Here is a 72,089-nt window from a genome sequence, read left to right on the forward strand (position 1 = left end):
TACCCGGGATACGTTGTGAAAATCATTTTCCGACTTGTAAAATCGAGATATTCCTCATGGGAGATCCGATTTTCGATCCGAAAGATGTTTTGAACTCGGGAGAATGTCTAGTTTTTAATATGATTTTATCAGATTTTTCTGATTTTTTTTAATGTCTGAAAAAAATCCGAGATGTCGATACACGTGTCAGAGCCTAATTTGGGCCTCTGAGATCTTGGATCGACTTAGGGCTATGGTTTCTCTTTGTGTGTTGCTCCAAATACGAAACTGTAAAAAGTGAAAGTGGTGTCCGAGATGTCCTATGTTTGAATCTGAAAGCCTGTAATTTTTAAAACAGTGTTGACCCCTGCTTCGGATTTTTTTTGTCATCCCTCTGTTTTGCTACATTTGTCTGTTCTGTTAGTTTAGGCAGGAATAGTTATATTTTTATCGGTGTTTATGTTGATCAAATGCCAAAGTCATAAACATGAAAGTTGTTCATGTAGGTGTCGTGCATAGCTCTGATTAATTTCATAAATTTCCATGGCCGTTTTGTATTTTTGTAGCATTTTACATCAGATTAGTATGATTTTTACCCCTGTCTGAACTAAATCCCTGTTATTGAACTCACCATGGCTTAAATCCCGAGGCTGTAAAAACCAAAAATGTTCCATTTCGGGTCTTTTAGCAGTCTGCAAAATATCAGGAGTTTCCATGGTGTAAATCTTGCATTATCATATTAGGCATTGCATTTGGTTCGGATCCATAGGCAAAATCCATCATTTTAGGACTTTCTTTGAATTTTGGCATTTAAATCATATCATTTCATGATTTTTAGCATTCTAGGTTGTTTATCAAAGTAAGTAGATGCTTCATACCGAATTTGGTGCAATTTGGAATCCATTTGAGGTTCGGATCATCCATAATACCAAAATAGGGTCCCGCAGGACCCGGATCCAAGCGAAAAACAAGCGAAAATCGTTATTTTTGATAAATTGCAAAATACCAAATTCTGATTTTACAGTATTAATGTGTCTAGCAGCATGTCATCATGTCCCTTACTGCATCTCATCATCATTTGAGTCAATTTGAATTTTGAAATCTCAATTTTACCAAGTTTTCCTTCAAAAAACCCTGATTTTAAAGGTATAACTTTATAATTAGGGGTATTTTGGTCATTTTGACCACAATTCCGAATTTCAAACTGTTTTCTACTGAATTTCTTGCATTTTCATCATTTCAAATATCAAGGAAGCATGAGAATAGGGTTTATATCGAATTAAATCCAATAATTTCATAATATTCTTGGAAAATTTTGGAAAAACCCACATATTTGAGCTAACTTTATTTCAAGCTTGGCAGGGACATTCCAAAGAAGGAGCTGAAGTCTGCAAATTTCTTTTATTTCCTTTATTTAATGATGTAATAATGTAAATTTTGGAATAAGAGATTTAATTTCCTGCTTAGACTAGGATGCATATCATATAGTTTGATTTTATGCAATATCTTGTTTCTATGATTCATGCATTTTATTTCAAAAGCACTATGGATGTTCACGAATGGCACGTGCACCAACTCTTAGGGAGTTGATGGACTCGGTGGGATCCATATTTACGGCCCTAGTCGGAATATGGACGAGACCCAGATCCGTCATCTTTCTACTAGTCACATTGAGCCTACACTCTTAGGCTATCTTAAAATGCACATCATATTTCCAAAGTTTTCAAAATCATGTGCATCAAATCAACTAAATTCTGAACATATTCATGGCCACAGTCAGAATATGTGAAGGATTTATCTTGACTTAATGCACATTTTTCCAACAAATCTCTTAGAAAATCTTTTCAAAGTGCATTCATTCACTTATGTCATTTGCATCATAGAATCATTGATTTTCTCAAGATTTTCTCAAGAAAACTTCATTCTCAAGAAATCGATTTCTCAAGAAATTCTAAGGATTTTTCAAAATCGGTTTTCCAAAGACAAGTTTTTCCACAGTTTTCCCAGGAAAATGATATTTTCTTAAGATATTCAAAAGAGTTTTCCAATCTTTCTTCAAGATCCAAAATCGATTTCCAAGTATTTCAAAAGATAAAATTCTCAGGATTTCGATTCCCCAAGTTTTGAATTTCCTTCTCCAATGAGTTTTCCTATAAATTTTCCATCATTTTCCTAAGAAAACTCTCAAAAGTCCAAGTTTTCCTAAGAAGTGTTTCCCTTTTCAAAAGGTTCATCTTTTCTCAAGAATCACTTCCATTTTCCCAAGATTTTCAACTATTTCTGATTTTTCCACATCTTTATAAGCTTCCTCATGTTTTCAAAAACCCCTTTTTTATCTGAGTTTCCTGAGAAATTGACCTTTTTCCTGAGAGATTCTTTCCAACTCCAAATGTTTTTCTAAGCATACATCATGTTTTCCAACTGGCATTTTCCAAAATCTCATAGCACATGCCTGAATTCTCTATGCATTTAGGATAGAACATAACTTTGATAATTTCGCTAAGTCAAGCACAATTTTGGTCCTTGGTTCGATTACCCCTGTTAAAGGCGGCAGGAACGGTCGAACCTCGTACCGACAGGTCGAGCCCCATCCCATGGATTTTCCCGCAATTTTCAAAAATGGAGGCGAGTATTTCAAAACAATTTCCAAAATCCGGTCAAAGTTTGAGGCGCGAAAGCGTTTCTCTCTTTTTCTCTTCCGCAAGAAAGGGAAGACGGGGGAAAAATTTCGCGACGACAACAAAATCCAGATTGTTTTTCTCGAGAAAATACTTCCAAATTTATTTCCAGACGAAACAAGCTATTTTTGGCAATTTTTGAAACCAGCTCAGATTTTGAAGTTCAATACCCCGTTGTGAAGCAAATCCAGTGTAGAATTTGAAAATTTGATTTTGAAATAAATCCAGATTATTTTTCTTGAGAAAATATTTCTAAATTTAGACTTCCGGGGGTAAAAATGTCAATTTTGGAAACCCGGGGTTTGAAATTGATTTCTGAAAGCTTTTAAAACTCAATCTGGATTGAAATTTATAAAACTGGAGTTCTGGACTTCGAAAATGAAATGAAATGAAATGAAATGTGATGAAATGTTATGAAATATTGAGAAATGATATGAAATAATGAGAAATGACATGCGAAATGCAGACCCTGAATGAAGAATTTTGGATGTTAGACCCCGATTGACACTTGTATCAGTTTAAAAAGCATTAAAATTGATAAAATTTGCAAAATAGCTCAAGAAATGGTTTTCGGGACTCTACTGGGTCAGAGTGACACTGAAAATTGGGGTTCGAGCTGGATTGAACTGAGATGAGCTAGATTGAGCTGGGTTTTTGAGTTTCAGAACTCAAATGAACTGACCAGGCACTGACTCAACTGACCTTTCCGACTGAATTTTCAAGAAAAGCTGCCATTTTTAGAGAAATGGTACTGAATGGTCACTGGAGTGAAGTGAATTACGAACTTGAGCTGGCTTTGAGCTAAAACAAAGGTCAGTAATACTGAGATGAACTAAAATCGAGGCTCAAACACTAGCTCAACTGACTGAACTCGGCTCAATTTCAGCTGAAAGAGCTGAAATGGACTAAAATGGGCTCCTGAACACTTAGAAATGGTTTTGAACTGAAACGAAAGCACTCGAACTATTGGTGAGCTCAAGTTAGACTCTGGAGAGTATGACTGACTATGAATGACTGACTCAGAGACAATTGGCTTGGATTTGAGTGAGAAAAGAGCTCATTTCTGAAGAAATGATCCCATTTTGGCAGGAATGGTCAGAAATGGAAATGGTCTGTTCATTGTGAGCTCAGATAAGCTTGAAATGATTGATATTCTAAATGTTCTGAACTGACCAATGAGCTTGGTTGACTCTGACTGACTGGGGTCTGGGATGACCTAGGGGTAAAATGGTAATTTTTCTAATGAAAGTTGGTAAAATGGTGATTTTCTAAAACTGACTCGGGGTTTGACTCCTACACTGACCTAACAGGGTTGGCACTGCACGAGGAGGGTTGTTTGAGAATGGATGAGGAAAATTTGGGGTGTTTACAGATGCCCCTCTTTGCTACTAAGCCGGCTTGTGGACGAGCTCAGTGGCAAAGAAAATCACACCAAATTTGAGCTATAAAATTGCCCCAGTTAGAAGGATCTGACTGGTTTTGAAGAGATTAGCCCTGATGAAAATGGTAGATATGAAATGGAGAATAAGGAAGAAAAAAATTTTACCTCAAAAGAAGTGAGATTCAGGTTTTGCCCTTAACCTGGATGGGACTGAAAATACCTCGTGTAGAAACGAAGCTCAGGTTTGACCCTTAACCTGACCGGGAAATGAAATACCTCATTAAAATGAGGCTCAGGCTTAACCCTTAACCTGATCGGGAAATGAAATACCTCAACAAAGGAGGCTCAGGTTTGTACCCTTATCCTGATTGGGCGGAAAATGAAATACCTCATCAAAGGAGGCTCAGGTTTGTACCCTTATCCTGATTGGGTGGAAAATAAAATACCTCATAAAAGGAGGCTCAGGTTTGTACCCTTATCCTGATTGGGCGGAAAATGAAATACCTCATCAAAGGAGGCTCAGGTTTGTACCCTTATCCTGATTGGGCGGAAAATGAAATACCCCATCAAAGGAGGCTCAGGTTTGTACGCTTATCCTGATTGGGCGGAAAATGAAATACCTCATCAAAGGAGGCTCAGGTTTGTACCCTTATCCTGATTGGGCGGAAAATGAAATACCTCATCAAAGGAGGCTCAGGTTTGTACCCTTATCCTGATTGGGCAAAAAATGAAATACCTCATCAAAGGAGGCTCAGGTTTGTACCCTTATCCTGATTGGGCAGAAAAATGAAGTACCTCATCAAAGGAGGCTCAGGTTTGTACCCTTATCTTGATTGGGCGGAAAATGAAATACCTCATCAAAGGAGGCTCAGGTTTGTACCCTTAACTTGATTGGGCGGAAAATGAAATACCCCATCAAAGGAGGCTCAGGTTTGTACCCTTATCCTGATTGGGCGGAAAATGAAATACCTCATCAAAGGAGGCTCAGGTTTGTACCCTTATCCTGATTGGGCGGAAAATGAAATACCTCATCAAAGGAGGCTCAGGTTTGTACCCTTATCCTGATGTGGCAAAAAATGAAATACCTCATCAAAGGAGGCTCAGGTTTGTACCCTTATCCTGATTGGGCAGAAAAATGAAGTACCTCATCAAAGGAGGCTCAGGTTTGTACCCTTATCCTGATTGGGCAGAAAATGAAATACCTCATCAAAGGAGGCTCAGGTTTGTACCCTTATCCTGATTGGGCGGAAAATGAATAGAATCCTCGAAGGAAGAAACCATGATGGAACCTTCGGATCTCCGCACAATGAGTCTGATAGGGGTTTTGCAAAAGAATGAAATTGGGGTCCCTAAAGCTTGAAAAGGGGTTTGATTTTGGGCGCCTCATTGCTAAGACTAAATAACTTTTGAAATTGATAACCTTTTGCGAGAAAATGATTGGTGGCTTAACCTCAAGCCGAAATTGGACTGTCTATGGTGGGACAGTGGGGACACATGGAAGTGTGCGAATCTGAGAGCCCAGGCGCTCAGATTATACCAACAGAAGGGAAGGAATCTTGAAAACTCCCGTTATCAAGTCCTTAAAAGGGATAACAACTGATGTTAGGATGCGCCAAGGATGAACCTCAAGCTCTCGCTTCATGTCAGGATAGCTAGAAAATATTGTCAAAATGTTGAAAATTGTTGTTGATTAAAAATAATTGAAAATGATGCACATTGTTTTGAAAATATTTCCTCTTTTCTACCTGAAGTATTACCTCTGACTGGGCTTAACTCCGTAGAACCAGGATTTGAATACAAATTGCTTGCAATTGGCTTTCTTTCAAGGAAGCTATCAATTTCCTTGATATGAGCAGAAAAGAGAGTATTCTTGACATTGTGAAAGCAATTGGTGAAAGAATATTGATAATAGAATTTCACAAAATTTAAAGAGGATACTTTGGCAAATTTGGCGGTCTGATATCCTGGGATTCTTTCCTCATGATGATATTTCTGCCCACTTTTTTTTTTTGGCAGAATTGGAGCTCTCTTGGATTTTTTTGGTGATTACATCATCCTTCATTTTGGAGATGTCATGACTTTTCTCTCTCTCTTTTTTTTGGAAGGGTACATCACAAACTCCTTCATCTCAGAGATGCTTTGATCCTTCTTTTCTCTCAGGGATTATATTGACGGTTATTGGCCCTTTGGTTGGAAATCTCTTGATGATAGCAGAAATTAAATATCCTTTAGGGTTTGTCGAGAGGCTCATCGCAGTCGCCTTCATCTTGACGGTGCTCTGAACTTTCCCTGGAAGGATCCATCACAAACTCCTTCATCTTGGAGATGATCCAAATCTTCTTTGGCCCCGGGGGTCTACTCGCCTAATTCGCCTTCATCTTGACGACATTTGAGCGATCTCTTTTGCAGATATTTAATTGCAGCTTTAGGTGGTTGAGGAGATATAGGGATTGAATGGATTTTTCTGTATCACCCAGGATATTTCGACTGCTTTATTTTCCAAGAATGATCTTTAAAAATGTGCCATTGACTGCGATCAATACCGATCACTTATGGCTTTGCAACAACATTGAAGTTTTTTTGCTGGCCATATCGAGGATTTATTCTTTATCCTTTTGGTCGGCCAATAGAAAGATTCTGAATTTTAAATCATTTTTCGTGAAAGCTTTGTCCTTTCGGAAGTAATACTGAAGGTATTCTGAGGAAATGTTTTTGTGCAATAAAGATTTTGAAATCAATAAATATTTAATGACAAATTGGCAAAATTTTCTTGAAATCCTTGGTGAGAGCGAGCATCTGAAGCACTACGCAACGCATCCATGACAAAAAATTTCTTCTCCTTTCCCCAAAGGAGAAGATTTAGAAATGGGAAATAGAAATTACTCCTCTCTTCCCTGAAGAGGAGGTGTTTGGAAAATGAACTTTCGAAGAGAATTTAAGCTTTCGTCAAAACTTCCTAACATTAGGCTTCTCTTATGAAAAGGGGGCCGGTAATGGTGAGGTCGGTGAATTGGTCATGAAGGAGCGAGTCCATCACACTCTCCCTCAAAAGAGGGTCCTTCATGATGAAATGGCCTAGTATGAAATTATGATTACAAGGAAAGCGAACTTCCGTCGAAGCTCTCCCTGAACTAAGGGTTCCTTGTATGAAATTGGAAATTTGTTTTGCAAACGGTTCATAAAGACACGAGTCCCTTCAAACTCTCCCTGAAAAGGGGCTAGGTGAACAAAGGATAGCATGCGAAAAGAACGAGCTCCCTTGAACTCTCCCTGTAAAAAGGGTCTCTCGCAAGAGGAAATGACTGAAATTGATATTGGGTGACCAAAAGGGTCGAAATTGGAAATTTGAAATTTTGAAATTTGAAATTTGATATTTGAAATTGGAAATTTGGAATTTGGAAATTGATATTTGGAAATTGGAAATTGATTGACCCAAAAGTCGAAATTGGAAATTGAAATTTTGAAAATTGGAAATTGATTAACCCGAAGGTCGAAATTGGAATTGATTGACCCAAAGGTCGAAATTGAAATTGGTTGACTCAAAGGTCGAAATTAGAAATTTGGAATTTGAAAATTGGAAATTGGGAAATTGATTGACCCGAAGATCAAAATTGGAAATTTGGAAATTGATTGATCTGAAGGTCGAAATTGGAATCTTGGAAATTGGGTGGCCTGAGGGCCGAAATTGGTAATTGGATGGCTCGAAGGCCGAAATTGGAAATTGGATGGCCCAAGGGCCAAAACTGGTAATTGGAATTTGAACTTTGATGAATGATCAACACAAAGCCTGAACCCGAGAGGTTGAGTGATACGACCAACCAGGGAGACACTAACCACGAGTGCTCAATTTTGAAAGAACACCAGCATGAATACCAGGTTTTGAAAATATGTCAACATAGACATTGGATTTTGAAAATGTACCAGTTCGAGCACTGGATTTTGAAAACATACCTTGTTTTTAAATTGAAATTTGAATTTTTGAAAGAGATCTATGCTATTAAAATATTTGGGAATTGTAACGAGAATGATTGTCGGGGTCTCATGATTATCCCTTATCCTGAATGGGTAACAAACTTGATGCAAATGCATGCCAATGAATGCAGATGTATACAAATATGAAAATGATATAAATGAGTGCACATGCGTGCAAAGTGATAGATTTGTTTATCCTGCCTGCGTACAGGGTATTTGTAGATAAAGACAAAGTTTTTTTTTTTTTTTAAATGCCCCAGTATAACTGGGAAAGGAGAATCTGATCATTATTTGAAGAAAATTTGAGGAATTACAAAGAATAATTTAAGTATAGAATTTTTTCAAATGTCGAGCATTGATGGGATCTGGTAATTCCACTCCGTCGGCATTAATGAGCCGATATGAATTACGAGGTAATGCCTCTTTGACAACATAGGGACCTTCCCAATTTGGTGACCACTTGCCACCTGGGCGGTGCTTGAGATAAACCGTTGATCTGAGCACTAGATCATTGACTCGAAATTTTCTTTCAATGACGGATTTTGTATATTGTCTGGCTATCCTCTGACGATATGATTGAGCGTGCTCTGCTGCTCTGAGTCTTCTTTCATCTAGCAAATCAAGTTGTACTATCCGCTGTTGCTGATACTGATCAAGAGGTAATTCGAGAAGTGATGCAAATTTTAGAGCAAGTTTCTGAACTTGTAGAGGCAGTACTACTTTAGTTCCGTAGACAAGTTCTGACGGAGTAGCATTAGTTGGAGTTTGAATGATGATTCTGTATACTCACAATGCATCATGGATCTTCTCATGCCAGTCACAGACTGTTTCCAAAGTTCGCTCCAGGATTCGAATCAAAATCTTATTGGTGGCCTCTGCTTGGCCATTTCCTTGAGGATAATAAGGAGCGGAGAAGTGATGATGGATTTTGAACTTCAAACAGAAAGTTCTCATTCTCTCATTCTTGAAATGACTACCATTATCTGACACAATATCATGTGGTTTGCCAAAACGACATAGGATATTCTTATGGATGAATGAGAACAAATGTCGACCTTCTACTGTGCGTAGAGTGACTGCTTCTACCCATTTAGTAAAATATTCTGTTGCAGCAAAAAAATATTTGTGGCCATTTAAAGCAGAAGGAGTAATGGGGCCTACGACATCAAAAGCCCACATGGAAAATGGCCATGGTGAGACGACGGATTGCAAGTATGTCGCTGGCGCATGAATAGAAGGTGCATGCATTTAACATTGAACACACTTCTTCACAAAACGATAGCAATCTTGTTGCATAGTTCTCCAGTAATATCCTGCTCGGATGATTTGTTTGACAAGAGTTTGGTAGCCAACGTGACCACCACAAATGCCTTCATGTGCTTCTTGCACAACTTCTTTGGCTTCTTCTTCATCCAAACATCTGGAATATTCAGAACTGAATCCACGACGATAAAGGATGTTGGCAAGAATAAAATATCGAGCAGACATGCACTGAATTGCTCGCTGCTCTTTCTTTGAGAGCTCTAAAGGAAATTCGCTAGTTTCAATGAAATTTTTGATGTCATAATACCAAGGCTTCTTCTTTTGCTCAGCCTGGTTTATCTGCTCTACTGGGACGAAAGTAGGTTGATCAAGTCTGTCAATTTCAAAGGAGCGACAAGATTCTCCGCTCTTGAAAGACATGATGGATCCCAGATTGGCTAAACTGTCTGCAATTTGATTGAAGTCTCTCTTGACATGAAAAAGTTGGAATTCTTCGAAATTGCTGACAAGAGCTGAGACGATCTTCTGATAAGGAAGTAATTTCTGATCCTTCACTTGCCATTCGGCTAAGACTTGATTGACGACGAGCAAAGAGTTGCCATAAGCATGCACTCTTTTAACATTGAAGTCTTGTAGAATTTTCAAACCTTGTATCAAAGCTTCATACTCGGCCATATTATGAGTGCACTGAAAATCTAATTTGAGAGAAAATGGGATCATTTCCTTCTCAGGTGTGATCAACAGAATCCTGATTCCTATGCCTGCCATATTCTTGGAACCGTCAAAAAATAAATTCCAAATTGGGGATTGTTGAATATTACAGATCCGCTCATCGGGGAAATCATCCTCGACTTTAACATCCTCTGCTAGAGGAAAATCTGCTAATTGATCTACAATTGCTTGGCCCTTGATAGATTGCTAAGAGACATATTCCAAATCGTATTGCATCAATAGAACCTGCCATTTGGCAATCCGTCCACTGAGGAAGGGTTGCTCTAGAATGTACTTGAGAGGATTTAATTTGGATAGGCTCTTGACTTCAGATGCCAACAGATAGTGTCTCAATTTCTGACACATCCAAACCAGAGCTAGACATGTCTTCTCTATTTGAGAGTATTTCTTCTCATAATCAATGAAGGTTTTGCTCACATAGTAAATGGCATGCTCTATCAGACTGCCTTCTTCGTATTGCGCCAAGAACCCGCCACAAGCCACTTGATTAACTGAAATGTATAGCAGTAGGGGTTTCCCCAATTCTGGCGGCTTTAACACAGGAGGATTGAGCAAATATTTCTTGATGCGTTCGAACGATTGTTGACACTCTGGTCCCCATTCGAATTTCACTCCTTTTCTGAGCAAATGATTGAAAGGCTCACATCTCATGGCCAAATTGGATATGAATCGCCAAATTGATTGCATACATCCCTGAAGGCTACGCAATTCTTTCAGATTAGTCGGGGGAGACATGTCAATGATAGCTTTGGCCTTAGCGGGATCAACTTCTATCCCCTTTTTACTGACTAGAAAGCCTAACAATTTGCCAGATTTGACTCCAAAAACACATTTTTGTGGATTGAGTCTTAGCTTGTAAAGAATGAGCCGCTTGAAAACTTGATTGAGAGCTTCGATGTGATCTTCCGCTTCTTTGGACTTTACCAGAATATCATCGACATAGGCATCCATGATTTTGTGCATCTGATCATGGAAAATGACGGTCATAGCACGCTGATAAGTGGCTCCAGCATTCTTAAGCCCAAATGACATGACTGTATAACAAAAAGTGCCCCAAGGAGTAGTGAAAGACGTCTTGGACTGATCACGAGCGGCCAACTTGATCTGATTATATCCGAAATATCCATCCATAAAAGAGAACATAGCGTGACCTGCTGTGCTATCAATCAAAAGATCAATATTAGGAAGTGGATAATCATCCTTAGGAGTCACTTTATTGAGATCTCTGAAGTCGATGCAAATTCGAACTTTAGCATTTTTCTTGGGAACAGCAACAATATTTGCTAACCAATCTGGATAGTCAATGGTTCGAATGAACCCTGCTTTGAGTAGGTCTTCCAGACCTTCCTTAACTTGTTGTTCCACTCGAGGATCCATCTTTCTCTGTTTCTGCTTAACCGGTTTGACATCTGGTTTTAGGATGAGACGATGCTCAACCAATTTGGTATCTAGACCTGGCATGTCCTCATACGTCCACGCGAACACTTCTTCATGTTGCTTGAGAAAATGGGTGAGCCTTTCTTTCTCTTCCGGGCTCAAACTGCTGCCAATCTTGAGAATTTTAGGATCATCTTCTGATCCAATATTGATATCCTCAGTCGAATCCTGAACTAAGGATGATGGCTCATCTTGTTTCTGAATTGCTGCAAATTCTGGTAATTCTTGAAGAGCTGAATCAAATTCTGCATGTTCTTTTGACTGCTTTGTAATCTGACTACATTCTGCTCTTATTTTAACCTGATGAATCACTGTTGGCTTCAAAAAGGCCTCTGGATTAAGAACGAGCTTCTTGATAGATCGAGAAGACATTCTGAAAATTGAAGAATAAATCGATTCAGGGAAATCGCCCATCATAAAACAAACTGCTTTTATTGAGAAAATAATTGGAAAAATAAAAGAGCAAAATAATGGCAATTTTGTAAAGATTTGATAATGAGAAGTAAAGAGACAAATGGCATCCAGACAGACAAAGGAAATTTGCAACTTTATTGAAAGATTGAATTGAGGACAATGATTGAAATGAAACGGGATATCATCCTAAATGTGAAAACAAAAGAATAGAAATGAAAGACAAGCAGATGCCCTTAGTGGGTTCCTTTGACAAAGATAGTGCCCTTCTGAGATCTTCTGCCCTTAAAGCCCAATCCGGCTGTCTGAGGATAGTGCGGAGGAATTACTGGCTCGAGACGACCATCTCCATTTTTTCTCAGGCCTTGAAAAGGCTGATAGCCATGCTTTACTAACAGATCAAATCCCTTTTTGGCCTTCATAAATTGGGAGAACAATGGATGATCTTTGAATGTGCTATAGTCAATTCGTCCTCCAATCTTGAAAAACTGTGGGCCTCTCTATCGAGTCATGGCCACTGTATGTGCTGGTTGTTCAGCCGTCTGCAATATTCCTGAGTTTTCTTCGAAACTAGCCTCATCAATGCCTCTAATGCTAGGGATATCAGTAGTAAAAGTGGGCCTAGGAACCATGGGTTGTGCAAGCCTCTGTTTTGGATCCTCGCCCAAGACTGTTGTGATCATTCCACCTTTTGACCATTTGATACACTGATGCAGAGTAGACGGCACAACGTTCGTATTGTGAATCCACGGTCTCCCGAGAAGCAGATTATAGGTGGGTGGCACATTGACCACATGAAAAAGGCCAGAGTGGACTGAATAGTCAATGAAAATCTCCAAGAAAATTTTTCCTTTCGCTGTCTGACCATGATTATCAAACCCGTAGATAGTGATCGGGTCCGGGATATATTCCTCTTCTTTGATGCCCAAAGCTTTGGCTGTCATTTCTGGGCATATATTGAGGCTACTGCCTCCATCTATCAACATGTGAGGAACCGTCATTCCTCGTGCTCGAATCACAACGTACAAAGCATTGTTGTGAAATACATGAGGCTGGGGAAGATCTTCATCCCAGAAAGTTATCGGAGCATTTGTCATGGCCTGATTGACTATCTGGGCCATGTCTTCTGGAGTTATGCTCGGTTTCACTTTGATTTTCCGCAACAGATCATTCAACACCTGCTGGTGTTTGGTGGAAACTTGAGCTAAGTCCAAAATTGAGACATTGGATAATGCTGTTATCGGCTTTGGTGTGGATGTCTCACTTTTCTTCGAAGCGGGCTTAATAAAGTGTTTGGGGAGCCATGGCATTCTTTTAGCCACCTGAGGAGATACCCTAGCGGGTTTATCAGATACTTTCATTTTACCAAAAGCTGCAATGAGATCCATTTTCTGAGCTTTGGACTGAGCCTGCTGCAGTACAAGGACCTGATGTTGGATTTGCATATCCCTTTTAGAGCATGGCCTAATATGCTCCTGCGGCTGAAAAGGCTGTTCAGAGATGACTGTCGTAGAATGATGGGGAAAGGGTTTCTTTAGAATATCCATATTTTCATCTTCGGCACCCTCTACTAGAAGATTCTTGTCGATGAGGTCTTGGACGATATTTTTGAGAACAAAGCAGTTCTCAGTATTATGTCCCACTGTTTTGTGAAATTTACAGAACTGATCTTTGAATTTTCCCATGGGAACAGGGGGATCGGCCAGCCTAGGCAGTTTGACCATCTCCTTGGTCAACATATACTCGAGTACAGTCTCGAGTGATTGATCCAGCGGAGTGAATTTCCTGTCATAACTCCACCCTTCATGCTTTACTTTTTCTCGGGGCTTTGGTCCCTGCTCTAGTTGAAGTGGCTTATTGAATCGAGGAACTAACTTGCCTTTTTGGTCATTCTTGTTTGAACTTCCTGCCCCATAATAAAAATCTTTGTTCTGCCCCTTACGGTGGTTCCAATTATTATTTCTGACAGAATGAGTGAAGTGAGTCTTCTTCTTCTGCTCAGTTTGGCCGTTGTTCTTAGTGAAGGTGAAACCTTCATCTTCTATTTTCGCGATTTCGAGTTCCAACTCGGATTTCCCCTTTGGATCCAATGCTTGTATTGAACCAAAGTTTTTTCTTACATCCCCTTTCAGGTTAAGGGACAAACCTAAACTTCCCCTTCAGGATAAGGGATAATCCTGAAACACCGGCAATCATTCCCGCTTCAATTTCCAAACATCTTAGGAGTGTTGGTCTCTTCTTCAAAATCCAGTGCCCGTACTGGTGCATTTTCAAAACCCAGTGCTCGTACTGGTGTGTTTTTCAAAATCCAATGCTCGTACTGGTGTGTATTTTCAAGAACCCGGTGCTCGTACTGGGGCATTTTCAAAATCCAGTGCTCGTACTGGTGCATTTTCAAAATCCAATGCTCGTACTGGTACATCTAGCGCTCGTGCTAGTGTCTGGCTGACTGATCAGTTAGCCCTCCAGGTTCAGTTTTGTACTAACCAATCATCAACAATTCAAGCTCTAAATTCTCGATTTCAACCTTTGGGTTATCATTTTGTCAAAATCAATCTTTTTCTCTTGCAAAGGACCATCTTCTAGGGAGAGCTCGAGGGAGCTCGTTCCTTTCGCATGCAACCATCTTTCATTTGCAAGAACCTTTTTTCCAGGGAGAGTTTGAAGGGACTCATTTTCTTCGTGAACAGTTTGCAAAACAACAACCAACTTTACACAAAAGAAACTTTTTTTCAGGGAGAGCTTCGACGGAAGCTCGTTTCTTTTTGTGGCCTCCGTTTTTCTCATCTTTGGCCAACCCCTTCATAAGAGGACCCTCTTCTAGGGAGAGTGTGATGGACTCGTTCCTCTGTGATACTTTTTCAACTTTGTTTTCGGCCGCCTTTCCATAAGAGAAGCCTAGAGATAGGGAGTTTTGATGAAAACTTAAATTCTCTTCGAAAGTTCTGTTTTGCAAACACCTTCTCTTTGGGGAAGAGAGAAGTATTTTCAACTTCTCATTTAGATAAGGGCTAAGCCTGAGTCTCTCTTTTTGGGAAAAAAGAGAGGAGAATTTTGTCACGAACGTGTTGATTCGATATTAAGCAATTGCTTTCATCAAGGATTTCAAGAATATCTTGCCAATTTGCTATCAAAAGTCATTGTTGATCTCAAAGCTTTCATCACATAAATTTTTTTCTCAAACTACCTTTAGTATTATTTCCAAAAGAGCAACACTTTCGCGAAATAAGAACAAAATTCAAGCTTTTTCTGTTGGTCAACCAAGAGGATGAAGAAAAATCTTTGATATGACCGGCAAAGGAAAAATTCGATGATGTTGAAAATCCATAAGTGAATTGATATTGATCATAGCTATGGCACATTCTTAAAGATCGTTCTTCTGGCAGTAAGGCAGTGAAAATATCTGTGAACACCCCAAATTTTTCAAAATCTTTTAAATATTCCCTTCTTGCCCCTAAATTCATTTTTTGAGCAAATGAGTCATTTAAAACTAAATTCCAGTTCATTTCTCAAGTTTTACTGAAATTAAATTTATTTTATATGTTTAAATTGATTTCGGATCTGGATCCATTGTCCAAATCCAAATCTGAGCCTCGTTGTCCAACTTTCAAATTAAAATTACAAAAATACCAAAAATAGTTTTTAAATAGCTCGGACAATCCCTCCGACCTCCGTTTGGATCCATCGTGCTATATTCCTCAATTCGAGGTTTAAAACTCGAATAATTCCGCAAAGCTTGGATCTAAACCCACTTTCTGAAGAAATTTTCCTAAAATAGCCTTGAAAAACCTTCTTTTGTAAATATTTCTCAAAAAATACAAAAAAATTAGTTTAAATCCTTGTTTTTCTGTAAATTTTAGGATTTTATTCCAAAAATATCAAAAAAAATGTGGAAAACGAAGAAAAGAACAAATATATATATGTGTATATATATATATATATATATATATATATATATATATATACACACACACACACACACACACATATATATATATATATATATATATATATATATATATATATATATATATATATATATATATATATATATATATATATATATATATAGTTTTTTATAAGGAAACACCTTTTCAGAAAAACTCATAAAGGAGCCCCCTCTTTTGTAAAATCTCAAAAATCAGGGGGGCTCCTCTGCAAAACTTTTTTTAGGGTTTGAAAAACCCTTCGTAAACAAGGAAAGAGGCCAGTCGGCTGGCGCCTCCCCCCCTTTTCTTCTTCTCTGCCTCTCTCAAAGCCTCAAGGCAGCCACCCATCACCAACCGAACCCTCCATTCACCCTTCATCTCCAACAACAAACCCCCCCCCTTCGAGATGCTTCTTCCTCTTCTTTAAGAATCGGCAAAGGCAAAACTGAAAGACCACCCGTTTTCACCCTACCACAGCATCTTCTCCTTCAATACCGCCTCTTCACCACCGCCCCTTCTTCTTCCTTCAGCAATATCGCTTCTTCACCACCGCGCCTCTGCTGATCCATCATTCACCTCCCCTTTTTCTTCACTTTCCCCTCTTTCACGATCCATCTACACTCCTCTAAGGCTCCATCACGGAAAGTTAGGTACAGCATCTCGATATCTACATTCGTTTCAGGACCTCAACTCAGTCCAGTATAGATTTTATATCGTTGATGGTCGATAAGTGAGCCTCCAATAGCACAGGTATATCAGTCGTTGGGACATCCCGCATCCATTTCCTTCTCATTGGATACAGTATTCACTCGCAGCAAGGTAACCACTGTCATTTCTTTATATATACAGTATAGCATCTCAGCCTTCCATGCACATAGCTTACCTTATACATTGTTGTGCTCACATTCTCTGCAAATAGTGCTGTGTATTATTACAGTCTCCTTTACGAAAGACCACTTCATAAGGCATTTGATATAAATTATATTGCAAATACATTTTGTGGATATTGGTTATGAATCACTTCTAAAATATGTGGGGCTATGTATTCACGGCATCCACTGCCCATTTTACAGCCACTCTATGTTGTGTAAATCCCCTACAAAATGCACTGGTTACCACATATCATATAGCATGTTTTGTATATTATTCTTCGTTGCCACATTCTATTATTCATATTCATTACATTTTTCATTGGTTACCTATTGTTTTCAAACCCATCATAGCATTCATCTTCATAGCTATCAAAACCATGTACCTATACAGTTGATTTCCATTACATCATTTACCAGGGAAGCCGTGAAAAAATGATGCTATTGCATTGTCAAGACCCCTTATACAGGGCAATATGTCAAAATATCAGATGTCTAGTCATTTCACTAGCTCATTTAGTCACACTAAACCATTCAAATTTTCTCAGGGATGCCTTCCTTCTTGCTGACGATGTTCTTCGTCAGGGTGTGCAAGGAATTTCATACATAATCACTATACTTGGATTGGTAAATGTGGACTTTGCAGATGTCCAGGCTGTTATGAAAAAAACTCAGGGACAAGTTAAATTGACAATTGCTGCTATGGAGGTAAATGCGTGGGAATCAGGTACATCTCCCCTTATATTATCAAATGGTGTTGCATCTTCATTTAATGAAATTAGGAAAGCTGTCGAAAGGGTTCCAATATCTCCTTGTATATCATGCAAATATTACTATTCACAACACCAATGTCACTCTGCATAGGCAATAATACCATTGAAAAATTTAGTATGTTCATCTTGTTAATTCTGCTGATGGATCCTTGACTGTGTCCTTTCCTCGCTAATAGAAGACAAGAATAGCAGTTGGTCTAAACAATTCTGATATCCGTGAGAATCCCCATAAGCCTGAGGAAGCTGTAACACTTTGCTAGAAATGAGTTGCTGTTGATGGGAGGGTTGATAGCTTTGTAGATGGGTCCACCGACGCTGGATTGGAAAGGATACAACTTAAGCTTGCAATGTTAATTGAGGTTGCTAGCACATTGATTGCCGCTGGTGAAGATTATCTGGTTGATGCTTGAAGAATTTACTCTTGAAAAGCTTCAATCCAGGTTTCACGGCATCCTTTATTTCTCAACTATGTTTTATAAGCATTCAATACCATAGGGTGTCAATTCCAACATGTCATTTGCCTTGACTCCATCATTCTGTACATTGGAGTTAATTTATATACAATCTTTTTTTAGCATCACTGCATACTCTATATTTGCTAGATATTGCTTAAATCAAAATGCTCATGAGGCTCTATGTCAACATCTTTTTCACAGTTTACATGTTGAAGTTTATCTATGTACCTCCTGTAATATTACCTCTATCCCTAATTATAGCCTCTATATTTTCTGCAACCCTATGCCATTGACTGTAAGGAATAAGCTAAAAAAAAAAAAGGAAGGCTATTCTCAAAAATCGTTTTTGCTGGGTGCATTGCCAAGTTCACATGTATCAGGTGATTTTAGCTTGTTAGTATACTAACTTAAGGATCTGACCCTACGGTCTTGAAAATCATATTAGAATTCATAAGCTATTATTGGGTTGTAGAAAATCATTCGTGAATGGTTGGAAGGCTTAAGCTAAGCTCAAGGTGAGTAGTCATGTTAATCTTTCGCTATTTATTGAACCGGATCTGAATGGGAGTATCTTGTCTGGTCCAAAGGTAAGGCCATCTCATATAGTTTTACCGGTTATGTTATAACTCGGTCACATGCATGGTATCCACAGGTATGTTTTTCCCTCTCAGTAGCTCGAACATTTTCCCATTCTAGCATTTAACCCAACTCTGGTTAACACATGGGAAAATTGAACAACATCTAGGTAGTCCACTGGCTAACATGTGTGCTCATAGCAGTACCCTTCACAACACCCACTGTGTGCTCTGCACCCCAGCTGCCTTCATCATTAGTTCCCAGCCCCTACCCTGTTGTAAATTTTTCACAGGGGCATAGCAGTACCCATGAGCTTAGTGTACAGACCATGCTAATACTCACCTATACTTAGATTGTTGCCACTTCACCATGTTTAGCATTTACAGCTCCTTTACCATGATAAATTCCTACATTTCTCCATTTATTCAAGGCTTGTAGACTCCAGCATTGTTCTCATCTGCCTATATTGCATGTAGGTCATATGTGGTTTATATATAGATATAGATATATATATATATATATATGCATATATGTACATACATATACATATACACGTATATATACATATATATATATATATATGCTCATGTGTTGGTAAGTAGGTGTGTGTATATATGCATAGAGATATGTACATATTACTTCTTACATCTTAAATCATAAATATCTTGACATATGGGTGCCTCACATTTGGTATATTTTAAATGTGCAATTCCCTTTTGCTTTCATACTAACTGTATTATCTTGCAGGGAATATGTGAAAGATATCATCATTTGGAGTTGTAAATTCAATTTTATGTATTGTAATAGTTAGATCTTAAATGAGAATTTACATTTCATGTTTTAGATAGAATGAATGAGATTGTAAATATCATGAATTACTTGTTCTTCATGCATTTTTCCTTTATTTCTCAAAATCTCACATTGGTGAAACACGAATGGCACGTGCACCATTTCGTAAAAGGTAATTAATCCTAAGTTGATGATTTACATCAATGGCCATAGTCAGGATGTAAACAAAACTTAGGATTTTTATCTTTTATAAAATAACATTGGATCCACATTGGATCCCTTTTCAAAATTCATCATATTTTCCTTAAATATTTTCTTCTTTTATCAGAATTTAACTTAAAATTAATTCAAAATATATACCAATGGCCATAGTCAGGGTATATTGAGAGTTAATTTCATTTTAAATTCTATAAAAGCACAAAATATGTTTTATTCTTCATCTGAATTTAAATATAGATTATTATATAATACATTTGATGACCATAGTCAAGGATGTATTATATCTTTAATCTTATTTTAATTCATTTAAAGAATAGAATAGCTTTTTTAAAATCCAATTTCAAAATTCAAATTCATTCATCATTTAGGATATAACTGCATCATATTTTCAAAATTCCTTTTTCAAAAACTCCAAGTGATGTAAATATCTTCCTCAATCTATTCTTATAAAATCCAATTCATCCTTTCATTTTCAATCTCAAAGTTCAATTTAACTTTGAGATTTCAAAGTCATTTTTATATTCAAATTCAAATCAGATTTCAAAGTTCAATTTGACTTTGAAATTCCATATTCATTTTATATTCAAAACTCTAATCAAACTCAAAGTTCAATTTTAACTTTGAGACTCTTGATTCATCTTCTAAATTCCAAATTCAAAAATTCAAGGTCTAATTTGACTTTGAAATTCGTTTGTATATTCAAATTCTAAATTTCATTTTTCAAGTTCAATTTAAACTTGAAAGTTCTTGATTCATCTTCTGAATTTAACTCCAAATCCATTTTAGGATCCAGGATTCAACACTCATATTGGATCTCAGACTTTAGATCCAATTCCTCTTTAGGATCTAGACTCCGATTTCACTTTGGATCCTAGACTTCAGATCCAATTCCTCTTTAGGATCCAGACTCCGATTTCACTTTGGATCCTAGACTTCAGATCCAATTCCTCTTTAGGATCCAGACTCCAATTTCACTTTGGATCTTAGACTTCAGATCCAATTTCCTTATAGGATCCAGAATCCAATTTCACCTTGGATCTCAGACTTCAGATCCAAGTCCATCTTAGGATCCAGAGTCCAACTCTACATTGGTTCTTAGACTTTAGATCCAAATTCATCTTAGGATCCAGAGTCCAAATCTACATTTGGATCTCAGACTTCAGATCCAAGTCCATCTTAGGATCTAGAGTCCAACTCTATATTGGATCTTAGACTTCAGATCCAAATCCATTTTAGGATCCAGAGTCCAAATCTACATTTGGATCTCAGACTTCAGATCCATTCCATTTCAGGATCCAGAACCCAAAGTCCATCTTGGATTCCAAATCTCGGATCCCATTCTGTTTAGGATCCGGAATCCAATTCCAATTCTAGATTTCAAAATTCCATTTTCGGATCTAATCTGAATCTCTTAAATCAATTTCTATTCTTAAATACCATTTGAGTTTCTCAGTCCATTCCAATTTCAAACTTCAAAATCTAAATTCAATTCCAGCTCAAGTATTCATTTTCTTTCCTAAATTCAAAATTCAAAGTCCATTTCTGACTCTAAAACTTCATTTTCCTTTCATTTCAAAGCTTCAAATCATTCTTTCTCAAAATCAAGATTTATTTTTCCAACTCTGATTTATTTCAAAGACTTAGAACTTCTCTGATCTATCTCAAGTTCTAAAGTTAGATTCAATCATTTCTTCACTCCCTTATCAAGTTCATCTCAGAATACTTGAAAATTTTCAAAACATCTTTTTAGAAGAAGCATACATCTTTGCATGGCACAAGCATGATTCTTTGTACATTTAGATTTTTTAGGATAAATTCTTAGATTATATTTAGGCAAAGCAAAAGGCATAGATTCGATCCTTGGTTCGATTACCCCTAGTAAAGACGCCAGGAACGGTCGAACCTCGTATCGACGAGCGAATCCCGTCTCTCCATTTTCCCGCAACATTTTCAAAACGGAGGCGAGTTAAATTTCTAAATATTTTCAAATTAAGGTCAAGTGAGACCGCGCAAAATAGTTCATCTTCTCTCTTTCTTTCTTTCTTTTCTCTTCTCTCTTTCTTTTCTTTCTTTTATTCTTCTCCTTTCAAAAGGAGGAAAATAGAGGTTAGAAAAAGAAAAGAGAAGGAAGAGAGAGAAACCATAAAGAGAGGAAAATTTTTGCGATGATCACAATATCCTGAGCAGTAAAAGAGCCTACCCAATCCATATCTCCTCAGTCATTTAAGCTGCAATCAAATATCTGCAAAAGGGATCTCTCAATTTTCGTCAAGATGAAGACGAATATGCGAGCTAGACCCCCGGGGCCAAAGAAGATTTGGATCATCTTCGAGATGAAGGAGTTTGTGACGAATCATTCCAGGGAAAGTTTAGATCACCGTCAAGATGAAGGCGGATGCGATGAACCTCCCGACAAACCCTAAAGGATATTTGATTTCTGCTATCATCTAGAGATTTCAACCCAAGAAACAATATCATCAATATAATTCCTGAGAAAAAGAAGGATCGGAACATCTCCAAGATGAAGGAGTTTGTGACGTACCTTCTCCGAAAAAGAGAGAAAAGTCAGGACATCTCCAAAATGAAGGATAATGTAATAAGTGTCTCGCCAAAGCCCAAGAAAGCTCCATGACTCAAAAGAGTGCAAAAAGATCATCATGGAAAAAACCCCAGGATATCAAACTGCCTGAAACTGCCAGGAATCATCTTTATCTATGTGAAATTCTTTTATCAATATCTTTTCACTCAATTGCTTTTATGAAGCTAAGAATATTTCCTCTCTTTTCATATCAAGAAAATTGATGTCTTCCTTGAAGAAACTCAACAGCAACAAATTTGAATTTGATTCTTGATTCTACGGAGTTAGCCCAATTGAAGTTAATACTCTAGGTAGAAAGAGGTGATATCTTCACACATATGAGCATAATTCAATCATTCTGAATCAACTACAAATTTTTGGCATTTTATTGGTGATATTTTTTAGTTATCCCAACATGAAGTAAGAACTTGATGTTCGTTTTGACATATCCTGACGTCATCCCTCGCTAGGACTGGAAAGTCCTTTCCTTCCGTCTGATCTGAGCGCTCTCAGATTCATGCGCTTCTCTGTGTTCTCCACTGTCCCACCATAGACAGTTCCCGCTCAGGATAAGGGTTAAATCTGAACTTTCTGCAAAAGGTCTGCTATTGTCAAAAGCTATTTTAGTCTCAGCAATGAGACACCCAAGATCAACCCCTTTTCAAGCTTTAGGGACCCCCATTTTCATCTTTTTGCAAACCCCTCTCGGACTTGTTGTGCGAAGTCTAGAGGTCCCATCACAGTTTTCTCGCTCTTCAAGGATTCTGTATCCATTCAGGCTAAGGATTAAACATGTTACCTCGCTCCTCGAGGTATCACCCAAACCTTCTGCGAGAGGTCGTCTGTTTTTAAAAGTTGATTTAGTCTCAACAATGAGGCGCCCAAGATCATCCCTTTTCCAAGCTTTAGGGAACCTCATTTTTTTCTCTCTTCTCGCAAACCCCTTTCGGATTTGTTCGTCCAAATTCTGAAGGTCCCATCATGGTTTCTTCATCCAAAGATTTTGTATGGTCACCCCTTTTAGGTTAAGGGTTAAACCTGAACCTCGCTCCATGAGGTATTTTCCGTTCAGGTTAGGGTTAAACCTAAATCTCGTTTCAACTAGATATCCTTTCTAGTCCCACCATGGTTTCTTCATTTAAGGATTCTGTACGGTCCCCTACTCAGGTCAAGGGTTAAACCTAAATCTCATTTTGGCGATGTATTTCTTTCTGTTCCATTACGGTTTCTTCGTTCGAGGATTCCGTATGGTCATCCCTTTCAGGATAAGGGTTAAGCCTGAACTTCGTTCCTCAAAGTATCGTCTCTTTCAGGTTAAGGGTTAAGTCTGAACCTCGCTTCATGAGGTATCTTCCGTTCAGGTTTGGGTTAAACCTGAGCCTCGTTCCAACGAGGTAGTCCTCCTAGTCTCATCATGGCTTTTCCCACAAAGGAATCCATGCTTTGTATATCCATCCAGAAAAGGATCATACCCGAGCTTCATCTCCCGAGACATTTTTCTCAAAAATATCCCATCAAGATCTTCATGTATTCCTTTCCCATTCAGGTAAGGGTAGAACCTGAAATTCATCTTGATATATCTTTGTCCCATCTAGATTAAGGGCTAAACCTGAGTCATCCCAAAAGTTGATCTTGTCTCACCCATAAGACTTGATCAAAATTCTTATTTTTCTGCCGTTTAGGGACCTTCACCCAAAGTCTCATCACGATTTCCTCATTTCTATTATTCAATCATATCATTTTTGAGGATTTCGTCTCCCTAAATTCATTCAGGATAAGGTATCAAGCCCGAGAAATCATTGTCTTTCAAGATAAATCCTTCCACACCCAGTTCAGAGCTGCTGACTGGGGCATTTTTCAAAATTTGGAGTATTTTCTTTGCCACTAAGCTCGACTTTCAACCGGCTTAGTAGTAAAGAGGGGCATCTGTGAACACTCCAAATTTTTCAAAATGTTGTAAATATTCCCCTCTTTGCCACTGACCCCATTTTCTGAGAAAATTGAGTCAATTTCAATATAAATTTTAGTTATTCTTCAGATTTTTTGTAATAAGCTTCATTTTATCCATCTGACTCGATTTTGGATTCGGATTCATTGTCAAATTTTAAAACTGAGCCTCGTTATCCAATTTTTAAAATTAAAATTTGCAAAAAATACCAAAAATAATTTCTAAAAGAATCAGCCAGTCCATTCGGTGTCTGTTTGGATCCGTTGCTTGGTATTTCTCAATTCGATGTTAAAAACTCAAATATTTCCTCAAAACTCGGATCTAAACCCGTTTTCTGAAGAATTTTTCAGAGAATAGCCTTGAATTCTCGAAAGATCATCCTTTTGTAAATATTTTCAATTTTTATAAAAATATGTCAAAAATCCTTTGTTTTATCGTAAATTTTAGAGTTTTATTGTCAAAATACAAAAAATATAGAAAATACCAAGAAAAACAACAAAAAAATCCAAAAAAATCAAAAAATATGCAAAAAAAAAAAATAGTTTAAAACTCTTTGAAGCTTGTTTTGCTAAAAACCCATTTAAAAAAAACCGCTTTATGAAAAACCATTTTTTTAGGAAACCTCTTTTTGAAAAAGGGGAAAATGATGCTTCTCTTCGGGTTGACGAGCAGCGCCTCTCTCTCCGATCATCTCTCTCTCTCTCTTGCCCGAACCCTCCATGGCCAACCCCCATGTGCGTCCTTCTTCGTCTCCACCCTCCGATCACCATCCCCTTCCTCAACCCTTGATCCTCAACGGCCTCCTCCGCTGCCAAGTTAAAATCGCTAGAAAGACTCCATCAACCGCACGATTTCCGTCCTCCTCCTCACCCGCTCATCTTCAATCGCCTTCTAGAATCCTCTTCTTCCTCTTTAAAAGGAGGCATGCAGGGGACTCTGAGAGGCATCTCACCCAAAGGAGGATCGATCATTTGGCATCCAGTTCCCGCCTCCCAATTGCTTCTCCTTCTGATCGAGCAACACCATCCATCGCGTCTCATCAGACCATTGGCATCCATCTTCGACCCCATCTCTCATTTCCTCAAATCCACACAATCGAAACTTGAACGCCTTTACAGCATAAAGCTACAGCTTTCCTTCCGATCAACTGAAGGAAGTTTTCTCCAAGACCACGATTGAAGGGAGTCGATCCCACTGCAGGAGCTTCAAACAATCCGGTAAGAGCCCCCTTTCCTCTTCCCCATGTAATCTCTGATCTTCTTTGCTCTCTTTTTAATCTTCCTGTTTAATCGACCCCCATTGGAAAGCACCGTAGGTAGAATCGTGTTGCTGATAGCAACATCGATCTACCTCCATGCAATATTAATGTAGTCCTCCAACTCCAATATCTTCTGTTATTTTAATAATTTTTGTGTTTTCATTTTCTGTTCTCGCATTCTTAATTCCAGCTTGAGGTCTGCGCTTTGTCCATTCTTTCTTTCTTTTTTGTTTTTTATAACAGTATCATTTAACTTACATACTCATCGTATCATCCTTTATATTTGCTTTGGATTGCGTAGGTAGTCTATTACTTTTTGGATCCTTGTTTATATTTCGATTTTCTGCTTTGAACTATTTTTTTTTATATATTCTGTTCATCTCATTCGCTGTGTTGCATCTACTTTCTTTATGTATATATCCAATGGTTCATTGCATCTAAGGTTTTCTCAGTTCGATTCCCCTGTTTCCCTTCTAACTTCTAAAAGGTGTGTGCTCCCACGCTTAACCTGGTCCATCGCAGCATTTGGTGTATCTCTTTTCATTTGGTAAAAAGTATTCTAGCATATCCAATTTCGATGGTGAATCTGTTACGCCACTGAAGCCATACATGATACTTCAAGTACAAGGTTTTGAAAATGAGCAAGTGAATCAACTGCATTTCAGCTAAGGCAATGAAGAAATATGACAAGAATTAAAGAATTCGATGAAGAATCTTTGAAGACTAGTGTGTAAATGTTAAATTCATTAAAAGTCTTAGATTCTTGTAAGAGACTTACTTAGAGTGCATATTTTGGTTGCATTTTAGCTAAAAAGTCTTTAGAAAAACTTTTCTAAAAGAACCCTTCATGAAAATGTTTTTAGAAAACTCTTTTCTTAAATTTTTGTGTTTAATAGTCGACCAATAGACTCACCAATCGACTAATCTTTTCGCGCCAAATTTTCTAAGAAAAATGTCATTTTTATCAAATTAGTCGACCGAAGGTTTTATTAGTCGACCGGACAGAATGTGTGTTTCTGGAAATTTAACAACAGTCGACTAATGCTTTTATCAGTCGACTGGACAAAACGTATGTTTTTCAGAAAATTTTAGCAGCAGTCGATTGAAAGGTTTTTCAGTCTACTGATGATATTATCAGTCGACTAACTTTTTCTCTAGTCGACTAAGTTTCAAAACTTCAGATTTTCAAATGGCTCGATAAACACATCAGCCGACCGACGATAACTGTCAGTCTACTAATATTTGAAAATCAGTCGACTAACTACTGTTCCAGTCGACTAATTTTACCGTTTTTCTTGAAACTTTTAAAAGGTGTGTCTTTTCATTTTTCAAGCATTTTGATCATTCAAAATGGACTGTTTTGGCACCCTTTCATACCCTCAACATATAAAATCTTTCAACTATAAATATGAGTGCATTCTACATGCAAAAACAACAAAATTGAAAGCAATTTAATTGAATCTCTTTGCTTTTCACTCATATTCATTTTCTCACTCACTTGATATTTTTCACTTTAGTTTTTCACTCAAATTCCTTTGAGAGAGAGTGAATTTGTGAGTTGAGTATTTCAACAACCTCAAAAGCCAATTGCATGTTATTTTGCATTCATAAGAAGGCTCGTAGATTGATTGTAAGTTGATTACTTTATTTTTCTGTAAAAGGAAGGACTCCTTGGTTTAAAGGAGTTGTTTGCTTTCAGTAGGTGTGTTACTGTAATTGGGACCGAATTTGGTCCGTATGATCTTGTAGTTACACAAGGTTGATAGTGGAAATCTCAAGCTGGTTTTGCTTGGGGACTGGATGTAGGTCGGGAAAGACCGAACCAGGATAAATTATTGTGTTCTTTGTGTGATTGCTTTGCGAATTGCAAAATCCATCAAAATTCTGCAGACGATATTTAAAAGCACTATTCATCCCCCCCTCCCTCTAGTGCTCGTTGCCTCGATCCTACTGCACTTTCATTTGGTATCAGAGCAAGTTTGCTATTATTTTGATTTGACCACCATCCAGCATGACAACATCATCTCAGCACAAAGAAGGATGCTCCTCTGTTCGTTCTCCTCTCTTCGACGGAACAAACTATGGATACTGGAAAGTGAGAATGACAATATTCTTACAATCCATGGATCTCAAAATTTGGAGAGTTGTTTCAGAAAAGTGCCAAATGCCATCAACTAATTTCAGCCAATGGACCAATGAAGAAAAGAAGATTGTTTCACTGAATGTCAAAGCTATGAATGCATTGTATTGTGCCGTTGATAAGGTAGAGTTCAATCGCATCTCTCAATGCTCTACAGCAAATGAAATCTAGCATACTCTTCTCGTGACTCACGAAGGTACGCCAAAGGTAAAGGAATCTAAAATTGCTTCTTTAGTTCATAAATTTGAATTGTTTAAAATGAAACAAAATGAATCTATACCGGACATGGTAACAAGAATGCCGATATCACTAGCACTCTAAAATCCCTTAGAAAAGAATATTCACAATTGGATTTAGTCAGAAAAATTCTAAGGTGTTTAACTCTTGAATGGGAGAGAAAAGCCACAACTATTGAGGAAGCAAATGATTTAAACACTCTCACTCTTGAAGATTTGGTTGGTAACCTAATGGCATATGAAGTCCAACTTCAAGACAGACAAGAAGAAGAACCCAAAAAGAAATCTCTTGCTTTTAAGGCTACTTCTGACTCTGAAAATTCAGAAGAAGATGAAGATGAAGATATTGCCCTCATTACAAGGCAATTCAAAAGATTCATCAAAAAGGAAAGATTTCAAAGAAAGGTAAGGAAAGCGGATTCTTCTAATCCTAATGAAGTCAAGTGCTTTAACTGCAAAAAGGCGGGACACATCAAGAAAGATTGTCCTCTTCTCAAAATCAAGCCTAAGGACCAATTCAAGAAGAAAAAGGCATTTCAAGCATGTTGGGATGATAGTGACTCCTCTTCCGATGAAGAATCAAATGAAGAAGTTGCCAACATGTGCTTTGTAGCACAAGAAGATTCGGTAAGTCAATTTGAATATGATGATTTATTAGAAGCATTTAATGATTTATATGCTAAATTTAAGAGTCTAAGTTCTAAAAACAAAGAGTTAAAAACTAAAAATTCAACTCTTGACTCTCAAAACAAAGTGTTACTTCAAGAGATAGAAGATCTCAAGAAGGAAAACTCTTGTCAAGGATTTGAGATAAAAGAAATTGGAATTAGAACCAATCTCTTACCAAAAGAAATAACTAGTCTAAAAGAAAAATCAAATGATCTTCTTTCTATAGTGACAAAATTCACAAATGGAAAAAAGAATCTAGAAAGACTTCTTGGTTCGCAAAGATGCTCGGTTAATAAAATCGGATTGGGATATAGCTTCTTTGATACTCAAAATAGACCAAACTATGTGGTGAAGAATCAAAGACAATATTCTCAACCACTTGTTCAAAGAACTAAATTTTCTAGTAGAAATGCATCTAATCATGAAACTTATAATGCTTATAAGCCTAGACATGATTACTCTAGAAATGCTAAATTTTTTTATAGAAAGAATATTTATTATCAAAGGAAACCAAAATCCAAATGGATATGGGTTCCTAAGACTAACTTTCATGGACCCGAAAATAGAAAGGGGTCAAATGCTTTGTCTTCTAATATTGTTGTAGGTACACAAAATAAAGAACAAATGGATATTGGACAGCGGTTGTTCCAAACATATGACTGGAAGGCCAGAGTTATTTTCCACCCTCCAAAGTAAGGATGGAGGAACCGTCACCTTTGGTAACAATAACAAGGGAAAAGTAATAGGTATTGGTAATATTGGTAATCTAAAATTTCCCTTGATAGAAAATGTTCTTTTAGTAAATGGTTTAATGCATAATTTATTATCTATTAGTCAATTATGTGATAAAGGATTTCATGTTTCTTTTGAACATGATTTATGCTTAATTTCTGATTTTCAATCTAAAAAGATCATTTTTAAAGGTAAAAGAAGGAACAATGTGTATGAACTATATCTAGATGAGTTACCCACTTTTAATGAAAAATGTCTTATTGTTTCAAATGAAATTCAATGGTTATGGCACAAGAGACTTGGACATGTTAACTTTAAAATTATTTCCAAGTTATCCAAGAATGATCTTGTTAGAGGCCTACCTAATATACCATATAAGAAGGATCACTTATGTGATGCTTGCCAAATGGGTAAACAAATCAAGAGTTCTTTTAAGGCAAAAGATATAGTTTCAACAAAACATCCTCTTAAACTTTTACATTTAGATCTATTTGGACCATCTAGAATTCAAAGTTTGAATGGTAGCAAGTATGCTTTTGTTATAGTAGATGATTATTCTCGATTTACATTGGTGATTTTTCTAAAAAGCAAAAATGACGCTTTTTCTAAATTTTCCAAACTTTGTAGAAGAATTACAAATGAAAAATCTACATCTATTATTAAAATTCGTAGTGATCATGGTGGTGAATTTGAAAATGAATCTTTTCTAAAGTATTGTGATTTACATGGTATATCTCACAACTTTGCTTTTCCTAGAGCGGCTCCACAAAATGGAGTTGTTGAAAGAAAGAATAGAACTTTGTAAGAATGTGCTAGAACCATGCTTCAAGATAAAAATTTACCAAAATACTTTTGGGCTGAAGCAATAAATACAGCATGTTATGTTTTAAACAGTGTTTTTATTCAACTAATTTTATATAAAACATGTTTTAAATTGTATTATGATCGTATACCAAAGATCTCATATTTCAAAATTTTTGGTAGTAAATGCTTCTTGTTAAATACCAAAGATAATCTTGATAAGTTTCATTCAAAATCAAATGAATCAATATTTCTTGGATATTCTTCTAGAAGTAAAGCTTATCGTACTTTTAATAAAAGAACATCTTGCATTGAAGAATCTTTACATGTTGCATTTGATGAGAATTGTGAGCAGGTTATACCTCTAAGCGAAGGAGAAGAAGTCATACTTCAAGAAGAACCTTTGATAGAGAGTACTTCTCAAGGAAATGTTCCTCTTCAACCGGTTTGGAAAGAAGTTCCCAATCATCCACATGAACAAGTTATTGGAGAAATAAAGAGTGGTGTCCAAACTAGAAGGCAATTAGAAAAATATATTGCAAATATTGCTTTCATATCTAAAATAGAACCAAAGAATATCAATGAGGCTTGTGATGATGAATTTTGGCTTTTGTCCATGTCTGAAGAACTTAACCAATTTACTAGGAATGATGTATGAGATCTAGTTGATAGACCAAAGGATCATCCAGTAATTGGAACAAGATGGGTCTTCCGAAATAAGCTGGACGAAAATGGCGAAGTCATTCGAAACAAAGCAAGGGTAGTAGCACAAGGCTATAATCAAGAAGAAGGCATAGATTTTGATGAAACCTATGCACCGGTGGCTCGACTGGAGTCAATTCGAATGATGCTTGCTTTTGCTAGTTACATGAACTTTAAGTTTTATCAAATTGATGTTAAGAGTGCATTCTTAAATGGACACATAAATAAAGAAGTTTATGTAGAGCAACCTCCAGGCTTTGAAAATGAGAAATATCCAGAAAAAGTCTACAAATTAAAAAGAGCTTTGTATGGTCTTAAACAAGCACCAAGAGAGTGGTATGAAAGACTACAAAATTTTCTAGAACAATCTGGTTTTTCCATTGGTCGGGTAGACTCCACTTTATTTATTAAAAATCTTCATTTAGATATTCTTATTGTGCAAATTTATGTTGATGACATAATATTTGGTTCTACTAATGATTCTCTTTGTAAAGAATTTGCTAAAGCTATGCAGAAAGAATTTGAAATGAGCTTGATGGGCGAATTAAACTACTTCCTTGGACTTCAAATAAAGCAAACTGAAGAAGGAATCTTCATCAACGAGGCTAAGTATACAAAATAACTTCTCAAGAGATTTGGGATAGACTCATCGAAATCAAGAAGAAATCCTATGAGCACAACTACTTCTCTTGATAAAGATGAAAATGGTAAAAATGTAGATACTAAGCTCTACAGAGGTATGATCGGATCTCTATTATACTTAACTGCTAGTCGACCTGATATAATGTTTAGTGTTTGTATATGTGCTAGATTTCAAGCTAATCCAAAGGAATCTCATTTAACTGCAGTAAAAAAAAATTCTTCGTTACTTGAAAGATACTTCAGATTTTGGTTTTTTTTACCCAAAATCATCTTCCTTTGATTTAGTTTCATATAGTGATGTAGATTTTGCAGGAAGTAAATCTGATCGCAAGAGTACTAGCGGAACTTGTCATTTCTTAGGAAATTCCTTAGTTTCTTGGTTTAGTAAAAAGCAAAATTCAGTGTCACTCTCAACAACTGAAGCAGAATATATAGCGGCTAGTTTAGCGTGTTCACAAGTACTACGGATGAAACTGACCTTAAAAGATTTTGGTTTGAATTACTCCACAACAACTATTTATTGTGATAACACTAGTGCTATAAATCTTTCGAAAAATCCTGTTCAGCACTCAAGAACTAAGCATATTGAAATTAGATATCATTTCTTAAGAGATCATGTGTTAAAAGGAGATATTTCGTTAAATTTTATTTCCACTAATGAACAACATGCTGATATCTTCACTAAACCACTTAAAAATGAAGATTTTATGAGAATGAGGAGAGAACTAGGCATTTGCTCGTTTTTGGATTTATAAAATGCTGATTTTTTAACAAAATCTCAAAATCGCACCATATTAGTCGACCGATAAATTTCTAGTCGACTGATGCTTTAAAAATTTTACAGAAGGAATCACACCTTATTAGTCAACCGATAAAAATCTAGTCGACTGATATTTTTAATTTTTTTTTAAAAGGACCCGATACCCCTTAGTTTTTTAATGCATCGTTTCATTTTTACGCACCTTTTCGTTTTTCTTAAACAAAATCCTTTGAAAAATGAAACCCTATCTCTCTCTCCTCTCTCTTCCGAAAAACCCTCGGACTGTCGTTCGAAACTCTCCTCGCCGGAATCTTCTGGCCGTGACAGGGAGTCTCTTGACTTTTTGCCGGAATCCTCTTGCCGTGACCGGTGCCTCTTCAGTCCTCGCCGGAATCCCCTTGTGGCAGCCTCCTCTCACCTGCCGTCATCCACCGCAGACTCCTCCTCGTCTCTTTCCTCTTGACTAAAATCTGTATAGAATCGACATTCCTTTTCAGTGGGTTGTTACTATTGATTATTTTGTCCACTACCAACGAATTTGAAGGCACATCGTTCACTCTGCACAAAGTGTTCTTGTTGCACGACGATGGATATCTTCCTCCCGCTAGACGTCATTTGGAAGCCGACATCAACTGTTCTTCTCAACGACTGTGTTGATCAATCATTCTCTGCAACTAAATTTTTTTTTGGTGAATCTGTTTCAACCATGCCTCGTCAGAAGACTGCATCCGCAAAAGGTTCTTCTCCTACTACACCTCCAGCAAGACATGGATTTTCTCTCAGATTACTCCTAAATCCTCTTTTATATGATACTTTTGGATCGATTTCTGCACTTCCTATTTTACTAGGCCGAAATTTCCTACTTCATCTATTTTCTCGTTACAAGATCAAAGAACTATTTTTAGGTATTTCACATCTTTTTGATGCCTGTGCAGATCCCCTTCATTATCCTTTTCTGATCCACTTGTTTTACACAAATTTACAATTTGATCATGAAACTGGAATCCTTTCCTCTCTTGTTCGCGATGTTGAAATTGAGTTTGATTCTAAAATGCTTGGACAAATCCTAGAAATTCCACCTTCAGACACTCTTTTCAATACTATTGAACTTAATGATGAAAGAATTTTTTAACAAATTCTTCTTCCTGGTGCACCTCATTGTCCTCCTTTCAAAAATACCAATCTTCAAACTCGTGCACGCATTGCTGGACGAATTCTTGCCACAATGTTCTACCTAAAACTGGATCTTTTGATTACTATTCCACAAATCTCTCTACGGCTCTTTATGTCTTATTTGGAAATATTTCGGTAAATTGGGCCAACGTGTATTTTACTAATTTGTGGAAACAAAAAACATTTCTTCCGTATGGATGTCTTCTTACTCGTATTTTCAGATATTTTAAAGTACCCTTAACCAATGAAAAATATATTGAGCAAAAGGAGTTATTTGATCAAACTATTTTTAAACGTATGAAAATCAAATATCTGCCTCCTTTAAACTTTGATCAAACTGAACCATCTGAACCATCACCATCTTCTGTGACACCTTCATCTCAAGCAAAACGAAAGAAATTCTCTACTAGTCAAGACAATGATGAAGTTTTGCAGCGACTGGAAGCTTTGGAGCTGCATCAACACACTTTTTGTGAAGATGTGACTCAACAACTTTCTTCGATTCAGAAAGATATTACTGCAATCAAGGATTTGCTCAACTCACTTTTCTGATCTTTGTTTTCTGTCTTTACTGAACTTTGATACTTTATGGGTTGTAATATTTTGAACTTGAATTTACATTTTGCTTATGCTATTTCTGCCCTTACTCTTTTTTATTATGAAAAAAGGGGGAGAAAAAGATAGACTTGCATGAGATAGAACTTGCATGAGAAACATGAGAAATTAAGAGAAAAAAATAAAAAGTTTTAAAAATGCATAAAGTAATGATGGAAATGCAAACCAATCAATATGTGATATATGTACTTTGAATGTATTAACTTTTAATGTTTTGCAGCATATTTATAGAGGGAGTAAAATCTCCATCTATGCATCTAAATGCTCCATCTTTTGATTAGTTTGTCGTCATAAAAAAGGGGGAGATTGTTACGCCACTGAAGCCGTACATGATACTTCAAGTACAAGGTTTTGATGATGAGCAAGTGAATCAACTGCATTTCAGCTAAGGCAATGAAGAAATATGACAAGAATTGAAGAATTCGATGAAGAATCTTTGAAAACTAGTGTGCAAATGTTAAATTCATTAAAAGTCTTAGAGTCTTGTAAGAGCCTAACTTAGAGTGCATATTTCAGTTGCATTTTAGCTAAAAAGTTTTTAGAAAAACTTTTCTAAAAGAACCCTTCATGAAAATATTTTTAGAAAACTCTTTTCTTAAATTTTCGTGTTTATTAGTCGACCAATAGACTCACCAATCGACTAATCTTTTCGCGCCAAATTTTCTAAGAAAAATGTCATTTTTATCAAATTAGTCGACCGAAGGTTTTATTAGTCGATCGGACAAAATGTGTGTTTCTGAAAATTTAACAGCAGTCGACTAATGCTTTTATCAGTTGACTGGACAAAACTTATGTTTTTCAGAAAATTTTAGCAGCAGTCGATTGAAAGGTTTTTCAGTCTACTGATGATATTATCAGTCGACTAACTTTTTCTCTAGTCGACTAAGTTTCAAAACTTCAAATTTTCAAACAGCTCGATAAACACATCAGTCGACCGACGATAACTGTCAGTCTACGAATATTTGAAAATCAGTCGACTAACTACTGTTCCAGTCGACTAATTTTGCCGTTTTTCCTGAAACTTTGAAAAGGCGTGTCTTTTCATTTTTCAAGCATTTTGATCGTTCAAAATGGACTGTTTTGACACTCTTTCATACCCTCAACATATGGAATCTTTCAACTATAAATATGAGTGCATTCTACATGCAAAAACAACGAAATTGAAAGCAATTTCATTGAATTACTCTTTGCTTTTCACTCATATTCATTTTCTCACTCACTTGATATTTTTCACTTCAGTTTTTCACTCAAATTCCTTTGAGAGACAGGGAATTCGTGAGTTGAGTATTTCAACAACCTCAAAAGCCAATTGCATGCTATTTTTCATTCATAAGAAGGCTCGTAGGTTGATTGTAAGTTGATTACTTTATTTTTTTGTAAAAGGAAGGACTCCTTGGTTTAAAGGAGTTGTTTGCTTTAAGTAGGTGTGTTACTGGAAGTGGGACCAGATTTGGTCTGTATGATCTTGTAGTTACACAAGGTTGATAGTGGAAATCTCAAGCTGGTTTTGCTTGGGGACTGGATGTAGGTCGGGAAAGACCGAACCAGGATAAATTATTGTGTTCTTTGTGTGATTGCTTTGCGAATTGCAAAATCCGTCAAAATTCCGCAGACGATATTTAAAAGCACAATTCACCCCCCCTCCAGTGCTCGTTGCCTCGATTCTACTACACTTTCAAAATCAACATTGACTCTGCAACTAAGAACGCAACAGCAAAATACCCCCAACATCGGCTGGTTGGGTGTTACCTGATGATCCGACTCGAGTAAAGGTACCCAAGAATGAGGAATGAACGATGAGGTTAAAGAAGATGGTTATAAACCCTTTTGCTAACTGATAGTTTGTGACAGTGTTCTTAACACCCAATCATTGCAGCAAGCTGAAGATACTGATGTTGTGCTATTGGGGGCAGGTACTATATCCTGGTTTGGTATCCACGGTTGTCACAAGAGCTCACCGTCCGGTCTGGACATCCAAACTGTTAGGGCCTCGTGCCAAGGCATTAATCACTACCCCATTCCCTGCAAACTCACTTAGCATCATCATCAGCATTTTATTTGTTTTATAAATATTGTCTGCTTCTGATTAACATTAGGTATCATATTACCATCACTGTTTACAATTGTGAATCTGTGTGATTCAGTTCTCCAGGCTTGGGTGTTGTATTATGATCTTACTATCATTTATGTTTGTTACTTATTCCCTGCGTCAGATAGTCGAAGCTATCAATTTCTCGATCAAGGATCGCAAATTAGGTCATAGTAATGTGTCTTTCATACAAGATAATGGTAACATCCACTCTATTTTCTTAACTATTTTGGGATGTTCTGGGGAATATAACGTGTTTTCTTTATTGACACTTCAATTTTATGCTAGATCTGATTATCGCGTCGATCTTTATTCTAAAAAGAAGGCCAATAAGCATTGGCCTCGAGAACTATTTGTCGACATCCCACTTCCCAAGGAGAAGTGTTGTCATCGCAGAATTTTACTTTTGCAAGTCAAACTGACCTTTGAAAAAGTTTTTGAAAATAACTCGCCTCCGTTTTAAAATGCGGGATAATTCTGAGGAATGAGACTCGTCTGTCGGTACAAAGTTCAACCGTTCCTGGCGCCTTTACCAGGGGTAATTGAACCAAGGATCAATTATGTGCTTAGCTTTGCTCAACTTGTCTAAATCATGTTCTATTTCCTAAATGCACAAAGAATCAGGCATGTGCTATGAATTTTCTAAAAATGCAAATTTGAAAACATGATGTTTGCTTCTGAGATTTGAAATACTTGGAAAATTCTTGGAAAATATGTCACTTGGAAAATTGTGAATCATGGTGAAAGAATATTTCTAAGGAAAATGAAAATTGATTTCTGAAGAATCTAGAGGTTTTGTGAAAATCGATTTCTTAAGAATTTCAAGTAACTTTGGAAAATTTTATTTCCCTGAATTTAAACTTTGAAATTGAAGATATAACTTGGAAAATCAAATTTTGAAATTTGAAAAATACTTGAAATACCATTTGAAAGCTCAAAATTTTAAGAAAATCAATTTCTGAGTAAGACTTAGAAAATTTTGAGAAAATTGATTTCTCTGGATTGGAATTAGAATTTTGCAAATTGAATAAAATGAATGAATATGATTTGAAAGACTTGATTTTGAGGAGTTGAGAAAATCCTTTTATATTTTTGAGAAATGCAGTGCATTTTGAAGTTAGCCTAAGAGTGTAGGTTGAATGTGGCTAATATGAAGATCACAAATCTGGGTCTCATTCGTATTCTGACTATGGCCATAAAAACGGATTTCACCGAGTTTGTCAACTCCATAAGAGCTAGTGCACATGTCATTCGTGTAGACCATGGTGTATTTGTAAAGAATGTGCATGAATTGGCATACATAGCAGTTATATATCAAAGTTTAAAACTATATGCAATGCAAATCCTAATCTATGCAGGAATTGAAATTCTTATTCCAAAGTTTAATTACAATTTACATCACTAATTGAATTTAAATACAGTAAATTAAAGGAAAGTAAAGTCTTCAATATCCCTGCAAAACTAGAAAACTTGTTAGTGAAGATATGTTGGCTTTTCTAGATTTATCCAGTAATATCTAGAAATTACTGGATTTTGCTAGATATAAGCCTGTTTACATGATTCCCTAAAATAAACATAATGAAATATGAAATAAAATAGAATAAATATGAAAATAGGATTTGAAAATTTCGAAATTAGGGTCAAAATAACCAAAATACCCCTGATAGCAAGACTATGGTTATGAAATCAAGGTTTTCAGAAAGATATTTTGTAAAATACAACTTTTGAAATTCAAATGAGGATAAATTAAACCAAATATGATATGACATGATTAAAAACATGAAAATTAGGGTTTAGAATTTCGAAATTGAGGTCAAATGACCAAATTACCCCCAATAGCAAGACTATGGCCTTGAAATTAGGGTTTTCTGAAATAAATTTTGGTAAAACTTTGGATTTAGGGTTTAAATAAAATCAAATAAACATAAAATTGATCATGAAACATCCTAATATGATTCTAAATATAACTAAACCCTAAAAACATGAACTTATACACGAAAATCAAGAAATATTACAAAAATCACAATTTTGGCAGTGTTTTTGGATCCTGCAGGTACCCTATTTTGCAATTTGATTTATTCAAGCATCAAATGGATTCAAAAATTCATAAAAATCAGCACCTACACTTTTTATAACCATAAAATCAGATTGGAATCATAAAAATATATTTTTGACATTATTCTAATTTGAAATATGCATTAAAACCCTAAAATAAGCTATTTTTACCCATGGTCACAGACCAGTTTCAGTGTTAGACCCAAATCAGGGGTGAATTCACCATGAAAATTTCTTGAAATTTTACAGAGGTAAACTAGACAAAAAACAAAAGTTTCCCATTTTACAGATCAGAAGAACCATCTCTGATGAGGGAGAAACCCTTCCGGCAATCTGGACTTAAATATAACGAATCTAACATTGGTTAAAACAGATACTTCCGGTTGAAAATACAAAAACAAATAGAAAGCTTCATCAAAAAAATTTGAAATTTCAGCAGTGAACAGTAGACATAAAAATAATGAATCTCCTTTTTTACAGATCATGAATTGGATCTACAGTTTGAGATCTATGAGCAGTACAAGTTAGATTAGGGTTTTGGAAAACCCTAACGAGTTTTAAATTTTAAATCTGATTCTCTGACAGAGGAAAAATACCAAACAGAGGCAAAAAATTATCAAAATTTTACAATAAATAGTTCACATTAACATAAAGTCACTGCACTTTACGAATCTTGAATCGAATATCGAATGAGATAAATAACACAACTGCAATTTAGGCTTGAAATTTAACAATGATTTTAATCAATAGAAATCCCGACTTAACTTTGTATTTTATTAACAGGGTTCTCGAATCCAAAAACATCTAAATTTTTTATAGTATTTCACTGACATATCCGTGTATCACATATAAAATATTCAGAAATTTACAATGAATATTTCAATACGAACTAACATGCTCTTTACTGATCTAAGCTTAAAACACAACAAAATTTAAGAAAACTCAATAAAACATGCCTTAATCAATGAAAACAATAAAAAAATACTTAAACAGTAAAACAAAATTAATTTCTATGATGGAACACATGTAATAAACATTAATAAAAAAAAAAAAATAAAACACAGGGAATCCATGGCTGGAATTTGATTTTACCTTTGAAAACACAGATTTAACCCATTTAACGGGTAAATCTCATAATTTCATGGTTAAGAACATGAAAATCAATGCAATAATCGATTCTAACAGATTAGAATCCCTGGAAAAACAGTAAAACAGGGTTAGATCATCTTCTTGGACCGTTCTTGAGGTTGAATCCATGGTTTAATCCATGAAATAGATGGCGCCAATGGCTAAACTTGCAAAGTATTAAATAAAACTCAAAAATTAAAAAAATTCATTACCTTGAGGTTGCAGAAATAATGGAAGGGCTGGAGAGGAGAGAAAAGCTCCAAGAATCCAAGAGGAGAGAGATAGGAAGGTCGACCCCCCCATGGAGACTATTTATAGAATTTTTTTAGGTTTAAAAATTGAGAATTTTGGACTCTAAAGGGAGGGGGGGTATTTTTGGGTGGAGTTACCTAACTACCCCTAGCCTAATCAACCTAATTAATCCCTAATTAGACTCCTAACTAACCCTAAAGACCCCCAAATGTGGCACGACTTGGCGTTTTCCACATTTGGTTTTTAAAGTTTTAACTAAAACCTTTAAAAACAATAGTTTAAAAATCAAATTTTAAAAGGGATTTTCAAAGTGGATTTTGACTCTTCTAAACTTATAAAACTAACCAAGACACTGACTAACCCTAGTTTAACCCTGACTTTCTCACATGTGGCGCCACCCTGAGTGGGCCCCACTTGAATTTTCAAAAACGATTTTAAAACTTGAAATTGAGAGGATTTTCAAAAGATTTTCAAAAGTAATCTTGGAATTGAAAGTTTTAAAATGGCACAGAGTTCCAACTAGGTCAGAATTCTTCTGGATATGGCGCCAAGTGAGTGGGCTCACATCAGATTTTGAAAAATTTGAAATAAATACTGAAAATGGTTTTGAAAATGGGTTAAAATCAACAATTGAAATTCAGAATTTTTGACAATAGAGTCTCAGGCGAACTGAAACTCCGGGCTAGAGTCCTGAAATTTTAGGACTATGAGATTTTGGATTTTAAAGCCAAATGAAGGAGTTTTTGAAAGATTTTATCAAAAAAAAAAATTTGGTGAAACAAGTCAGAAAATACAGTCAGGGTTAGACTCCTAACTCAATCAGAACTCTGAAATAAAGTCCTGAATTAACTGGACTCTACTAAATGACCTAATTTTTTAAAACAAATAAAAAAGAATAAAAATGAAAGTAAAAACAGACTCTAGAACAGACTCCTGACTGGATTAGGACTCTGGGACAGAGTCCTAATCGGACTGGAACTCTAGATTTTTTTTGGTATTTTTCTGAAAAACAGATGAAAGAACTTGTGAAAATAGTGAAAACAATAACAAATATTGAAATAAAACAGAGTTCTGATTGAACTAGAACTCTCAGATTTTTGGATTTTCTGAGAAAACAAATGAGAGAATTTTGAAAAATAGTTAAAACAGGATAATACTGAAGTTTTGGTTTAGAGTCCTGATCTGATTAGGACTTTGACAAAGAGTCCTGATTTGATCAGAACTCTAAGAAATTTTGGTTTTCTGATCAGTAAACGATGAATTTTAAGCAAAGCTTTTGAAAACTAGTGAAAATGAAGTGCGAAAACCAACTTTGGATAGAGTCCTAATTTGATCAGGACTCTGGGGTAGAGTCCTGATTTGATCAAGACTCTGGGATAAAACCTCAGAATTTTGAAATTCTTTGATAAAAGTGTAACAGTTTTGATAGATGAAAAGATTTTTGAAAGATTTTCTCAAAATTGAAATCAGGATCAGAGTCCTGATCCAACTAGGACTCGCTGAGCAGAGTCCTGTTTCGACTGAAACTCTGAGTTTTTAACTCATTTTGAAAGATTTGATTTAAAACAGGTAAAAATAGTGACAAAAGACAGAGTCCTAGTCCGACTGAAACTCTGAAGAAGAGTCCTAATCCGACTGGGATTCTTGAAGAAGAGTCCTAATCCAACTAGGACTCTGGGATTTTGGCCAAAACGGAAGGTTTTGAAAGGTTCTCTCCAAAAACAGGTAGAAAAGGTAGTAAAAAGTAGAGTTCTGATCCGACTGGGACTCTGGGAAAAGAGTATTGATCCAACTAGGACTCTAAGATTTTGGCCAAAATGAAGGAAATAGACAAGGGATATAACCATAACTGGTTTAAAATCAAAATAGAGTTTTGAAAATGTTTTAAAAAGGTAAAAAGATAAAAAATAGACTCCTGATCCAACTAGGACTCTGAAGTTTTTTGAGAAATTTGATAAATGAAGGAATCCAGAAGCGATACCACCTAAATGAGTTTCATCTAAGAATTGAAATCAGTTGAAAGTTGAGTTTAAAATGAATCCATATTGTTTTCTGAGAAAACATTTCAAAATATAAGGTCCTGGGGGTTGGCAAATGACAGAATGCTGATTAAAAACCCAGGTTTTAAAAATTGATTTTGAAAGAAAAGTTTTAAAATTCGAATCTAGATTAAATATTTTGAAAACAGAAGTGCTGGATCTCAAAAATGAGATGTAATGACATGCAATGCAATGAAATGGTATGCCGAATACATGCAATGATATGCAATGACATATGAAGTATATCAACACTGGATGAGGGTGAAAATTTGGGGTATTTACAGATGCCCCTCTTTGCTACTAAGTCGGTTGTAAGCCGAGCTTAGTGGCAAAAAAACACACCAAATTTGGACTATAAAAAAAATGCCCCAGTTAGAAAACTCTGGCTGGGTGTGAAAGAATTAATTCAGATGATGGTGGTGGATATGGAATGGAGAATAAAGGAGGAGATTCACCTCATTGAAATGAGGCTCAAGCTTAACCCTTAACGTGGATGGGACGGGAAATGAAATACCTCATCAGAATGAGGCTCAGGTTTAACCCCTTTGACCTGATCAGGGAATGAAATACCTCATCAAATGAGGCCCAGGTTTATACCCTTAACCTGATTGGGCAAAAATGAAATACCTCATCAAATGAGGCCCAGGTTTATACCCTTAACCTGATTGGGCGGAAATGAAATACCTCATCAAATGAGGCCCAGGTTTATACCCTTAACCTGATTGGGCGGAAATGAATGGAATCCTCGAAAGAAGAGACCATGATGGAACCTTTGGATTTTGCACAATAAATTCGACAGAGGTTTTGCAAAAGGATGAAAATGGAGTCCCTAAAGTTTGAAAAGGGGTTTGATTTTGGGCGCCTCATTGCTGAGACTAAATAACTTTTGAAATTGGTGACCTTTTGCGAGAAAATGATTGGTGGCTTAACCTCAAGCCGAAATCGGACTGTCTATGGTGGGACAGTGAGGACACAGGGACGTGTGCAAATCTGAGAGCCCAGGCGCTCAGATTATACCAAAGAAGAGAAGGAATCTTGAAAACTCTCGTTATCAAGTCCTAAAAGGGATAACAACTGATGTTTGGATGCGCCAAAGATGAACCTCAAGCTCTCGCTTCACGCCAGAATAGCTAGAAAATATTGTCAAAATGTTGAAAAATTGTTGTTGATTCAAAATAATTGGAAATGATGCACAATGTTATGAAAATATTCCCTCTTTTCTACCTGAAGTATTACCTCCGACTGGGCTTAATTTCGTAGAATCAAAATTCGAACTCAAATTGCTTGCAATTGACTTTCTTTCAAGGAAGCTATCAATTTCCTTGATATGAGCAAAAAAGAGAGTATTCTTGATATTGCGAAAGCAATTGGTGACAGAATATTGATAATAGAATTTCACAAAATTTAAAGAAGATTTTTGGCAAATTTGGCAATTTGATATCCTGGGATTCTTTTCTCATGATGATCTTTCTGCACTTTCTTTTTGACAGAATGAGAGCTCTCTTGGGTTTTTGGGGATTACATCATCCTTCATTTTGGAGATGTCCTGACTTTTCTCTCTCTTTTTTTTGAAGGGTACGTCACAAACTCCTTCATCTCAGAGATGTTTCGATCCTTCTTTTCTCTCAGGGATTATATTGACAGTTATTGGCTCTTTGCTTGGAAATCTCTTGATGATGGCAGAAATTAAATATCTTTTAGGGTTTGTCGGGAGGATCATCGCAGTCGCCTTCATCTTGACGGTGCTCTGAACTTTCTCTGGAAGGATCCATCACAAACTCCGTCATCTTGGAGATGATTCAAATCTTCTTTGGCCCCGGGGGTCTACTTGCCTAATTCGCCTTCATCTTGACGACAATTGAAAGATCCCTTTTGCAGATATTTAATTGCAGCTTAGGTGATTGAGGAGATATGAAGATTGAGTGGATTTTTCTGTATCACCCAGGATATTTCGACTGCTTTAATTTTCAAGAATGATCTTTAAAAATGTGCCATTGACTGCGATCAATATCAATCATCTATGGCTTTGCAACAATATTGAATTTTCTTTGCTGGCCATATCGAGGATCTATTCTTCATTCTTTTGGTTGGCCAATAGAAAATTTTTGAATTTTAAATCCTTCTCCGCGAAAGCTTTGTCCTTTCGGAAATAATACTGGAGGTATTCTGAAATAATGTTTTTGTGCAATAAAATTTTTTGAAATCAACAAGTATTCAATGACAAATTGCCAAAATATTCTTGAAATCCTTGGTGAAAGGGAGCATTTGAAGCATGACTCAACGCGTCCCTGACAAAAATTTTCTTCTCCTTTCCCCAAAGGAGAAGATTTAGAAATTACTCCTCTCTTCCCTGAAGAGGAGGTGTTTGCAAAACGAACTTTCGAAGAGAAATTAAGCTTTCGTCAAAACTTCCTAACATTAGGCTTCTCTTATGGAAAGGGGGCCAGTAATGGTGAGGTCAGTGAATTGGTCATGAAGGAGCGAGTCCATCACACTCTCCCTGAAAAGAGGGTCCTTCATGATGAAATGGCCTAGTATGAAATTGTGGTCACAAGGAAAGCGAACTTCCGTCGAAGCTCTCTCTAAACTAAGAGTTCCTTGTATGAAATTGGAAATTTGTTTTGCAAACGGTTCACAAAGACACGAGTCCCTTCAAACTCTCCCTGAAAAGGGGCTAAGTGAACAAAGGATAGCATGCGAAAAGAACGAGCTCCCTCAAACTCTCCCTATAAAAGGGGTCTCTCGCAAGAGAAATGTTTGAAATTGGTATTGAGTGACCAAAAGGTCAAAATTGGAATTTGGAGATTTGAAATTGGAAATTTGAAATTGGAAATTGGAAATTGGAAATTGGAAATTGGAAATTGGAAATTGGAAATTGGAAATTGAAAATTGGAAATTGAAAATTGAAAATTGAAAATTGAAAATTGGAAATTGGAAATTGGAAATTGGAAATTGGAAATTGGAAATTGGAAATTGGAAATTGGAAATTGGAAATTGGAAATTTGGAAATTGAAAATTAGAAATTGGAAATGGAAATTGGGAAATTGGAAATTAGAAATTGGAAATTGGAAATTGGAAATTGGAAATTGGTTGACCCGAAGGTCGAAATTGGAAATTTGGAAATTGGATGGCTCGAGGGCCGAAATTGGTAATTGGGCGGCCCAAGGGCCAAAATTTGGTAATTGGATCATGAATTTTAGTGAATGATCAGCAAAAGACTGAACTCAAAAGGTCGACTGACACGACCAACCAGTGAGACATTAACACTAGTGCTCAATTTTTTTGAAGGAATACTAGTATGAATACCGGGTTTTGAAAATGTGTCAATATAGACATTGGATTTTGAGAATGTACCAGTTCGAGCACTGGGTTCTGAAAATATACCAATTCGAGCACTGGGTTTTGAAAATGTACTTTATTTTTAAATTGAGTCTTTGAAATTTTTGAAAGAGACCAACGCTTTAAAAATATTTGGGAATTATGACAGGAATGATTGCCAGGTTTTCAGGATTATCCCTTATCCTGAATGGGTAATGAACTTAATGTAGATGTATGCAAATATGGAAATGATATAAATGAGTACACATGAGTGCAAAATAAGAGATTTGTTTATCCTGCCTGCATACAGGGTATTTGTAGATAAAAACAAAATTTTCAAAAATGCCCCAATATAAAAGAATTTGATCATTATTTGAAGAAAATCTGAAGGAATTACAAAGAATAAGACATGATTTAAGTATAGAATTTTTTCACATGCCAAGCGTTAATGGGATCTGGTAATTTCACTCTGTCGGCATTGATGAGCCGATATGAGTTACAAGGTAATGCCTCTTTGACAACATAGGGACCTTCCCAATTTGGCGACCATTTGCCACCTGGGCGGTGCTTGAGATAAGTCGTTGATCTGAGCACTAGATCATTGACTCGAAACTTCCTTTCAATGACAGATTTTGCATATTGTCTGGCTATCCTCTGACGATATGATTGAGCGTGCTCTGCTGCTATGAGCCTTCTTTCATCTAGCAAATCAAGCTGTACTAGCCGTTGTTGTTGATACTGATCAAGAGGTAATTCTAGAAGCGACGCAAATTTCAGAGCAGGTTTCTGAACATGTAGAGGCAGTACTACTTCGGTTCCGTAGACAAGTTCTGACAGAGTAGCATTAGTTGGAGTTCGAATGGTGGTTCTATACACCCACAACGCATCATGAATCTTTTCATGCCAGTCACGGCCTGTCTCCAAAGTTCGTTCCAGGATTCGAATCAGAATCTTATTGGTGGCCTCTTGATCATGCATATATTTCAAGGTGATTTAACATTAAAATATGCATGATTTTATGAAAAAAATGTTTTAAAAACCCAAGTTTATGCTAGTTTTCGTTAAATGAGCTAAAATGATGTCAAAATAGAAAATGTATGAAAAATAGCTTTATTTGTATATTTTAGTACATATTTTAATGTGTGATATTAACATAGTATTTTAGTTTTAGTTTTCAATAAAAATAAAAATAAAAAATAAAAAATGGAGAAAAATAGTTTTATATTCATTTTAAGTGTTTGTTTTTTTTAGAAAAGAAGAAAAAATTAGTAAAATAGTTTTATTTTCTTTATAAATAAAAAAAATTTGTTTGTAACTTTTTGAAAAAAATTCTAATAAACCGGTTTACACAGTTTTTGAATTTTTGAAAACTAAAAAATAATAGCAAACCGGCTGGAACCAGTTTGCGGTTTTTTTAAAACTGAAAAAAAAAATCGGTTTTCAACCGGTTCTAGCCGGTTTGGGGGTTTTTAAAACCCACAATGAAAAAATTCCAGGCGTCTTCCCTTGTGCGCCAGATTCTTCTTTTTCCCCTCTTTTCCCTCTCTTTCTTCCCTCTACCACCGGCCATTCTCCCCTCCTTCTTCCTCTTCTCCCTAGTTCTCTGTTCTTTCACGCCGGTGGAGGTCTCGCAGTCGGATGAAGGCATACAGGAGGAGGCCGAATTCTTTTCTAATCCTTCCAGGTGATTCACGGTAAGCAATTCTTCTTCTTCTTCAGAACTTCTTCTTCTTCTTCAGAACTTCTTCTTCTTCTTCTTCTTCTTCTTCTTCTTCTCAATCTTTTTCTTCTCAGCATAATCTGGTTCTTCATCTTCTTCTACTCTACCTCTCCTCCGTTCTTCTTTCAATCGTTCATATTTCTGTTAGCATATTAGATTAGCATAGTTTGTTTGCTGAAAAATAAAAATAAAAATAAAAAAAACACTTGTTATCGGATATTGATTTCTATTTCTGTTTCATTCCTGTTGTCCGTCTTGTTCATCTTTAGTTTTTTTTTTTTTGTGTCTTTCAATTGTTGATTAAAGTTTCTGTGTAATTCATCGTAAATTTTCTGTTTTGCATTCAAGTGATTTTCTGTTTGTTGGTTTTGTTCGTTGATTTGATTTTTTTTTGTGTTTTTTTTTATTGTTGTTTCACATTCAGCGCACCTCCTGTTTCTTCCCTCTCTGCATTATTTTGTGTTGTCATTCAATTTTTTTTTCTCTACTTTTATTTCAGCACGATCTCCTGTTTTGATTAATAGTTTAGTTGTAGTTTTCTTTTTCCTATGTTTTTTTTCTTTTTCTTTCCCCAATCAGAATCCGATCATTCGTTGATCGTGAATACATTACATTTGTTGGTTACAACATCTAATCAAAGTCTGACTATGGTATCTGTGTGGTTTTGCTGAGAGAGCCGGCACTTCTGGATTCATCAGATCTCAAATTTGGGTGATCAAGAGCTACTGAATTGAAAGATCGTGCATGTGTGAATCCAGATCTAATTCAGCATCTCTGTTGCTGATCTCTTTTCCACAGATCAATTCATCGGTAGTGGCATTTTCATCTAGCATTCAGTTACACATACTTTACATTCTTGTGAAATTTTGGTTCTATCACATTCAACCATCAACAACATCTGATCTGCTTCAGCATCACCACCGTGAATTCAACACTGATTCACTTGAAATTTAATCCTTGCTACTGATTTAACATAAGACTCCCATCGGGTCTATTGTGAAGAGTTGTTGCTGGAACCCCTTTTTGAAAGTTACTGTTGCAGGTGGAAGTATTGTGTAAGCAAGAGTAAGATTGGAATATAAATGCCATATAGTGTGTGAATAGTCCTGTTAGTGCCATAGAGCTTTTTACAGCAAGAGATAGTGAGAAGGCCTAATCCGGTTTGAATTTTGATTAGTTGTTTTGAAACTAGATTTACTTAGTAGATTTGAAATGATGAGCATTAAATAATAGCATTGTAATACTTAGCTAATTAGTAGTTAGTTATACTTCATTAAGAACATGTTGTTAGTTAGTTTTCGATATTATGTTTAGTCTTAGAATTAACTAGTGAATTGTCGTCAAGTTTACATAGTTATTGTCATTTAGATTTTTTTTTCCATATGGTCTTTTATTGTTTTTAGCATTAATTAGCATATTCTGCGTAGTGTAGTCTTTATTGGTATCTTGTGTTGCTCGTGTTCTGTTGAATTGTGCAGGATAGCACAGGATTGGAGCGGAAGTGATTACGTGACACGAAGTACAAAGAGTAGAGCTTCTTTTTACTTTTCAGTTTAAAATTAGGAATTTAATTGGGTTTGTAAATATTGCACTTTACGCCCTCTGCGAAGGGTATTCATTTGTTGTAATAGTTAGTTGATTTTACATTTCTTGAACATTTTTTACATTTCAATAATTCGGCAATAAAGAATAGTTTAGAATTGTGTGCTTGAATACGAAATATTCCCGTTCCCTGAGTTCGACCCGGTCTCATCCACTAGTGAGAACCGGTTTTTATTATTTGATGTCTGGTTTTCACATGTTTTACATTTAAAAATCTTTTCAAAATTACAACGATTTAAAAGAAGACATCAAATTTTTGGCGCCATTGCCGGGGAACGGCGTAATATTAGTATTCACTTTATTGCCTAGTGTTTGTGTTGCATTTAGGTTTAGAACCACGTATGTGCATATCTTAGAGACGAGCTTACTTTTCTGCACAGCCCACCTACTAGGAACCCCTTAGAAGTGACTGTGTACGATTGGTACCGTACACATAGTTTTTATATTTCTTTGCATAATCTCTATTATGTGTAACTGCGTGGTGTTTGTTTAGTTTTTGTTGTTTTTAGTTTACTCGCTTTGTGGTTTGCGTGGTTTGGCCGCTTAGTGCGTTAGTTAGGTAGAAAACCCAAAATTAGGACGAGTGCTACACCGATCTACTTCAAGGTGTATGCACAGGCAACGATCACTCGACCCGAGCTAATTGAGTTCTGAGTTTCTTGTTAGGAGAACTCCTCATCTTATCACCATAGCCGAAACTCGGTCGTTGTTCCGTACCCTTAAGGAGTACTTCATGCCCACCATATACACTCCCACCTCCTGCATCACGAGACCTGATGTAGGAGCCAATCAATTTGAAATAAAGGCCAGTATCATTCAAATGTTACCATCATTTCATGGCCTAAGCAATGAAGACCCATATAGTCATATTGATGATTTTCTGGAGATCTGCTCGACAGTGCGGATCAACAATTTTGGAGATGACGCATTGAGGTTGACGTTGTTTCCGTTCTCTCTCAAAGATAAAGCTAAACATTGGCTAAAGGCTCTCGATACGGTTCAAATTACCACTTGGGAAGGAATGCAACGTGAATTTCTTAAAAAGTACTTCCCAATTGGTAAGACGAATCAGTTTCGTAAAGCCATAATCAGTTTCTCGCAGATTGAGGGAGAACAATTTTACGAGACTTGGGAGAGAATAAAAGATCTTCTCCGCAAGTGTCCCCACCACCAGGTGCCTCGTTGGCAACTGGTGCAGTATTTATACGATGGCCTGACCGAGAAGGACAGGCAAATAGTGGATTCATCATGTGGGGGCACTTTTATGCTAAAAAGTGAGGATGAAGCGTGGTCGCTTTTTGAGACATTGAGCGAAAATTCGATGCACCATGCGACAACTTCACGGTTCGATAGGGCTGCACCTGCACAGGATAGTACTAAGAAGGCAGGTATTTTTGAAATAGGGATAAACCTTGAGTTAAGCAACAAGGTAGACCAACTATCCCAAAAATTAGATCAGTTTTTGTTGGGTCCCTCTCCTGCCATACAGGTGTGCACGTTGTGTGCGAGTCCTGCACACCATATTTTACAGTGCCCAGTTGTGCCACAGTATCCTGAGTTTGTCCAAGAGCAAGCTCAGATGGCTCAAAACTTCGCTAGGCCCGCACCCAATCCATTTTCCAACACTTATAACCCGGGCTGGCGAAACCATCCCAATTTTTCATGGCGCAACTCACAGATCCACCCATCCAACCCTTCCCAGAGTCAACCAAGTCAAGGCGGTTATTCGCCTGGATTTCAAAGATCCAGTTATCCCCCAGTCCAACCTGTTTATACTCAACCCCAGTCTCATGAGCCTTTACATAGTCAATCTTTTGAGGATAAGATTTTGCAAGCTTTGAGCTCACATACCCAGTCTATTGCAAAATTAGAGACTCAAATGGGGCAGCTTGCCGAAGCACTTAGCAGGCGAAGTGAGGGGACATTGCCTAGCCAGCCTATTGTCAACCCTAAGGGAAAGGAACCCATGCGTAGCTTGCATATGACTGATGCACATAAAGAGCAAGCTCAAGTAGTAACCCTTAGGAGTGGGAAGCAGTACCAAGCGAGGGAGGCTGCAGAAGAAAGAGAGAAGATAAGCGAGAAGCAGTCTGTCCCTAAGGTTTTACCTTAGGAAAGCAAGAAGGTTCTTTCATCTGAGCCTTCACCATCATACATTCCCAAAGCCCCCTTTCCTGAGGCGTTAGAAAGGCCGAGAGCATTAGGTAAGGCTGGAGTGAACATGCAAGAGATGCTTGAGATATTCAAGCACGTTCAGATAAACCTCCCCTTACTAGATGCCATCCAACAAGTCCCTGCATATGCAAAGTTCCTCAAAGAACTTTTACGCAGAAAAGGAAGTCGATGTCCCATGTGCAGAAAAAGATTTATTTAACCGGGCAGGTGAGCGCAGTATTGCAACATCAAACACCACCTAAGCTCAAGGACCCAGGGACTCCTATCATCTCATGTGTCATAGGAAACATCACTGTTGGGCGTGCATTGCTCGACCTTGGGGCAAGTGTTAACATCTTGCCGGGTTTCTTTTATGACCAATTTGGATTGAAAGAGATGAAACCTACACCTATGACTCTTCAGCTCGCAGATAGATCTATCAAGGTCCCAAGAGGGATACTTGAAGATGTTTTAGTCAAGGTAGAGGATTGTTATTTCCCTGTTGACTTCGTGATATTAGATATGGAGGGAGTTGATAGCCCACAGCAGACTCCTATTATTCTCGGTCGCCCCTTCCTAGCTACCGCCAACGCGTGCATCAATTGCCGCACTAGTGCGATGGATGTGTCATTCGGAAATAGGAAGATGCGGCTAAACATTTTTCGTGCTGCTATGGGGCCTGCTGTTGAGGAGGCTTCTTTCGAGGTTGATGTCATTCAAGACCTCGTAGAAGCAGAATATGCTTGGTTATTGAGTGATCCACCTCATGAGGAGGATAAGGAATCACTAGAAGAGGATCACCTAGAATTACGTAAAAATCAGATAGGTGAGTTGAGTTGGATCGGGCACTTCGAGCCATTCAGAGGTAGACAGGATGGGAACACACTGCGCAGTGTCACAGATGACACTATTTTTCATAGAGAGCCTGATTGAGCCTGACTTCATGTCCATTGATCTCATGGACGATGAAGGATTTTTTCGGGGATCCGTCTGGCTGGGGACGTGAAACTTAGTGCTTTATGGGAGGCAACCCATATCTTGTATATTATTAGATTTGCTTAGAATTTATAGATTTTATTTTGTTTTTACTTTTTCGTTTTATTCATGAGTTTTTCATGTGCTTTTTGTTTCATTCTATGAGTTTTATGTTTTGTCATGTATACATTGCATTCATTACATTCATAGAACGCGTATTTTTAATTCATGTCAGGTCATTCTACTCTTTTCCCTCATTTATTTCTCTCATGTGCATTCACGTAGTTTCATATAAGCATGGGGGAGTGCCACTGGGACAGTGTCATTCAAGCATGGGGGAGGGTGTAGTTTGCACACCTGGATATTTCTGTTTACGTTCTTGCACATGTTTACACATCTCTCATGAAAAGTAGATTTTTAAAGAAAGAGTTTGAACTTATATGAATGTTATTTCAAATCTGATGTTTTTAGAGGATTTTTAAGCCCCACGAATTTTTTTTTCTGACATAGATCTAAAAATTATGGTTGTTTATGCGGATTTCAAAGAAAGGATGATAGATACATGTTAGAATTTATTTTGAATCATAAATATGAATATGCATTGTTCTATTTTTGAAAAACTAAGCAAATGAACAAAAGCGTAAAAATGAGCTCAAAAAGTGAGAAAAAGCATGCGTTAGGTTGTTTGGATAATTCCACAATCCTTAATAGATGGAATTTAGATGTAAGTTGAAACTTTTAATTCCATTTTCGAAAAGGAGAGTGGAAAACTTCGTGATCCTAAGTAACTGAGAACAAATACAAGTTGAAATGTTTGACTCTCATGTTATAAAGGTGAATGAAGAAAGTCACTTTTATGTCTTAGTTGATATCTTTTGGTATGTATTGAAAAAGTATAGAAGATATTGACATTGCACAAGGCATAAAAGCAGACCACACGCAAGCTATAAGAGAAGAATAAGTGCGCAAAAAGAAAAAGCGTGAAAAATGAAAAAAGAGAGAAAAGAGCTTAAAAAGAAAGAAAAGTTCAGTGCTTAGAAGTGATTGAGAAAACCTGTGCAGAAAACATATGAGTGAGGATAAGTAAATGATAACTTGTTTTTATTGGATTTTCTAAGAATAAAACATAAATAATTGTGATATTTAGAAAAGTGAAAGAAATTCTTTTTCTGTGGTGGTATATAAAAGACTCTAATTATGTCTTGATTTTTTTTGTAACATGAAATATTTGTGAAAACAAAGTCTTTAATTACCTACTGCTTATGAGGATGTGTAATATTTTGCATACAAGACAGAGATGTTTGTGGGTAGCATCACTGCAAACCCTCACGAGACCTTACTCGTCCACTGGGGTAACCCAGGTGTTGAAAGGGCTTGTTGCATGAGCTAAATGCAACCGTGATTCCTACGAAAGTGAGTTAGGTGATAGTTTGATTTCTTGCATTTTTCTAGTTTGCTCGAGGACTAGCAAAACATAAGCATGGGGGTATTTGATCATGCATATATTTCAAGGTGATTTAACATTAAAATATGCATGATTTTATGAAAAAAATGTTTTAAAAACCCAAGTTTATGCTAGTTTTCGTTAAATGAGCTAAAATGATTTCAAAATAGAAAATGTATGAAAAATAGCTTTATTTGTATATTTTAGTACATATTTTAATGTGTGATATTAACATAGTATTTTAGTTTGAGTTTTCAATAAAAATAAAAATAAAAAATAAAAAATGGAGAAAAATAGTTTTATATTCATTTTAAGTGTTTGTTTTTTTTAGAAAAGAAGAACAAATTAGTAAAATAGTTTTATTTTCTTTATAAATAAAAAAATTTTGTTTGTAACTTTTTGAAAAAATTTCTAATAAACCGGTTTACACGGTTTTTGAATTTTTGAAAACTAAAAAATAATAGCAAACCGGCTGGAACCGGTTTGCGGTTTTTTTAAAACTGAAAAAAAAAATCGGTTTTAAACCGGTTCTAGCCGGTTTGGGGGTTTTTAAAACCCACAATGAAAAAATTCCAGGCGTCTTCCCTTGTGCGCCAAATTCTTCTTTTTCCCCTCTTTTCCCTCTCTTTCTTCCCTCTACCACCGGCCATTCTCCCCTCCTTCTTCCTCTTCTCCCTAGTTCTCTGTTCTTTCACGCCGGTGGAGGTCTCGCAGTCGGATGAAGGCATACAGGAGGAGGCCGAATTCTTTTCTAATCCTTCCAGGTGATTCACGGTAAGCAATTCTTCTTCTTCTTCTTCTTCTTCTTCTTCTTCTTCTTCTTCTTCTTCTTCTTCTCAATCTTTTTCTTCTCAGCATAATCTGGTTCTTCATCTTCTTCTACTCTACCTCTCCTCCGTTCTTCTTTCAATCGTTCATATTTCTGTTAGCATATTAGATTAGCATAGTTTGTTTGCTGAAAAATAAAAATAAAAATAAAATAAACACTTGTTATCGGATATTGATTTCTGTTTCTGTTTCATTCCTGTTGTCCGTCTTGTTCATCTTTAGTTTTTTTTTTTTTTGTGTCTTTCAATTGTTGATTAAAGTTTTTGTGTAATTCCTCGTAAATTTTCTGTTTTGCATTCAAGTGATTTTCTGTTTGTTGGTTTTGTTCGTTGATTTGATTTTTTTTTGTGTTTTTTTTTATTGTTGTTTCACATTCAGCGCACCTCCTGTTTCTTCCCTCTCTGCATTATTTTGTGTTGTCATTCAATTTTTTTTTTCTCTGCTTTTATTTCAGCACGATCTCCTGTTTTGATTAATAGTTTAGTTGTAGTTTTCTTTTTCCTATGTTTTTTTTCTTTTTCTTTCCCCAATCAGAATCCGATCATTCGTTGATCGTGAATACATTACATTTGTTGGTTACAACATCTAATCAAAGTCTGACTATGGTATCTGTGTGGTTTTGCTGATAGAGCCGGCACTTCTGGATTCATCAGATCTCAAATTTGGGTGATCAAGAGCTACTGAATTGAAAGATCGTGCATGTGTGAATCCAGATCTAATTCAGCATCTCTGCTGCTGATCTCTTTTCCACAGATCAATTCATCGGTAGTGGCATTTTCATCTAGCATTCAGTTACACATACTTTACATTCTTGTGAAAATTTGGTTCTATCACATTCAACCGTCAACAACATCTGATCTGCTTCAGCATCACCACCGTGAATTCAACACTGATTCACTTGAAATTTAATCCTTGCTGCTGATTTAACATAAGACTCCCATCGGGTCTATTGTGAAGAGTTGTTGCTGGAACCCCTTTTTGAAAGTTACTGTTGCAGGTGGAAGTATTGTGTAAGCAAGAGTAAGATTGGAATATAAATGCCATATAGTGTGTGAATAGTCCTATTAGTGCCATAGAGCTTTTTACAGCAAGAGATAGTGAGAAGGCCTAATCCGGTTTGAATTTTGATTAGTTGTTTTGAAACTAGATTTACTTAGTAGATTTGAAATGATGAGCATTAAATAATAGCATTGTAATACTTAGCTAATTAGTAGTTAGTTATACTTCATTAAGAACATGTTGTTAGTTAGTTTTCGATATTATGTTTAGTCTTAGAATTAACTAGTGAATTGTCGTCAAGTTTACATAGTTATTGTCATTTAGATTTTTTTTTCCATATGGTCTTTTATTGTTTTTAGCATTAATTAGCATATTCTGCGTAGTGTAGTCTTTATTGGTATCTTGTGCTGCTCGTGTTCTGTTGAATTGTGCAGGATAGCACAGGATTGGAGCGGAAGTGATTACGTGACACGAAGTACAAAGAGTAGAGCTTCTTTTTACTTTTCAGTTTAAAATTAGGAATTTAATTGGGTTTGTAAATATTGCACTTTACGCCCTCTGCGAAGGGTATTCATTTGTTGTAATAGTTAGTTGATTTTACATTTCTTGAACATTTTTTACATTTCAATAATTCGGCAATAAAGAATAGTTTAGAATTGTGTGCTTGAATACGAAATATTCCCGTTCCCTGAGTTCGACCCGGTCTCATCCACTAGTGAGAACTGGTGTTTATTATTTGATGTCTGGTTTTCACATGTTTTACATTTAAAAATCTTTTTAAAATTACAACAATTTAAAAGAAGACATCACCTCTGCTTGACCATTTCCTTGAGGATAATAAGGAGCAGAGAAATGATGATGAATTCTGATCTTTGAGCAAAACGTCCTCATTTTCTTATTCTTGAAATGACTGCCATTGTCTGACACAATATCATGCGGTATACGAAAACGGCACAAGATATTCTTGTGGATGAATGAGACCACATGTTGACCTTCTATTGTGTGTAGAGTGACTGCTTCTACCCATTTAGTAAAATATTCCATTGCGGCAAGAAAATATTTGTGACCATTTGAGGCAGAAGGAGTAATGGGGCCTACGACATCAAAAGCCCACAGGAAAAATGGCCATGGCGAGACGACAGATTGCAAGTATGTCATTGGCGCATGAATGGAAGGTGCATGCATCTGGCATTGAACGCACTTCTTCACAAAACGATAGCAATCTTGTTGCATGGTCCTCCAGTAATATCCTGCTCGGATGATTTGTTTGACAAGAGTTTGGTAGCCAACATGACCACCACAAATGCCTTCATGTGCCTCCTGCACGACTTCTTTGGCTTCTTCCTCACTCAAACATCTAGAATATTCAAAACTGAATCCACGACAATAAAGGACGTCAGCAAGAATAAAATATCGAGCAGACATGCGCTGAATTGCTCGCTTCTCTTTCTTTGAGAGTTTTGGAGGAAATTTGCCAGTTTCAATGAAATTTTTGATGTCATGATACCAGGGCTTTTTCTTTTGCTTAGCCTGGTTTATCCGCTCTACTGGGATGAAAGCAGGTTGATCAAGTCTGTCAATTTCAAAGGAGCAACAAGATTCTTCGCTCTTAAAAGACATAATAGATCCCAGATTGGCTAAACTGTCTGCAACTTGATTAAAGTCTCTCTTGATATGAAAAAGTTGGAATTCTTCAAATTTGTCGGCAAGAGCTAAGACGATCTTCTGATAAGAAAGTAATTTCCGATCCTTCACTTGCCATTCAGCTAAAACTTGATTGACGATAAGCAATGAGTCGCCATAAGCATGCACTCTTTTGACATTGAAGTCCTGTAGAATTTTCAGACCCTGTATCAAAGCTTCATACTTGGCCATATTGTGAGTGCACTGAAAATCCAGTTTAAGAGAAAAGGGGATCATCTCCTTCTCTAGGGTGATTAGCAAAATCCTGATTCCTATGCCTGCCATATTCTTGGAATCGTCGAAGAATAAACTCCAAATTGGGGATTGTTGAATATTGCAGATCCTCTCATCGGGGAAATCATCCTCGGTTTTAACATCCTTTGCTAGAGGAAAATCTTCTAATTGATCTGCAATTGCTTGGCTTTTGATAGATTGGTGGGAGACATACTCCAGATCATATAGTACTTGCCATTTGGCAATCTGTCCGCTGAGAAATGGTTGCTCGAGAATGTACTTGAGAGGAATTAATTTGGATAGAATCTTGACTTCAGACGCCAGTAGATAGTGCCTCAATTTCTGACACATCCAAACCAGAGCTAGGCATGTCTTCTCTATCTGAGAATATTTCTTCTCATACTCAATAAAGGTCTTGCTCACATAGTAAATGGCGTGCTCTATCAGACTGCCTTCTTCATATTGTGCCAAGAATCCGCCGCAAGCAACTTGATTAACTGAGATGTATAGCAGTAGGGGTTTCCCTAATTCTGGAAGTTTTAAAACAGGAGGACTGAGAAGATATTTCTTGATGCGTTCGAACGATTGCTGACACTCTGGTGCCCATTCAAACTTTACTCCTTTTCTGAGCAAATGATTGAAAGGCTCACATCTCATGGCTGAATTGGATATGAATCGCCGAATTGATTGCATGCGTCCTTGAAGGCTATGTAATTCTTTGAGATTAGTCGGGGGTGGCATGTCAATGATAGCTTTGGCCTTAGCGGGATCCACTTCTATCCCCTTTTTGCTGACTAAAAAGCCTAACAACTTGTCATATTCGACTCCAAAAACACATTTTTGTGGAATGAGTCTTAGCTTGTAAAGAATGAGCCACTTGAAAACTTGATTGAGAGCTTTGATGTGATCTTCTTCTTCTTTGGATTTTACCAAAATATCATCAACATATGAATCCATGATTTTATGTATCTGATCATGGAAAATGATAGCCATAGCACGCTGATAAGTGGCCCCAACATTTTTATGCCAAAATGGCATGACTATATAACAAAAAGTGCCTCAAGGGGTAGTGAAAGATGTCTTGGACTGATCACGAGCGGCCAACTTGATCTGATTATATCCGGAATATCCATCCATAAAAGAGAACATGGCGTGACTGTGATCATCGCAAAATTTTTCCTCTTGTGGTTTCTCTCTCTCTTCCTTTCTCTTTTCCTTTTCTAACCTCTATTTTCTCCTTTTTGAAGAGAGGAAATAAAAGGAAAGAAAAAGAAGAGAGAAGAGGAAAAGAAGAGAAGAGAGGGGAACTCTTTTGCGGGGTCTCACTTGACCTTGGTTTGAAAATATTTAGAAAATTACTCACCTCCAATTGCGGGAAAAATTGGGAAATGGGGCTTGCTCGTTGGTACAAGGTTCGACCATTCCTGGCGCCTTTACCAGGGGTAATCGAAGCAAGGGTCGAATTTATGCCTTTTTGCTTTGCTAAAAGATTATCTAAGAATTTATCCTAAGTCTACATGCACAAAGAATCATGCTTGTGTGAATGCAAAGATGTATGCTCTTTTGAAAAAGATGTTTTGAAAATTTTCAAGTTTTTCTGAGATGAAATCGATAATGGAGTGAAGAAATGATTTAAAAGATTGATTTGGATCTTAGATTTGAAATCCAACTCAGGATTTGAAATGGACACGGAAGAAGAGACTTGAATTTCCAAGTCTTGGAATGATCAGGACTTGGAGAGATAAATCTGTAGAAAGAGGAATTTAGAATTTGGAATTTTGAAATAAGAATGATTTTTCAAAGTCATAATGGACTTTTGAATTAGAATTTGATTTTCAAGAATCGATTTGGAATTCAATATCAAAATAGGAATTTGAATTTAGACTTGAGAAATAAATTTGAAATTGGCTTTGAGAATTGGAGATGAATTTAGATTTGAAATGAAATTTTGATCTAATATCTGAGATGGAACTGGATCTGAGATTTGAGATCTGAGATAGGGTTGGATTCGGGTTCTGGAATTCTAAGTGGGATTGGATCCGAAGTCTAAGATCCAAGATATAGTTGAATTCTGGAGCCTAAAATGGAATTGGATCAGAAGTCTAAGATCCGGGATGAAGTTGGATCTGAAATCTAGATCCTAAAGAAGAATTGGACTCTGGACCCTAGAATGGATTTTGGATCTGAAGTCTTTAAAATTGAATTATGGATCTAAAATCCTAAATGGGTTTTTGGATCTGAGGTCTGAGATCCAAGGTGAAGTTGGATTCTAGATCCTAAAATGGATTTGGAAAGCCCAAATGGGACTTTTGAAGATGGATTTGGGTTTTGAAAACCCAGATTGAATTAAAACTTTAGAAAAGAATTGAATTTTTGAGATTCAGAATCAATCTCAAAACTTGGATTTTGAATCTGAGAATCAAGACTAAAAAAAATAAAGGATAAATTTGATTTGAGTTTTTGAAAATCAGAAGATGAATCAGAAATTTCAAAGTTGAATTGAACTTTAAAATTGGATTTGAGATATTGATTTGAATTTGAATTTGAAATTTGAGTATAACATTGAATTTGAAATTTCAAAGTCAAATTGGGCTTTGAAATCGAAATTTAAATCTTTGAAATAAGATAGAAGAATGAATTGAAATGGAGATTGAGGAAAGCTATTTGAGATCACTTGAATTTTGAAAAAAAGAATTTTGAAAATATGATGCAGTTCTATCCTAAATGATGAATGAATTTAAAGAATTTAAAATTGGATTCTGAAGAAGCATACCTCATTCTTTAAATGAATTAAAATAAGATTGAAAATATAATACATCCTTGACTATGGTCATTGAATGTATTATAAAATAATCTATATTTAAATTCAGGTGAAGAATAAAACATATTTTGGTGCGTTTATAGAGTTCAAAATGAAATTAATTCTCAATATATCCTGACTATGGCCATTGATATATATATATATATTGAATTAATTTTAAACAAAACTCTGATAAAAGGGAAAAATATTTAAAGAAAATATGATGAATTTTGAAAAGGATCTAATGTGGATCCAGTGTTATTTCATAAAAGATAAAAATCCTAAGTTTTGTTTACATCCTGACTATGGCCATTGATGTAAATCATCAACTTAGGATTAATTACCTCTTAAAAAATAGTGCACATGCCATTTGTGTTTCACCATTGTGAGATTTTTGAAAAATAAAGGCAAAAAGCATGAAAACAAGCAATTTATGACATTTATAATGCTCATTCATTCTATCTAAAAGCTGGAAAATATAAATTCTCATTAAGACCTAACTTATTACAACACTGGAATAATAAAATCCTAATCTAAGAGGGAAATCAACATTTTCCAGAGATTCCTGCAAAACAGAGTTAGTATGAAAAGAGAATTGCATATATCACATTGATTTAAAAGATGTATATGGTGAGATATTCATATGCTATGATATTTGGGATCTAAGGTGTAGAAAGATGAAGAGTGATATATACCTATGTATATACATATATATATATATATATACATGCATATATATGTATGTACATATGTCTATATATATATATATATATATATATATATATATATATATATATATATATATATAGGTGGAATTATGCCTGCATAACAGTGCATTTTGCTGATATGAAGGGTGTTTTTGTTGTGCAGCAGTGATAATGAAGGGGTGTTTGTTTGCCAAGTGAAGGCAACATGGGCATTGAGATAGCAAAAATGGTGCACAATGAGTGGGAGTTAGGTGGGGGATTGTGAAGGGTTCACTGCAATAGCAGTGAGTGGCATGATGCTGTCTATTTATGAGCTTGTCAACAATTTATATATATATAATGATAAGAGGTAAGATGCAACTGTAAGATACAATAGATGAATGTTGTGAAAGTGAAAACATGTCCCATGTCAGTAATGGAGTATGACAGCAGTGGGTGCATAATGAAAACATACAGTGAGGTAGTGTGTGTTGAAGAGTGTCATACAAGGGTGAATAAAGGTGCTGTGGGAATGAAGGTATTGGTAGTGAAATGGGTATATTCACAGTAGGTAGTGCAATGGGAGGCTGACAGGGTGCTAGCCATAGCAACCATATAACTAAACTACACTACCATAATCAGTTGATGCCAAGAGGTTTTAATGTAGTTGTTCCATCATACACAACTGAGCTTAGATCTGCTTGACATCTCCATCACAGGGTAGTGAATATTAACCATATCTTTTAACAATGATTGGAACTCAAAGATCTTGATCTTCTTGGACACGCCAGCAGCAGAAAAATACTTTTCATCACGGTCAAAACTCAGAGAGTAAATAACATTTGCAGAATTGAGGAGATCATCATTTATTAGGACACCATGTACCTCAAACTTGCTATGCCGAGCGTACTTGTAAAAAAAACCATAAAAAAAAATGCTCAACAGACACCTTCCTTTTCAGAATTCTTGCAGCCTTCAACACTATCACTTGACATTGGCAAGCACCTATCTTGATTCTTCAGCACATCCCTTGTTAGGTCATTAGCAGCTTTGGCAAGGAACCTTCACACCAGCAAGAAGCTTTCCACCTTAAACAGGAAGGCTGGTATAGCAGTTCACAACAATCCTTCTCTACTAAGAGGAGACATTTCTGTGGGCCTTGAATGATAGGATCACATTCCATGCCACAGCAATCACATTTGCAACAAGTACCTGAAATTTCTGAGGAACATATAAGAAATTGAGAAATTGAAAGGGTATCCAGAGTTGCCAGTTTGCCATGACCGCCGAAAACCACTCCTGGCGAAGCTTTGGCAGGACTTCTGAAGGCCTTCCTTCTAAGGTCACAAGTGTAGACAAGAAGAGCCCAATGAAGAGAGGAGAGAAAATGAACTGATCGAGCAGAAGACGCAAGAATGCACCTGATCCAGGAAGAGATACATGTCTATATGCAGTAACTAAAATGAGATGCATCAGAGGTAGCACTGACATTGTGACGCACTATGCTGCAAAATGATATATTACAAGCTATTGAACAATAGGTCATAAGTCAGGTTTTAAAAAAATGTAAATCTGTCATATAATGGCTTATCAATATCACCACCATGTAAACTTGTCATATGTATTTTTAGCTAGTGTAATCCTAACTTTCTTAGTGGATACCCTTCTGCAAAATCCAGGACTCCCCTGTAAAACATATAATCTAAGATGATTTCAAATATGGATACATGCATTGTAAGGAATCAGAGGATTTCAGAGTACAGAGAATACATGGATGGGAAGTAGGGAAAATATAACAAACATAAGAATCAAACGAAACTAAAGAATCTAGAAGATGTAGAATTTTCAGTTATCTACTAGACAACAAAGCCAATATTCAGTAATAAAAAAAAAACTCAACAAAAATTGATAAGAACATGAAATGGGAGGATGAGAACCCAATAAGCCAGAAACTGATTACAACAATCATATCTGTCTTATATTTTGACAAACAAACCCTGCAATCTCAGCTTGGATCCCCATCTAAACGACCTCAAATCTTCCCTCATAGAAAATGAATTTGGAAAGTAACGGTGGGGTGAATCTCATAACAGGCATTTCTACAACAAGTCCAGATCTTATCTCTGATCCCCTGCTAGGAGAGCTTCCATGAATGGCTGAGAGATAATCTCAGTAGTAAATCAGAATAAAATATCTTTTCAGCAGACCCAGATCTCGACAAAGTAACTCTTCTTCGTTTTACAGGGAACCCGGAATTCCACATACATTGCGAAAATAACTTTATATCATTATTTGTTGTAGTAAGGCGATGAGATGATTCTCAACGAAAATCAAAATACCATGGTCAATAAAGGTAAGAAACCAAACGTCAAGGGCAAAGTGCATAACATAAGCAGGAGGTCAAAATCCACAAGAAAATCAAAATGGAAAAGGGGAATTAAAATTTTAAAATAGGGGAACAATCGAATATACACGAAACAAAAACCCGTTAACAAGAATAAAATACTAAATATAAATGAAATACAGGTAAAATCACAATAACAAGAATGTGACAAGAAGCTACTCAAACAACGAGAAAGTGACAGGAAAATAAATAGCATAAATGTATCACGAAATACAAAGATAACAGAGAGGTGCTGGGTCGAGAGTGCATAAAACTAGATTGGATATGATGCTATGGACTGGACTCAAATGAGCACCTAAAAACGCATTACTGGATCTAATACATAGGGGTGTGAGCAAGAAAATTTAACAATCAACTATAAAGAAGAGACAGAAATTAACATAAATAGAAAATCATGATCAAAGGATAATGGAAACAGGAAAACGAAACAAAAAAAAAGAGATCATAAGTGAAAAAGAAAAGCAGGAAGATCAGCTATAGGAATGTAACGGTTCCATCTATATCGCAGTGTGTAGGCCGATCCCACCTGCGATACCTCTTGATGGAACGAAAATGAAGAATTTCTTCCAGCATTTGTCGTTTTTAACAAAATTCAACAGACGGAAATTAAAGAAAATAACATAAAAAAAACCATCCTATGCAAATCAGGGAAATCAAGATAATCACAAAGAAAATAAAAACAAAAAAAATACATAATGCAAGTAAGAAATCATGCGAGACGATCAATAAAGACGTCAAACAGGAAAAAGGAAAAAAAAATAACAGAAGAAGAAAATGTGGGAATCGGTAGATTCCAGAGATGTTGCAATAGGTGGGTCGATATTTGCCTAAGCAGTTCTACACCACCAATGATGCATCAATGGCAGTCCCAAAACAGGTAAACAAAGAGGAAAATCAGAAAAGGGAGAAGAGGACTTACCCAATTTGCAGAGGTTCTGAAGAAAGGGGAAGGAGACTTCTTCTGTGGTCTTTGGGAGGAAAACTTCAGAGGAAAGGGAGGGATTGGAGAAGAAGAGAAGCATGGAAGGATGCAATGAAGAGGTGAGTTGTGGATTTGCTTGCAGAGATTTTGAAGGAGGAAGCTCCTCCTTGATTCAATCGGCTGAAGACTTCTTCGCTGGTTGCTGGAGAAGAAGCAGGTGCTTGAGATCCATGCAGGGTTAGCCGACCTCCTTCGACTTGCTTCGTGAAAGAGGGGTGCGGGGGTGAAAACGGGTTCAAGAGATCGTGAAGAAGGATGCTGGGGTGGAGAGCGAATGAAGGTGAGAATATGTAGAAAGATTGGGTGGTGAAAACGGATCGGGAAGAAGCAAAGAAGGATAATGGTGGGGTGAAACGCGGTGGAGAATGGAGTTTTCCCTTTGCCGATTTAAAGAAGATGGGGAAGAGTCCAGAATGATGGCTTCCGTTGTAGATGGATGGAGGTGAATCCAAGGGTGGTTGGCGATTGAAGGTGGAAATGAAAAGGGAGATGATCGACAATGGAGGAGATGGTGGTTGGTCGAGGATGGGGAAGCCCATGGAGGGTTCGGTGATGGTTGTGGAAGGATGGGAGGGGGCGATGCAGCGAGAATGGGGAGAGAGAGTCCGATAAAGCCCCTAAAGATATTCGTTAAAAAAACCTTTTTTCAAAAGAGTGCCCCTTTTTAAAAGTATTTTCAAAAAGATGGTTTCAGTTAAAAAGATGTTTTTCAAAAGGGAGGTTTTCAAAACTATTTTTTTCTTTCTTTGTATTTTTCATTTTTTTTTGTTCTTTTCTTCATTTTCCATATGTTTTTTGATATATTTGAAATAAAGCTATGAAAACTAAAAAAATAAGGGATTTAAAAATCATTTTATAAATTTTGAGAAGTATTTACAAAAAGAGGGGTTTTCTTAAAAATTTGGGTTTGATTTCTTCAGAAAATGAGTTTGGATTCAAAATTTTTATAAGATTTTTGAGTTTTTAACCTCGAATCGAGGAATATCAAAAAATGAATCCAAATGAATGTCGGATGGACTGTCCGAGCCTTTCAAAAAGTTATTTTGGTAATTTTGAGAATTTGATTTAAAATTGGATAATGAAGCTCAGATTTGATTTTGATAATGAATCTGGATCCGAAACCGAGTCAGATATATAAAACGAATTTAATTTCAGTAAAATTTGAGAAATACAATAGAATTTAGATTTAAAACTGACTCAATTATTCAGAAAATGGGGTCAGGGGCAAAAAGAGAATATTTATAAGATTTTGAAAAATTTGGGGTGTTCACAGATGCCCCTCTTTGCTACTAAGCCGGTTGAAAGCCGAGCTTAGTGGCAAAGAAACACTCTAAATTTTGAAATAATGCCCCAGTCAGCAGATCTGAGCTGATTGTGGAAGAATTACTTCGAAAATATAGCTTTTCAGGCTTAAAATCTTATCCTGAATGGTGTTTGGGGAGACGAAATCCTCGAGAATGATATGACTAGATAGCTGGAATGAGGAAATCATGATGGGACTTTGGGTGAAGATCCCGAAATGATGAAAGATAAGAATTTTGATCAAGTCTCATGGGTGAGACAAGATAAACTTTAGGAATGACTCAGGTTTAGCCCTTAACCTGGATGGGACGAAGATATATCAAGATAATTTGGGTGGGCAAAGGAATATAAGCAGACCTTGATGGGACATTTTTTAGAGAAATGCCTCGTGAGATGAAACTCAAGTATGATCCTTTTCTGGATGGATATACAAAACATGGATTCCTCGATGGGAAGAACCATGATTGGACTGGAAGAAAACACCTCATCAAAGCGAGGAACCTCATCGGAATGAGACTCAAGTTTAACCCAAACCTGAAAAAGGAAGATACCTTGAAGGGTGAGGTTCAGGCTTAACCCTTAACCTGAAGGGGACAACCATACGGAATCCTCGAACGAAGAAACCACGATGGGACCTTCAAAATTTGGATGAACAAATCCGAAAGGGGTTTGCGAAAGGAGAAGAATGGGGTTCCCTAAAGCTTGTAAAAGGGATGATCTTGGGCGTCTCATTGCTGAGACTAAATCAGCTTTTGAAATCGATGACCTCTCGCAGAAAGTACAGGTTTGACCCTTAACCTGAGTGGGTACGACCATACGGATTTTCTCGAGAGAAGAAACTGTGATGAGAGAGGAAGAGATACTTCAACTGAATGAGGCAACTCTTCTTGAAGATATAAACAACGCTAGGTCGCATCAAAAATGAATATTGATTATTTATTTCATTTTTGGAATAGCTAGAAAATTTTGCCAATAAGATAAAATTATAGTTGACTCAAACGCTTGAAAATGTGTGCACGTATATGCAAAAGAAATTCCCTCTTTTACCTAGAGTATTTCCTCAAACTAGGTTAACTCCTTGGTCTTAAGAGTCAAATTCAAAATTTTAGCGCTGATGACTTTCTTCAAGGAAGCTATCCGTTTCCCTGATATGAGAAGAGAAGAAATATTCTTAATTTCATAAAAGCAAGTAGTGAAAAGATATTAATAAAATAATTTCGCATAAGAAAAGATGACTTTTTGGCAATTTTGGCAGTTTGATATCTAGGTGTTTTCTCATGATGATGTTTTTACACTCTTTTTGAGTCGTTGGGCTTTCTCGGGCTTTTACATCATCCTTTATTTTGGAGATGTCATGACTTTTCTCTCTTTTTCGGGGAAGGGTACGTCACAAACTCCTTTATCTTGGAGATGTTTCGATCCTTCTTTTATCTCAGGAATTCTATTGGATCAAAAAGGTCTTTAGATGATAGCGGAAATCAAATATCCTTTAAAGTTTGTCGGTAGGTTCATCACACTCGCCTTCATCTCGATGGTGATCTGAACTTTCTCTGGAAGGATCCTTTATAAACTCCTTCATCTTAGAGATTATCCAAATCTTCTTTGGCCCCGGGGGTCTAGCTCGCCTATTCATCTTCATCTTGACGACAATTGAGAGATCCCTTTTGCAGATATTTGATTGCAGCTCTAAGTGAATGAGGAGACATGAATGGGTGGATTTTTTTTATAGCTCAAGATATTTTCACTGCCTGATTGCCAGATAGCCGTCTTTAAGCATGCGCCATAGCCATGATCAATATCAATTCGCTTCTGGCTTTTCAACATCATTGAATATTTCTTTCGCTAATCATACCAAGGACATTTCTTACATCCTTTTGGTTGATCAACAGGGAAAAAGATTTTGAATTTTATCCCTTTTTCGCAAAAAGTTTCACCATTTTGGAAAGAAATAATAGAGGTAATCAGAGGGGATTCTTTTGTGCAGTAAGAATATTGGAATCAACAAATATTTTTAGCAAATTGGCAAAGTTTTTTAGCATCCTTTGTGAAATAATCACTCAATATAGATTTTGATAGGACCTCGAGTTGAAACTTGGGAAGGAATATTTAGATTTTTGTTTTGACCGACCAGCTTGAAAGCAGGATTTGATTGACCGACCAGCTCGAAAGCAGGATTTTGTTTGACCGACCAGCTCGAAAGCAGGATTTTGTTTGACTGACCAGCTCGAAAGCAGGATTTGTTTGACAGACCAGCTCGAAAGCAGGATTTGATTGACCGACCAGCTCGAAAGCAGGATTTGTTTGACCGACCAGCTCGAAAGCAGGATTTGATTGACCGACCAGCTCGAAAGCAGGATTTGTTTGACCGACCAGCTCGAAAGCAGGATTTTTTTGACCGACCAGCTCGAAAGCAGGATTTGATTGACCGACTAGCTCGAAAGCAGGATTTGTTTGACCGACCATCTTAAAAGCAGGATTTTGTTGACCGACCAGCTCGAAAGCAGGATTTGTTTAACCGACCAGCTCGAAAGCAGGATTTGTTTGACCGACCAGCTGGAAAGCAGGATTTTGTTGACCGACCAGCTCGAAAGCAGGATTTGTTTGACCGACCAGCTCGAAAGCAGGATTTTGATTCACCGACTAGCTCGAAAGCAAGATTTTGATTGTCTGACCAACTCGAAAGCAGGATTTTTTTGACCGACCAGCTCGAAAGCAGGATTTTTTTGACCGACCAACTCGAAAGCATGATTTTATTGACCGACCAGCTCAAAAGCAGGATTTGTTTGACCGACCAGCTCGAAAGCAAGATTTGTTTGACCGACCAGCTCGAAAGCAGGATTTGTTTGACCGACCAACTCGAAAGCAGGATTTTGTGTTCGACCAACTCGAAAGCAGGATTTGATTGACCGACCAGCTTGAAAGCAGGATTTGATTGATCGACCAGCTCGAAAGCAAGATTTGATTGACCGACCAGCTCAAAAGGAGGATTTTGTTTGACCGACCAGCTCGAAAGCAGAATTTGTTTTTTTCGACCAGCTCGAAAGCAGAATTTGATTCACCGACCAGCTCGAAAGCAGGATTTTGTTTGACCGACCAGCTCGAAAGCATGATTTGTTTGACCAACCAGCTCGAAAGCAGGATTTGATTGACCGACCAGCTCGAAAGCAGGATTTGTTTGACCGACCAGCTCGAAAGCAGAATTTTGTTTGACCGACTAGCTCGAAAGCAGGATTTTGTTGACCGACCAGCTCGAAAGCAGGTTTTTTGATTGACCGACCAGCTCGAAAGCAGGGTTTGATTGATTGACCAGCTAAAAAGCAGGATTTTGTTTGACCAACCAGCTCGAAAGCAGGATTTTGTTTGACCAACCAGCTCGAAAGCAGGATTTGATATGGTAAGAATGATTGACATTGATAAAGTTGTGACCCGAAGGCTTGAAAATGATAGATATTTGATGAAATTGTAACCCGAAGGCTTGAACTTGATATACATTGATGAAGTTATAACCCGAAGGCTTGAAAAGGATATACATTGATGAAATTGTAACCCGAAGGCTTGAAATTGAGATTTGATGAAATTGTAACCCGAAGGCTTGAAAATGAAAGACATTTGATGAAATGGATATACATTTGATGAGAATTTAGGAAATCATAATAAACAATGATTCTGGTTTATCCCTTAACCTGAAAGGGGAAAGAATACCTTGATGGCCGAGGTTCAGTTTTGTCCCTCAACCTGAAAGGGAGGAGGGAGATTTTTTAGGATATACTTGAGACTTGAATTTAGAAAGGATATGATAAGATTTATGATTTATGATTTATGATTTATGATTTATGATTTACGATTTAGATGGATCAGCATAGTTAGCTGTATGCAGTCCAATTTTTAGGATTAACCCCTTATCCTGAACGGGAAAAAGAAAGAATAAAATTTGAGAAGATAGAAGGATATAGAATTTGATAAAAAATTGATAAGAATGGAGAAAATTTAAGGAAATAGATGAAAAATTATTTTGTAAAAGAAATTCTCACAAGTAGCATTGTTGCTCCTATGAGTGATCTCAGGATTATCCCTTATCCTAAAAAAGAACACCTCGAATGTTGAGGTTCAGGTTCATCCCTTAACCTGAAACGGGAGAAGAATAAAATTTATAAAGTGGAGAAAAATTGAATAAATTTATGCAAATTTTGTTTTTGAAAAGAATTCTCACAGGTAGCCTTGGCGCTCCCATGAGGGGCCTCAAGATTATCCCTTATCCTGAATGACAACACCTCGGACAACGAGGGTCAAGTTTATCTCTTAACCTGAGCGGAAAAAAGAATAAAATTTATAAAAAGTGGGGAAAGATCGAATAAATTTATGACAATTTTGTTTTTGAAAAGAATGCTCACAGATAGCCTTGTTGCTTTTGTGAGGGGTGTCAGGATTATCCCTTATCCTGAATGGAAACACCTCGGACAACGAGGGTCAGGTTTATCCCTTAACCTGAGGGGGAAATAGAATAAAATTTATAAAAATGGGGAAGAATTTAAAGAAATTTATTTTGGAAAAGAATTCTCACAGGTAGCGTTGGTGCTCCTATGAGGGTTATCAGGATTATCCCTTATCCTGAATGGGAACACCTCGGACAATGAGGGTCAAGTTTATCCCTTAACCTGAGGGGGAAAAAGAATAAAAGAATACCTCATGGGAAGGAGGCATCAGGTTTATCCCTTAACCTGAAAGGGTAAAAGAATAGAATTTAATTAATGAAAAGAAATTGATATAAATTTAGAAAATAAAGATTGATAAAACTTGAGTTGCAAAAGAATTCTCATAGGTGGCATTATTGCTCCTACGAGAGGTTTCAGGATTATCCCTTATCCTGAATGGGAACACCTCGGACAACGAGGGTCAGGTTTATCCCTTAACCTGAGCGAGAACACCTCGGACAATGAGGGTCAGGTCTATCCCTTAACCTGAGGGGGAACACCTCGGACAATGAGGGTCAGGTTTATCCCTTAACCTGAAAGGGTATATGAAAGAATAAAATTTTTGGGGGAAAATTAAAAGAGAAATTGATAGATATTTACAAAATCGGGAAAAATTGAAAAATTGTCTTTACAAAAGGATTTTCATAGGTAGCATTATTGGTCCTATGAGGGGTTTCAGGATTATCCCTTATCCTGAATGGGAACACCTCGGACAACGAGGGTCAGGCTTATCCCTTAATCTGAATGGGTAAAAGAATTTAAGGAAATTTAATGAAGAGAAATTAATATAAATTTAGAAAATCAATAAAGATTGATGAAACTTGTATTTCCAAAAGAATTCTCATAGGTAGCATTATTGCTCCTACGAGGGGTCTCAAGATTATCCCTTATCCTGAATGGGAACGCCTCGGACAACGAGGGTCAGGTTTATCCCTTAACCTCAGCCAAAAATGAATAAAATTTTAAAAAATGGGGAAGGAAGGAAAAAAATACCTCGTTAGTAGGAGGCATCAGGTTTATCCGTTAACCTGAAAGAGTAGAAAGTTGATAAAATTTAATAAAATGAGAAATAATTGATAAAACTTGATAAAATTTGATAAAGTTGATGTAAACTTGATAAAAATATGAATAAAATGAATGAAACTAATAGAGATAACAAGATTAACTTAATATTTATAAGATTTGAGAAAAACGAGTTTGTCTGATCCTGCCTGCAAACAGGTTTTTGAAATATGAATTTATATATCTATATATATTAAAAAAATGCCCCAGTATAACTGGGAAGGAAGAAATAATATTTGAAGAATGTTATTTAAGAAAAATAGAAGAACTTTAAAAAAATGAGATATTTAGAATAAAGAATTTTGAAAGAAATTTTGACAAAAGAAAAAATTAGGTCAACTGGGTTGAAAAATTGTATCCCATTACTAGGGATTTGAGTTGCCACAGAATTCATGACAATTGCATTGTTACTCCACGAGGGGGAGTAAACAACTAAAATACGAAGGAAAATGCTATTTTGAAAAGGATATCTCTTGACAAAAAGAGATTTTATTTATGAAACGATAAACAAGAAAAATAAAATCAGAAGATACATTGGAAAAATAGGAGGGAAAATGAATTTAAGAATAAATGGTAAAGATTTTAAAATTTGAAGAATTTGCATGTAGGATCAAAAGAATTTGAAGAAATCAGAAGAAGAAAAGGAAAAATACTCCTAGATTCTTGAAAACAAAGAAAAAATTTTGAATAATATATACCCAAGGTTTTGGAAAATATAAGGAATATAAAATATCACACAATCATAGATGTACAAACAAGGATGCACAAACGGCATTCTCTAAAGCTGACTCTATATGCAATATTTGAAATGGCTAATAGGACCTTACTCCTAACTCTAAGATTTAGATCATGTGATTCCAATCAAGGTATGCCGATATACTCAAGCCGAAGCTCGAAGTACGTGGCATATGAAATTTTTCTTCGGTTCTAAGGTAATGGATTCCCAACATCTTTGAGCACCTACCGATATACCTCAGACTATGGCCCTTAGGTACGTGGTACGGGGCGCAAACCCAAATAAGTGGCTCAGTTGTGAGGCTCTCTCCCGAACTATGGTTCAGTGAGACAGCCCAGCAACGTGAAGACCGGGACAATATAGGTAAGGATGTTTTCAAAATATGCTCAACATGCCGATAAAACCAGAAAGATCTAATGCAAGTACTAAAGAGATAAGATTTAAAATGAAGAGGAACATACACTTGCATACATTGTTTTGCATTCCATCCCTAGAATTGAGGAGAGTTGTATTTCAGACCTAAGTCTAATGTGAGCATGGAATAATCTCCTCAATATGGTCCTACCAAACCATACTTAGATCCTATATGTAATGATGTCAACTTAGGACAGAATCTGGGCTCCTAAGGTTTGCATGGAAATGAAGCTGACATTTATAGAATAAAGACTTAGATAATATAAAAGCAAAGCGAAAGGCATAGATCCGACCGGACGAAGATGGGTCCCATCACGGTCGCCAAAACTGTGATCATCGCAAAAAATTTCCTCTTGTGGTTTCTCTCTCTCTTCCTTTCTCATTTCCTTTTCTAACCTCGATTTTCTCCTTTTTGAAGGGAGGAAATAAAAGGAAAGAAAAAGAAGAGAGAAGAGGAAAAGAAGAGAAGAGAGAGGAACTCTTTTGTGGGGTCTCACTTGACCTTGATTTGAAAATATTTAGAAAATTACTCGCCTCCGTTTTGAAAATATTGCGGGAAAAATTGGGAGACGAAGCTCTTTCGTCGGTACGAGGTTCGACCGTTCCTGGCACCTTTACCAGGGGTAATCGAACCAAGGGTCGAATTTATGCCTTTTTGCTTTGCTAAAAGATTATCTAAGAATTTATCCTAAGTCTACATGCACAAAGAATCATGCTTGTGTGAATGCAAAAATGTATGCTCTTTTGAAAAAGATGTTTTGAAAATTTTCAAGTTTTTCTGAGATGAAATCGATAATGGAGTGAAGAAATGATTTAAAGGATTGATTTGGATCTTAGATTTGAAATCCAACTCAGGATTTGAAATGGACCGGGAAGAAGAGACTTGAATTTCCAAGTATTGGAATGATCAGGACTTGGAGAGATAAATCTGTAGAAAAAGGAATTTAGAATTTGGAATTTTGAAATAAGAATGATTTTTCAAAGTCATAATGGA

The sequence above is a fragment of the Nuphar pumila genome, chromosome 13, assembly GCF_984573655.1.
Source record: "Nuphar pumila chromosome 13, dmNupPumi1.hap1.1, whole genome shotgun sequence".
Lineage (NCBI taxonomy): Eukaryota > Viridiplantae > Streptophyta > Magnoliopsida > Nymphaeales > Nymphaeaceae > Nuphar > Nuphar pumila.